Source organism: Dermacentor andersoni, chromosome 4 (assembly GCF_023375885.2).
Source record: "Dermacentor andersoni chromosome 4, qqDerAnde1_hic_scaffold, whole genome shotgun sequence".
NCBI lineage: Eukaryota > Metazoa > Arthropoda > Arachnida > Ixodida > Ixodidae > Dermacentor > Dermacentor andersoni.
In genome coordinates this window covers 215,200,373-215,272,461 of record NC_092817.1, presented here as the reverse complement: position 1 = coordinate 215,272,461, position 72,089 = coordinate 215,200,373, and the positions used below count along the sequence as shown (strand labels likewise).

At 44.5% G+C, this 72,089-nt stretch overlaps 2 protein-coding genes and 2 long non-coding RNA genes across 6 annotated transcripts; 2 read left to right on the top strand and 2 right to left on the bottom strand.

The window, feature by feature from the left end:
- Nucleotides 1–1,397: 1,397 nt before the first annotated feature.
- Nucleotides 1,398–6,622, bottom strand: LOC129386640 (uncharacterized). Its single transcript, XR_011893736.1, has 3 exons — nt 5,430–6,622; nt 5,190–5,360; nt 1,398–1,583 (listed from the first exon to the last, which is right to left on the bottom strand). It is a non-coding gene; the product is annotated as an uncharacterized lncRNA (long non-coding RNA).
- Nucleotides 6,623–32,722: 26,100 nt separating this feature from the next.
- Nucleotides 32,723–37,920, top strand: LOC140217205 (uncharacterized). The gene is made up of 3 exons (XR_011893735.1): nt 32,723–32,937; nt 33,007–33,175; nt 37,764–37,920. It is a non-coding gene; the product is annotated as an uncharacterized lncRNA (long non-coding RNA).
- An 11,161-nt stretch (nt 37,921–49,081) lies between these two features.
- LOC140217430 (uncharacterized) lies at nt 49,082–54,785 on the bottom strand. Of its 3 annotated transcripts, XM_072288028.1 has the most exons (3): nt 54,533–54,785; nt 51,197–52,879; nt 49,082–49,293 (listed from the first exon to the last, which is right to left on the bottom strand). In XM_072288028.1, the coding sequence occupies exons 2-3, from the start codon at nt 52,241–52,243 to the stop codon at nt 49,204–49,206; spliced, it is 1,137 nt and encodes a 378-aa protein (XP_072144129.1). In that variant the 5' UTR covers nt 52,244–52,879; nt 54,533–54,785; the 3' UTR covers nt 49,082–49,203. The 3 variants fall into 3 exon arrangements, with proteins under 3 accessions (XP_072144129.1, XP_072144127.1, XP_072144128.1); XM_072288026.1 differs by lacking the exon at nt 49,082–49,293 and having other exon boundaries at nt 50,607–52,879; XM_072288027.1 differs by lacking the exons at nt 49,082–49,293; nt 54,533–54,785 and adding an exon at nt 54,096–54,300 and having other exon boundaries at nt 50,607–52,879.
- Nucleotides 54,786–55,354: 569 nt separating this feature from the next.
- Nucleotides 55,355–65,251, top strand: LOC140217288 (uncharacterized). Its single transcript, XM_072287705.1, has 5 exons — nt 55,355–55,466; nt 57,696–57,884; nt 58,242–58,409; nt 61,600–61,805; nt 65,204–65,251. Exons 1-5 carry the CDS (start codon nt 55,442–55,444, stop codon nt 65,249–65,251), a joined length of 636 nt encoding a protein of 211 aa, XP_072143806.1. The 5' UTR covers nt 55,355–55,441.
- Nucleotides 65,252–72,089: the final 6,838 nt, after the last annotated feature.

The window sequence follows — 72,089 nt, the reverse complement described above, 5'->3', positions numbered from 1 at the left end:
AGGATGCACCAATTTTGATTGTACTCAATTGAGCGCGATAATGAATATTTCAAAATAAGTGCAATTTTAGAGATTTTGAAATAGAAAGGGTGTGCATTCACATGCGACTGCCTCCAAATATGCCATTTAGAAGGCTGCCGCCAAGGTACTAATAAAAAAGTGACTGAATTTTTCAAAATTAATTTTCTGAAACTCGCATTATTAGCAGCAAAGTGTGTCCACCTCACCTAGAAACTCCTTTGCAACAACGCCGGGCTCTCCGTGCTCAAAACCTTTTGCTAAATGTCTGCATGGTTAAAGAAAACTAGATATGCATAATTGTAATGTATGAAAATCGTACACTATCACTTTTCAAAATTTTCGTCCTTCTATGCAACACCAGAAAAATTGGAAATAGAAGCTTCAGGTGACCTATCTGATGTGCAAATTGCATGGCCATATTATTGTTTTAATTTTTCGCTATTACCTTTTACTGTGATGTCGCCGCTGCAGCAGCTCGATGGCTGTGGCTTTTCATTCCAGGTCACAAAGCTGCACCCAGGCAGAGGCAGAATCCAAAAATGCTTATGTGCTTAAGTATAGCTGCACATTACAGAATCCGAGGCCCTCAAGATTCATCCGTAACCCTCGAGTTCCGTATTTTTTGTTGGGATTGAAGAGTAACGTTTGTGCTGTATCTCTCTATTTCAGACTAAATAATGTGCATGCAAAATTATATCTTTATTACTTTACACCATAGCACCAATATCTGTCGTGCGTTGATTTTTTGATGTCTTTGCATTTGCTATAGCAAGGATTTTTAAACATCAGCCACAAAAGAAAAAATAAATGGTCAAGGAACCAAGAAATGGTGTAGCAGCTCCCTTCTTTATTTAATCGGCGGCAAGTTTTGCACTCGTTGTGTACTTCAAAAGAAGTGTTATCTTTCTGCTTTGGAACTTTGTGGTTTTGTTCTGCCCGCTGCTTGACCAAAACAAGCAAAATGTACTTCGGATATTCCACAAATTTATTCTGCATGCATTTGGTACAATAAAATTTGTTTCAAGAATGGACAAATGCAGTGATGGTTGCATTGAAAACTGCAACATGCCGATTTTAGTTTCATGCTTCATTAATTTTCTCAGAGCCCCAAAGAAAGCATGCGAGGTTTGAAAACGTATCATGCGACGAAGTGCTGGCCTGCCATGACATTAGTGCACTCGGTCTAGAGAACTGATTAATGCTGCACATACATTGAACATGGTGGCCATGACCATCCCTCATGAATTGGCATTCCCTGCCTAAACCACCTCACAAACACAGCCTGTTAATAGCAAGAAAGCTGACGGGGCTTCCAAGAATTTCTATGCACTATTTATTAGTATCGCCCTACTGAAATTGCTCCATTTCTTTGCTGACAATTGTCTTGACAAAAGTGGAAGCCGAAGCGGTTGTGTTCGATAAGCTTTATTTACATGCAACCTATTATAAAGTGGTCCTTTTTTTGCCTCTTCAACTGTTCCACAGCTTGCACGCCACATCGAGGAGCATGGGCAATGTACATTGCAGGTACATGGGAGGATTTTCCAAGGAACTCTGTAAAGCTGTAATCAGATTGTGGGCAAAGTTTAAAAATTCTTAAATACAAAAAGGGTGAAGAGTATTGTAACCTTGTACATGTTGATCACACCACATGTTTCAGCTGCAGCTGTAAGTGCCTTGTCTCATCAACCTAGCTACAGTTCTTGCAATGTTCCACCTTGTGATACTCAGTATGAATTGATAAGACTAGCTGCTATTCCAGTGGTTGTGCAGGCCACAAGAGAACAGTGCCTGGCCTTTGTGCTTGTATGTGTCAATTTCTCTCTTTCGGTCGCGCCCAAGCCACACCAAAATGTTATCCACAAGTGTCGTGCCAAGATGGCCTGGCAACATTTCGTATTAAGCCGTTTGACCCATTTATTGCACTGATGCACACAGTGCAACCAAATGAAGGAAATGACATCGTCTAGGTGATTAGTAAATTACCCTTCTAAAATACCACAAGAGCAACTTTGCTGTGGCAAGAGCCATAGCAAAAACATAAGAGACACAAAAATGAAGGAAAAGCGAGTTGCGTGGTACTTATCTCGATTTTGTGCACTTTCTTTTGTCCTGAAAAAATAACCACAGCAGCTATCTTCATAAAAATAAAGCAGTTAAATGTTTCTCAATGAGCCGTAAGTATTAAAGTTGCTCAGAAGGGTTGTCTACTGAATTGATTGCATTTGAGTACTGCAGGCCTAGTTTCTTTCGGTCTTTCTCTTTTAAAGCCTAGGCACAAGTTAGCTGAAACACCCCGTATATTGGACGGCTTGCCTGGCTGCCCGCACCGCCGAGGTGGAGCATCTAACGTTTTTGTGGCGCACTTGTCGCCGTCTCGTGACACCGGTCGTCCATCCTTATCGCGCACACGCCAGCATCGTCACCACGCCACAGTCGTCTGGTGTTCTGATTGGCCACGGCAAAGCGGACAGCTCTGGCGGGCGGGAAAAAAAAGTGGTCCGCGAGCGATCGGGCTGGCCGCCTCGTTTAACGCCTGCTTTTATGCACCTGGCGAAGAGCTTTGCCCGGTTTAGCCGCTCCGTCTTCGGTGTGAACGTGCCTTTAGAGTCAAAATCAACAGCTTACACTTCCACATTTTTTGCTTGGTAGCTGCATTCAATTTGCTTGCTCCTCGTCTTTTATATGTCTAGGCTCCTCACATTTTAACGTGGCTGAATAGTGCACAAATCAGAAACGCGAGTTTCTGTGGCCTAGCCTTCTCACACTTGCAAGGATACCATCCAAAATTGACCTATTTTTCTTATGGGGTGCCCACTGATTATGAGGATGCTGACATCGAAGGATCTCAAGTGGTTCCCAAGCATTTTGGTGACAAACGGAATACAGTAATGCCGAGCTACAACTGACTTGATATCTGTAAGCACCAATGAACGTAGTAGTTAGTAGTCTCACTAAATTGAGAGTCCAGCCCAACAGCAGATGGACACCAGTGGTTTTAATCCCCGTGTTGGCAAATTTAACTGGCTGAAATCAAGCATTTAAAAGACACTTACTTAGTTCCATCCTTTCAATCTGTGAGCATAATGAAGATCAAAGGTCAGGTTATGTGGCTGCGGCACCTTCCGTTCATGCAGCATACCTTTACTTTTCTTTACCAAGACACTTAGCATGCACATGCCTTGTGTGCAAGCCACATCTATTTACAACAGAAACAGCGCTTTCCACTCGTGAGCAAAAGTTTGGAGGTAAGATATAGTAGTTTTTTATCCAGCCAACGCATGCACCCTGAAATCCAAGTGGTACAGCCAATATGTGCCTTTTCAATCACTGCAATGCCTTGAGACACTTCCGACAACGCACGGCTGTACCAGAAAAGGTTTTAATTTTTTTCGCTAATGCCATGGACTTATGAACTTTTATGAATGTACCTTCAGCTTTCGCAGGCTTTCGAGTAGCTCGAACGTAAAGTGGCCTGTGTGTTATTGCTATTCAGCCGGAGTGCAATAGGAGCCAGTCAAATTAGTAAAACATGAAGTCAATGTGCACACAAAGACTACATGTACCCTTGCATGACTTCGTGCCACAGGTAGCTAACAGCTTCCAATTCACAGTTCTTGTAATATGCTTGTGGCAGCCATCTACAGTGATCTATATGATTTAACGGGGATGTGTATGTTGGCTGAAAACAAGAAAATATGCTAGAAAATATATTAACACCGATGGATGCAATATATCCTTTCCGGTAGAGTTTTGCACAGAAAAGTTAGCAGATTCCATGCATATGTGAAAATCGGTTATAAGTGAAGCCTTTGTAATGTTCAGTAAAATGTAACCACTCGTTCACTTCTATAGCTCTACACACAATGCATGTCCTGGTCTCGTTTAGTTCATTTTTGTCCATACTTGGTTGCTTTTGATGCTGGCTTTCCGACTTCTCTGTGGCTGACTTCTTAAATTTCCTGTTGTATACTTAATTTCTTGCCTCTTGTTCTACTTGTCTACCCAGTGGTACATGTTGAGCCGCACTTAACCGGTGATTCCAAGTTGCTATTTGGACACATGCCAAGCAGCACATATCCAGTGCCATAGAGTGACAAATATTGGCAGGACTGCAGCAGCCACCACCCACTGAGCAAGGAAGAGGCAAAGAGGATTTCGTTCTAAAAACTATCTACATGGTTTTACCTTTGATTAGTGTGTGCATCTTAACCCTTTCAAGATGCAAGCAGAGAACAGACCGCTTTGTGTCCGAGACATTACAAGTGCTTTTTTTTCACATAACGCAAAATCTTAAAGCTGACTACGATTCTGTAATAGCAAAAAGTGGGAATATTACATCCCACTATACAGCCTCAAGGCCCGTTTCTACCTACTCGTGGTCACTTGTAATGTGATTAGAAGCAGTCAGAGTACCCAGTACATTATACATTGTTTGTGCACGTTTTCACTATGCTTACTCAGCATGCTTTGTATGAGCATCCTCAATCAGGGCTTTCCAATATCACACGGGTTCTTAAAAAAAGATGCTTCTTGAAAATTCTTGAGGGCTCATATGTAGCAGTTCTCATATGTAGGTATGCAATTTGTTCGCGATGCTAATAATTTAATCACCTGTTTTGGTAGCTGTGGGCACGAGAAATTTAGACACCTAACCGCACCAAAATTCAGCTATTATGAAAACGCGGAATTTCGATCAAAAGAGTCCATTTGCCGCTGTGGTGGTTTGAAGGAACGTGATAGAATAGACTAAGCATTGTATAAAAGGAAGTAAACAATCTGCGCAATCGCTCTATCGCGTTGTTTGACGAAGAAATGGACGAAAAATTGTACTTAACGTGATTCAGAAACATATATCTACACAGGAATGTTCAATTGTAGAAATTACACTACACCGCTGCAGAGTAGCGAATTGCCCTGAAAAGTGGTACCAATATTTTCCGACCGTCCAACAAAGGGTGAAGTGCGCACAGTATGTACGGCAACACTTGCTTTGTTCACCGCAGTAATGCCACCCTGTAATGGAGACACAACTACGACAAACGGTCTGCATTTCTTCCGCAGCGAGCAGCGAGAAAAAGTAAGACATTTTTTACCAAGTCAAAAATAAGCCAAGCGTGTTCCGGACGGTATGTAACGGCATGCCGCTGGAAAAAGGGGGTCCATACCTCGGGGTTCAAATTCCGCAGACACGGCATGCGCTTCAGCGTAGCCGTCAATTTGTGGTTGAGCAAGCGACGTTTTTGCATTTTCTGTTCCGCATCAGCATCTTCTAGGCAGCGAGGGAGCACCTTGAAAACCAGCACGACGGGGGCCACGTCTCGTTGAACAATCAAGGCCTAAAATTTAAAAGAAAACATAACTATCAGCGGTTAATGTTTCGAATTTTGTGATTTCAGTAGACTTACCTTGATGTTGTCGCATATTTCTTGTGGATCCATGTTGCTTTCAAGGTCGTTTCCGCCAACATAAAACGGCGAAATCGACACGCTTGAAGCGCATCGTGGAGACAGCTCACACCAGCCACACTGCATTGTAGCCAGCAAAACTGAATGTGCAGACTTTCATAGACTCAATTATAGCGTCCTCGATCACCCGCACCGGCGCGCACCGGGGCGCCTTGGTGCGCACTTTCATCCTCGATCAATCGCACCGGTGCGCACTGAGCATCCTCGATCACCGGAAGCGCACCCTGTTGGAGCGGTTTTCCGTTGCCCCGTCTCGCACCGAGAAAATCGGCGGTGCGCGGAGTGCAATCCCAGCAAGCACTGCGGGACGCGCGACGTGCGCGCGTACTGCCGACTGCAGAACCGCGGACGCTCTGGCCCGATAGCTGCGGTACGTTGCAACGGAGTTGACGGAGTTAGCTAGTGGATTTGTCGGCGATGAGAAAGGAAGCGCTGCTAGTTGCCGCAATCGATGAGCATTCTTCAAGTTCGTCTGACAGCGAAGACGACATTCTGCTCGACCTCGTCCAAAAACAGTGTGGTGAAGAGCGGCCGAAAGTGGACAGGTTCATTGAACGGGTCGTCAGGATTAATTATAAAATTCGTTGGTGTTTGCTTGCAACCAGGTATGTCGGAGCACGCAGTTTGACAAGGTTCGAGCGCTTGCCGCAGATGCTCAGCATCTGCAAACAATAAAATATCCGCGTGCGCGTGTTCGCGCACGTTTTGCGCGCCAGGGGCAAAGTAGCGCTGCATGCAAGCACTCTGCGCAGGGTGCAGTTTTTTCCTCGATGTTCACCCTCCGCAGTGCGGCACCACGGCGGGGCAAAGCGCACCATTCTGGTTTCGGGGCAACCCCGGGGCAAGGTGATCGAGGACGCTATTAGGCGCGGGCGCGACCTATTTAAGAATTCGACCTGACTCGCCGACAATGACACCGCGCAAGGACGGCATGACTGAACACGATCCAGCAAGGCGTAACAAGACCACGCGAATGAACCTACGTGAGCCGGCAGAAACCACAGGGATTTAGCAGCAGCACCTAGCAGCGTCTTTCCCTAGGCGTACAAGTACCTATCTGGGGGCAGCGAGTACGCCACTGGCTCACGTCACATCCGGTTTGCCTCCAAACCGGGTACAGCCACCTGAACATCGCCCCCGAGGGTTCTGTGGTTGTTGCGCATGCGTTAGCTGAGAGAAGGTGAGAAAGGAGTACAAGTTGACTTTACAGGATTAGACGTCACATTGTTGTTTGTTGTTGCTTTTAAAAAATAACTACTCTCGAACTCAGACGGCATAGCTCGCTGCATAGAAGCTTCAAGTTGCGGACACTGCGGTGGGCCAGGGCTTGATGACATTTGTTGCCCAGCTGCTGGTGCTACCGCGACGTACTTGGAGAAACGGTAAGTGTCGTGCGATTACCCGTTCTCTTGCTGACACGTAAAACGGTTGCGCATTCGAGCTGTGGTCGATGTGATCTCGCAATTCGAAGGAACACGAAACGGTTGTCGCAGGTCCCGGAGTGATCGCAGGATAATTTAATCGTTCATGCCTTCAGCAATTACTACTGCAGTTACGACGCGTTGCACCGATGTAAAAAAAAAAAAACAGCGACAGTTTCCACGCGCCAGCAATGCATGCACTGAACTAGTGTGGATGTCGTCCAGTGATATTTATCGCGTTCTTAAGTCTATTTTTCTCCATCTCTATAGGATGACTACGCTATGCCCCTTTATTTACCCATGCAGCTCATGGCTTCATTTACTTACCTTTCTCACTGCTCGCACTGACCGCGGTAGGGGCGTCAGAGGCTTTCCTTCGTTGCAGTGAGATAACGAAAGCGCATTTCCTTCACTTAAAGCTTCTTAGTAGCCCCTTTGCGAGCCGTCGAGTTAAATCATACAATGCGTACCTTGTGAGTGAGCTGGTAAATGAACCCACTTTACTGCTGCTGCTACTATCGCTTTTACGGGAACTTTCAAAATTAAACATATATGAGTATGAATCGGCTCACCAAGCTTTATATGCACGTCCGTTGCTTTCGTTCATAGATCATGTGCGTAGCTTTGCAACTGTGACCGATATTTAAAAAATAGCAAGAAGGCAGATGACACAGGTAGTGTGTCTGCTTTGATTGTCTGTGCTGTTTTTAGAATATCAACCAACTCCACGCACTCGTGCTGTTTACAGCTAAAACGTGTTTTTTCTTGTTGCATGAGGAGCATTTGCTTCTAATTGTGGCAGCAACGTTGTGAATTGTCCTCGGCCAAGATCGCTGACTGTGTGCAAATTTGTCTAATTTGTTTCACTTTACTGCTGTCTTTACAGCTTCTGCTTATTTTCTCTGCCTGCACCTTATATTTGTTGTGTTTATTAAGACCTGGCCTGTCTCTGCCTCGTTGAAGAAAAATGGACACAAGTACTGGTCGCTGTTGGTTTGTTTGGTTTGCTCAGTCTGAGCGTGGTATGTATATCCATTTGCTAAAAGGGTATGCTGCTGCATCTAATGCAGCTACTGCTCATCTAAAGGTAGATTTAATTAGTAGTGGTTTGAGTGATGTATGACGCCAGAGAATTATTGTTCTAGAAAGGTGACAAAGCTGGTCCACAAATTTAAGGCATGGAGGTGCTTAACCATTTAAGTGTTCTAAGTTGCCGTGAAGTATTACACACATTTAAAATTTCAGTTGCAAAAGACATAGTAGAAGAATCCAGAAGATTTGCTGCCAGATGTCTTGAGACAATACATTGTAGAGAAAGCATTATAGTGTGAGCTGCCAATGATTGTCTTCAGCTCTAACCCATTTTTCTATATAGTCATTGTTGCTTCATAGTCTGTTGCCATCACATGCATGTTATAAACAAAAAATTGAGCTGCGTGAATTCCCTGATTTTTCTCGCTCATAAGATACAAATTTTTTGATTTCGGCTGCCTTGGTGCCTCATGGTAGAAAAGGAGTGTTTATTAGCCAGTTGCCAGCTTCTAAGATCATGTGCTTTGTAATGTGGGTGTTTTAAAGGATACTCACATCTGCCATCATGACTGTGAGTGCTGCTGCCTAGCACTCTTAGGGCTATGCTTAGTACACATGAGCAGCTATCCAAGAAAATTGACATCGGGACAACTGCCGTTGAAGCTCACTTGGTAGAGCATTGCAAGCACAAGGCAGAAAACGTGGGTTCAGCTTCGTTGTCTCTTGTGCAAAGCATTATCATGATCTGTCTCCTGGCTTCTTCGTACATTCAGTCAGATAGGCTCAATAATAGTTAGTAACGTGCCTGATGGTGGGTCGTTAGTCTGGGTCCTTAGTGCAGCAGCCCAATTCTTTACCCATTAGGCTACAGATGCATGCATAGCGCGCCAGATTAATCTCACTGGTTCTCTCATAGCAGCTGATTCTTTCAGATGGCATGTGACACAGACTTTGGGATTTTCCCGTTTCAGCTCAGATGCAACATAAAGCAGGTGTTGTGTCTATTTCGATGAGAAGTTGTGTGTGCAGTTGTTTTGGTTTCTCTGTGTTGACGTATTGTGCTTTGTATTTCATGTGGTATTAAGCATTACCTCACTTGCAGCTTCAATGCTGTTCCCGTAAAAACAGTTGTAGGTAGGTGCTCAGGAGTAATGGGAAGCTCATTCTTCCTCATTCTCTCTTGCATACAGCACGTAGTGCGTCCAGTTTAGTGCCATGCACCTGTGTGGGACATTTCCTTGTTCTTATTCTGCTGATGTGTTGTACATAGGGGGAAAGTCAGTCCTCTACATCATAGTTGTCAGTGCCGCTGAATACAGTGCAGTCTCAGCCTCGCTGCCTTGAAATGTCATAAGAGGTGACATCTGGGCGTAAAGTAGCATCTTGCTGTCCCTTGTCATCGGGCATAGCCAAGGTTGTGGTTGTGCAACCCAAGGATCCTGGAGGAGGAGGAGGACCAAAAATGGTTTATTGAGCTCTAGAAAAATTTAATGAATTTCGCTGAGTCAGATGGTGTCTTCTATCTTTTTAGCAATGACCGTCTGCCGCGAGTCCAGGGCTCCGCTGGATGCCGCTGCCAGCTGGGCCCGTCGGATCAGCCCTAGTTGGATGTCCTGACGGTCGCTAGAGAGCATTCCTTTCCATTGCTCCGCACTCGGGTTTGGTATTATTGGTGCCGCATTTGTTTTCTGGCAGGCCCACGTTATATGGTAGAGCGTGGGTGTTTCCTGGCACCATGGGCATTTGCCAGTGTACTGTGTGGGTTGTATTTTACTGAGTGTGTTTAAGTTCGGATATGCACCCGTCTGTAGCAGCCTCCAAGCTACAGAGTCCTGTCTAGTGAGAGAGCTATGCGGTGGGGGGTACCGCTTCCTGCTGCCTTTATAGTGGTTTAGGATAGCCGAGTATTCTCTGGGGACTGGCTCAGTTTCCTCGAGGTCATTGGTGGAGGGTGCTCGGTATGCAGTGAATCCTCGAGCTACCCTGTCGAGCTCACGATTGCCTTCCACGTCCGTGTGATCCGGCGCCCACACTATCGTGCGTCTAATTGGTTGTTCTTTTTCTGGGTTTTGTGTGTAGTGATCTTCAGAGCGGAGTATGTGGAGCGCTCAGTGACCTATTCTGCCTAACATGTAGTTTCGGCATGCTGTTTGGGAGTTGGTTAGTATTGTTAAGGACCGCCTAGTCCGATAGCCCTCCGCTGCCGCTAGAGCGACGGCCGCTTCTTCAGCCTCGACTACCGTGCAGTCCCGTAGAGATGCGCTGACGATTACTCGCATGCCCGAGTTTATGCATTCGTACATAGCCACCCACTCTTCAACATCGGCGCCATCGGTACCGCAGAAACTTCCAGGATCCTTATTTATAACCCCAACGCAGTAGCGGCGGTGATAAATAAGGATCCTGGAACTTTCTGCGGTACCGATGGCGCCGATGTTGAAGAGTGGGTGGCTATGTACGAACGCATGAGTGGAATCAACAGATGGGACCCTACGCGTATGCTAGTTAACCTGTTGTTCTACCTAAAAGGCATGGCAAAAGTATGGTACGAAAACCACGAAGAGGAGCTAACCAGCTGGGACCAATGCAAAGAGAAGTTGACAGAGTTGTTTGGCAAACCAGCCGGCCGTAAAATTGATGCAAAACAGGAACTGGCCTCCTGTGCCCAATCCTCCATGAGTCTTATCTCTTGTACATCCAGGACATGCTGGCACTTTGTCGTAAAGCAAACCCGATCACGACATGACAGAAGCTGAGAAGGTCGGGCATGTGCTTAAGGGCATTGCTGACAACGCCTTTAATCTGCTCATGTGCAAAAAGCTGCCCTACAGTTGATGTTATCTTTAAAGAGGGCTGACAATTCCAGCAGGCCAAAAGCCGATGCGTCTTGCAACCATTCGCCAGACTTCCCAATACTGCTGCAATGCGGACGTGTGAGGATCAACCCACACAGCAGCATGCGTCGCCATCGGAGGACGTGGTGTGAATCGTTGACGTGAACTGGATGTGATGGTGCCTGCATTTCTGTTCGCGTATCCCTGATGCTACAACATTTTCAGTCCCCTTTTTACAAGCTATCATTCACCAGAAGCTTGAAAACATTGGTTTACATTCTGTCTGTGCTGTTACCAATACCAGAGCTAACAAACACCCTTCTACTATTTTTGCTCCACCCTGACGCTTCTCTCCGCGTTATCGCAACCCGACTGAGTGGAGAACTGCGGACGACCAGCCGATATGTTTCATCTGCCGCCTCATTGGTCATGTCGCCTGATACTGTCACAACGCGTGGCCCTTAACACTTCGCACGCCGACCAACCTGAGCCGTTTTGATGAAAATGCCCGCAATGTTTCGCCCACCGCTGAATCTAACAGCGCCAACTCTGCTAGGAACATGTGGTACAGTTCCTCACCATCGCCGCACAGACACCAGTCTCGTTCACCGCAAACATGTCGCCCATCTTCCCGTTCGCTGCAGCCATGTCGCCTTTCGTCCCCTGTGGCGTTTGGCCACGCCCGTTCGTAAAACTAAGAAATGCAGCCCTCGGAGGTGGTGCTGCATTGCCTAATGCTGCAGCAACTCCTCTGTCTATGCCCACAAGAAGAAGTGTAATTGGCGTTAAAATAGACAGCATAGCTGTCCAAGCACTCATCGACAGTGGAGCCCACATATCTGTGATGAATGCTAGCCTGCGTAGACGTTTAAAGCAGTTCCTCACCCCAGCAGCTGCCCGAGTGCTTCATATGGCTGACGGTGGCATGCTGGTTGTTCTTGGAATGTGTACTGCAAGTATAGCTGGCCGCCCTAGTTCTGTTCTCTTTGCTGTGATCGTCTTCCCTCACAACTTTATCCTTGGATTTGACTTTTTATTCACTCATTCTGCTCTCATCGACTGCACGACCGGCGTTCTTCAGTTAGAACTGCCTCAACTAGCCGATGCTCCGAGCACCGCCCCCCCGCACTTATGCTCACTTCACGATGTGCATCTGTCACCCGAGGCAGTTACTTACGCCACTTTGACCGCCCAGCCACAAGTTCCTGATGGTGAATATGTTCTTCGCCCCATCATCGATGTGCTTTGAACCAGTCACGGTTACTAATAACGACGTCGTTTTACCGCTTCTGAATTTCAGCCTGTGCCCTCAAGTGATTCCGGCCAGCATTTTCTTGGACAGCGTTTCTAGTGGTTCTGACTTTGATGTTGAGAGTCTGAATTCTGAGAAGGGTTTATTAGTGCCAATTGCAGCTCCCAGCTCTGGTTCCTTAACGGATGACTTTGCAAAAATGACTGCACTTAACCTCACCTCTACACAGGCCAGGGACATACGTCTCCTGCTTGAATCGTACAGTGGCATCTCTGATTTCGGCTACAGGCCTTTAGGCCGAACATCTGTTGTTCACTACCGTATAAACACTGGAGGCACAAATCCTATTTGTCGGCGTTCCTATCGTGCATCGCATGCTGAACGTCGAGTCATCCAACCAGAGGTGGGCAAAACGCTCCGCAAAGGGGTCATCGAGCCATCAGCCAGCCCTTGAGCTTCGTCTGTCGTCCGTGTGAAAAAAGAAAGATGGTGCCTGGCATTTTTGCGTCAATTATTGCCACTAAAATGAGATCACGTGAAAACACGTCTACCCACTACCATGCATCGATGACGCCTTGGACTGCTTGCACAGTGCTAAATACTTATCGTCCATCGATCTTCGATCCAGCTACTGGCAGATTTCAGTTGATGAAATGGTTGGAGAAGACAGCCTTCATCACGCCGGATGGCTTATATCAATTTAAAGTCATGCCCTTTGGCCTATGCAATGCTCCTGCGACATTTGAGCGTGTGATGGACTCTCTTCTGCGAGGCTATATATGGACCACCTGTCTTTGTTACCTTGACGAAGCTGTTGTTTTTTTCTCCAATGTTCGGAAGCCGACTTACCCGACTCGCTGCCATTATTCCGGTTTTCTTAAAAGCAGACTTCCAAGTGAATTCCACGAAGTGTCAATCTGGGCGCCGTCAGATTACAGTGTTGGCACACCTCATTGACGCATCCGGTGTTCAACCAGATTCGGAAAAAGTTCGTGCCATACGCAGTTTCCCTGTGCCACATTCTGCTTCTGACGTGCGCTGCTTCGTCAGCCTGTGTTCTTACTTTCGCCGTTTCGTCAAAAACTTTGCGAACATTGCTCGGCCTTTGGCAAATCTTCTAAAGAAGAACACGCCATTCTCATGGGGCCCGGAGCCGGCTCACGCTTTTGCAGCTCTCATCGGGTTTCTGACCACCCCTCCCATACTTGCCCACTTTGATCCATCTGCACCGACCGAAGTCCACACTGGTGCAAGCGGTCATGGCATCGGCGCTGTTCTCGATCAACAACACAAGGGTACCGAGTGCGTGATAGCTTACGCCAGCTGCCTGCTGTCACCTGCCGAGAGAAATTACCCCATCACCAAGTGGCAGTGCTTCGCTTTAGTTTGGGCTATCGTCAAGTTCCGGCCATATTTCTACGGCCGTACATTTTCTATCGTTACAGACCACCATGCACTCTGTCAGCTGTCTTCCCTCCGGGACCCGACAGGACGGCTTGGTCGATGCGCTTTGTGGCTCCAGGATTTTTCATTTATTGTCAATTACTAGACTGGATGCCTCCAGAAGGACACTGACTGCCTCTCGTCACCCCGTGGATCCACTTGATACTTCTACGCATGATCCGATGACCGGCGTGATGGCGTTCACTGACATGACTGACATGCGCGCCGAACAACAACGCGACGAGTCCTTACATTCCATCATCGCCGGAATGCAATCACTCCAGCAGCACTGACGGCACATGCCGCATGTTCGTGCCGCACAACGGCATCCTCTACCACAGCATTATCAATACTGATGGCCCTGAGTTGCTCCTTGTCCCTCCTTGTCATCTGCAATCTGTTGCTCTTGAACTTCAAGATGCACCGACGGCGGGACACCTTGGAGTTTTGCGTACATACGATCACGTACGACACCGGTTCTTCTGGCTGGGTCTCTACTGCTTTGTGCACTGTTATGTCGCAACTTGCGAATTGTGTCAGCGCCGGAAGAAACCTGCCCGACCACCTGTCGGATGACTCCATCCAGTTGAAGTTCCCTCTGAACCGTTCTCTCGCTTAGGCCTTGACTTGCCTTGCACTTTTCCGACGACTAGAGTTAACAAGTCGATTGCCGTCGCTACTGATTACACGACACGCTACGCGATAACAAAGGTGTTGCCGACTATAGTTGTGCAACAGACGTCGTCGATTTTCTCCTCCACGACGTCATTCTCCACCACGGTGCACCTCGACAGTTATTACAGAACGCAGCTGCTCATTCTTGTCTCGAGTTGTCGACGACCTCGTCCACTCTTGTGCCACTGAGCATATTTGTTTTTATATGGGAGGTTGTGGCCAAGTACTGCACCAGGGTTGCCAATCCTGCTCTGGTGAGGGAGTGCGTTGCCAGTTCTGGTCACCGGGATCAGGCCGCACTCCAGGCCTGTTTGTGCAATTTTATCAACATGCGCATTTTTTTTAATCTGGTGGAAAATTGCGCAGCACCGGGATTCGAACCACGGTCCTCTTGCACACGAGGCGGATGCTCTACCCCTACGCCACCGCTGCACCACCTGAGGTACTTGAGGTTGTTGAGGTACGTAGGAAAAAGCATAGGCTGAAGGTGCTTTATCAAATAATGCAGGATCAACTTAAGATTGAGAACCTAACCACGACTACGTCATAAAGCCGTACCGTACCAACAGTGATTTATATTGGTACTCATTTTCCCCGCATGCTATAGAAATGTGGAACCAATTGCCAAACGCTATTGTTAGCCTAAAAGATGTCACTGACTTTGAAAATGCTGCTGAGGCATATTTATGGGAGTTTTCGATTTAGTATTGAAGTGCCAAGTGCGACTTGATATTCATTGTACGTATTTTGATAAATGTCAGAAGTGTGCTGAACAGCATTCAAGTGAACATCTTATTCACTGTGAATTACAAGTGTTAAGCAACTTTACGTACATTGACATTGTCCATATTTGATTTATGTAATTGTATTGTCCTCTCTGTTATGACCCTCTATGAGGGTTGACAGTATAAATAAATAAATAAATAGACAACGAGGAATGTGGGTAGGAACACTTTATTTTAGCACAATTTTTTTTAATGAACTGCTGTTATACTGCTAAAATCTGCACATTTAATAAAAGTACACTGCTCTGCTTCATCACTCCATGCTAAGTGCAAGTATCCTGTACCAGGAAGTCCAACCAAGACGTGGGATGTTCATTCTGTGAAAATAAAAACGAGTTTGAAACATTAACGTGGAAAAACTAAAGCGCACTCATAAGAATAAACACAGCACAGGAACATATCCAATGAATCAGAATTACCTTTGAGAGCAAACATATAGTTACTATGGCACAGTGAAGACACCTTATTCCTCCGGCTTTTCTTGTGCGCGAGAAGATATGAAAGTGCATGTATTCTCCCCATTTTGTGTATCTGTCACCTTTTCACACAAAACAAAGATGTTGTCTCAATGCGCCCAACTGCCTTTGCATATCCATTTCTCTGCTCTCATACCATGATACCTACAGTTAAAGGCTGTACTAATGCTTAGTTTGAATGAACCAACACCAGCTACATGCAATGTGCTGTTGAACATGGCATTGTAAGTTAGATTCATGCACAGCACATTCATGTGCTATAAACATTTGATTGTGATTGTAGGCGAGATAAATAAAAAGAAGGTATGTAAATAAGAATGTTCCATAATAAGCTATGCAGAAGTGCTCTCCCGTTTGGATAGAAGCCGAGCACAACTTCGGTGAACAAGAAGCCAACTTATACAGCATTTAAAATCTAGGTTCTAAATGTGCTACAGATCTTTCGGAATTCATGGTCGAAAATCTAGGTGTTAAAGGTGACAAACATTTAAACAGGTCTCTGTTCGGACTGGTAATGCTATGTGTCGCCTAGTTTGATAAAATATGCCATATCACTGGTCTCCCAAGCTAAGGCTGCTGTCCAGTAGCAAGTGCAAATCACTCAATTATGTCTAGGGCACGCTTGAGCAAAAGGCAGCCAAGATTACTGTGCCATTGAGGTCTATTTCCTGACATCTGATTTCTTTTCGGAAAGCTACCTCTCTAAAAAAACCTTCACAGCAAAATAACCCAAACCTTTCTTGAGAAAAGCCATCACACTGGTCCTTGAACACTAATTACACAGTGGCGCCTTGTGATGTAATGTTATGCACGTCAGCGCCTTACAAAGCACAGGATAATGGCAGTGTGACAGGTACACAAAAAAGTAAAGGGATAAAACATCACACAGGCTGCCATCAGTGTTCATATCTCCATTTCAATGTGGATGTTTTTAGCAGTGAATACATGTTCTCATCAAACTGAGTCCTATTATCACAAAAGCGAAGGGCAAGGGTCTTTACATTCTAAACTGACAAATGTGCTTTATTATGATCCACCGCAATACAGGATGTGTTTGGCAGTGAACAGCCACGTAAGGTTTTGCCTAACTACGGCGGGCGTGTCCTGCAGCGACGTCTCTTGCGCATTGCGGAAAGCGTATTATTGTAACAAGAGCTAACCAGGCATGTATGGCTTTAGCCAACAAAAGTTCTCAAGATATCATGCTTCCTGCCACGAAAATCCGCTTTGTTGAGAGTAGAACATTAGGTTCGTCGCTGACTGAAACCATACATTCCAGATTCACGTAAATCTTTCCCAATATCGGCATGCTTCACCGCAACACACAAATATGTTGCAGTGATAACGGTGGTCGAGAGGCTGGTGCAAATGTTTCGACAGGGAAGCGTGCCTTCATCAGGGCAACTGCTTTCCTTGGCAGTTTTCATATACGCGAGTCTCCCCCACTCCCAACAGGGTAGATTTAGCTGGACCTTTGTCAAGAGACGTACCGACAAGCGTTTGGTAGTGGCTGGTAGAGATGCAGGAGTCTAAAAAGCGTTGCAAAATTCGGTTCCGTAAGGTTAGCTTCACCGCAATACAAATATGTTAAACGGTTAGACATACAAAATGTTTTGCGGTGAAGCATAGCAAGGGTACCTGGCCTTTGATGCAAAGCAGCTTCCCAAGAGGCACGCTAATCCCATGGCTAGTTATGCAGTTCCTCGCGTGCGAGTGGGTTCCCCGCGTTCGGTGGTTTCCCAGTGACAGACAAAATGACATTGATTGACTGTGTTGTAAATGGGCGACGGCACTATATGCTGATGCAAAAGCGTCGTTTCGCTTTCGAAAACTGCGCTTTCGAAAACACCTTGACTCGCATATGACCAAAGCAGTTGGACAGGAAACTACGAAATTACGTAGCTATTATGGAACAAATCAACAGTTCAGAAAAAAAATGGCTGTGTAAACATTAACTGGCTTACGAGGTCGACAAACCAACGGTTCAAAGCATCACAGCCACGTCCGAAATAGCGCTGAAGGCCGGCCAGTACACTTATTAGGCGCCTCGGCGTGCGTAATGTAACAGGAGACGGCTAATGCACGCGTACATCATTAAGGAACTCATATTATATATGTCGGTGAAAGCGGTCACTCTTCACTTCTGACATGCTTCACCGCGTAATACTAGTCTACTGCGGCGAAGCTGACTTCAGGACGCCGATTTATTCAACTCACGAGGATTACAATGTGGGCTTGTTGGTAATGCACCTTCAAGGGGAGTACGGTAGCGCGATTCAAAGACGGGACAAAAGAAGACACAAAGGGACACACACAGCGCTAACTTCCAACGCTGTTTATTATCGAAAACCAGGTCGTACTTATACACTCAGACAACGTTGGTCACAGCCACGTGAACAGATTAACAATCAGAGCAATACATTGTGATATGTTGAGCCATGCCAAAAATGTCAGTTTTTTCAGAGAGAGCCAATGATGGTTTGCTGATACATGACTCCCCTAGGGAATCAATCTGCTCGGCTTCTATTATAAGTCTAGTGAGTTCGCACTTATTTCTACCGGTAATGATTGTTGATTCGAAGAGAGGGAAGCACTTATGTTGCTTACAATGAAGGGAGAGAAACCCATCTGATGCAAGTTTGTCGACTTTATTTTTGTGTTCGCGCAGTCTATCATTAATGCATCTGCCCGACTTTCCGACGTAATACTTCCCACACGATAAAGGTATACGATATATAATTGAAGTCTTACATTCTCTAAACTTCTTCCTGTGTTTAACTTGGCAGCTAGGAGCACTTTCTTTCTTTTCTGGTCTTGTTTTCCTGCACAGGCTGATTAGTTTGTTGGGTGCTGAAAAAACCACATCAGTGTTACCTCGGCGGGCAATATTTTTTGGGGTTGTGCGACAACAGGTGGATATAAGGTATCACTGTTGGCCATTTTTTCTCTCGGTTACTATTTCCTTCCGCTCGTTCAGCAGTCCCTGATTGCTGCACTTGCCTAAGTATTCCCTCTGCAACTGATGCCAGTACATGATTGGGATAACCTGCTTCATGTAGCCGCATGGCCTGTTGTGTGAATGCTTCGTCAGTGCAATGATGGCACGATTTAGTAAGTGCGTTAGTAAAACACATTTTCGCAATTCCTGTTTTTACCAGTTTAGAATGGGCTGAATGATATGACAACAACGGTTTATTTGTCCTGGGACTGTAACACCAGCAAGTTGGATCATCACCGAAGGTAAATTTAACATCCAGAAATTTGATCTTTTGTTCTACAGGCACTTCGAACGTAACTTCTATTGGACAAAGGCACTCGCGTATAATAATATTAATAGCTGAACACTCTGTGTCAAAGTTGTCTAGCTTAACATTGACACACACTAAAAATAATCAACAAATCGAAATATTTTAACAACTTTTGTATCATTGATGCGTGAGCACAGGTCTTTGTCTAGCTTCGCTAAGTACAGGTTGCTTAAAACAGGCGCTAAGCAGGATCCTATACAGACCCCTTGTTTTTGAAGGTACGCAACGTCATTTCTTTCCACAAATGTTGACTTCATGTACAAGTCTAAAAGTTCTAAAAAGTATTCAGCGGTTGTGCCCGCCTTCGTACTAAATCTTACTGCCCCAAATTCATCTATACATGATTGAACACAACAATTCATTCTGCGGCAAAGAATAATACAGGTCCTTGACATCTGCTGAGAAGGCCTTTAGTCCCGCGTTGCAGTTGGCCTCTGCAAAGGCTAAAACTTCCTCGGAATTTTTCGTGATGAACGGATCTTTAATCTCGAGTAGGTTAAGTTTGTCTAATAAATAAACTGCAATAGATTTCTGCCATGTGCCTTTCTCCGATACTATTACCCTGAACAGGACACCTTCATTGTGAGTTTTCGCGCTAAAAAATACATCTAGACTGTCATTCTTGCTTTTTCCTATTGATTTCAATACTTTATCTAGGTTCATGTCCCGGCACATCGCAACAGCTCTGCTCTTAACTTTCGCCAGTGAAATTTCCTTGTGTTCATTGAACACGGCTGCTATTGCTTCATTAGCTTTTTCGTTGTAGCTTTTGTCCCGTCTTTCAATCGCACTACCGTACTCCCCTTGATTATTCAACTCATCTAGCGAGGCAAGTCCGTTTATCACGCTTGGCAACGTTTGACATTTTTTGCATTAATTTCGTTTGTTCTTTTTAATTTTCTTATCACAGTGACCCCGTATCACGCAGTAGCAGAGCTGGTGCCGCGTCCTAAGCGTCTTAACTGCGTTAGGAAAGGTAAGCGTGTATGCAGCAAGCACGGCGGCATTGGCTCTTGTTTGGAAACTTCAAAGAGACGCTCTTCCGCGCAGCGATGCCATTTGTATTATTAAAAGAATGCAGGTGATGATTAAATGAGCCGGCAAAGCTGTAAAAAAGCAGTAGTAATGCAGTTCTAAGATCCTCTCGCTCGAGCGAGATGGTCTTAGAAAAAAAGCGCGATGTAATACGATCTGACGGAATAGCTCGTCATGCCAGTGTTTTCTTACGTCCTCATTCTTTCGCGCATCCTCCCCTGAAACACACTACTGAATGGTTCTGTGCACGCCATAGAGGTTCTCATTATAACACCTAGAGGGTAATCTGGCGCCACCGTCTATGGGAGTTTCTTAAGGGGGCACCGTGCCGTCATGGGAATGACGGTATATGTCTGCGAGGCTCGTGCTGGCTGGTGTTGTAAGAGGCTTCGTCTAAAACGTGGATATGGCTACGCAAATAACGCGTTCTCAAAGTAAAATCTTGATAAAAGGTTTCCATTCACGCATATTACATCTTTACTCACCCACGATGCATGACCAAGCGAAGAAAAGCAAGAACAGACGACCAACTGTTTCAAAGCGAGAGCGAACCTTGTCGTCGGTCCTCCAACTTTAGCGGCCCGCTGATACTTTTTACGCAACATGTAGTCGTACACACAATAACAAGTTCTCATAGTTAAACAAAACATGTTTTTGCGTAATAATAAAGCTAAAACAGCTTTTCACGTGCTGTTCTAGTAGAACATGAATCATTGTGACAGACAGAACGGTACTTGCCAAGCACGTCTTCAAGGTGTCCTGTCTCTACGAGAACGATGCCGATCCGAAGTCACAACATACCAGCATTCCCATGCATACCACAGCGCAGCAGCGCTAGATTTCCCTCTAGGTAATGTAGTGAGAAACTCTATGGGCATTCCCATGCATACATGGAGGAAGGAAACTGAGGAAAGGCCCTACCCCCTCCGCGCGCTAGGAGAAAAGTGTGGAGGAAATGACGTAGTAGGTGCTCCTTTGGTTTGCTGTTCTTTTATTTCTTTGCTGTAGCGGCCACGCCTTTCGGGCCATAATGGCGGCTTTGTTATTGTTCTGTGTGCTCACACGTGTTGCCCCGTAGGTTTCGTGTCGTGGCAAAGGCACCGTGCGGGCGGGTTTTCGTTGGTCTCCGTGTTTTGTTGCGCTGCGTTATCTGGCCCGTGCTCTACCGCATGTTGCTGTGGCCAGATGGGACAGGAGGAACTAAAGTTCGTGAAATGAACGCGCATGCAACGCTGTACGCTATGTACCGCGCCATGGCGATGGCTACGGACGAAGGAATATTCGCGGGAAATGTTGCCCTCTTTCGTGGAATCATGCTAACGTGCTAACGATTGCTTAGTATTGCTGCGGAGCGCACGGGTCCGAGCAGCACGGTTGCGTGCAGCGCGGCGTGGTTTCGCGAGAAATGTAAACAAGAGAGGAGAGCTGGCCCGATAGGCGGAGCAACGCTATGAGCAACGCCAACTTCCGGCTTCATTTTAGCTTCACAAAGAGTGGCGTCAGGGCTTCTCCTTAGTTTCCTTCCTCCGTGCATGCATACCACAGCGCAGCAGCGCCAGATTTCCCTCTAGGTAATGTAGTAAGAAACTCTATGGTGCACGCACTGACGATCCTGACGGCGGCAATACCACTCACATGAGCAGCTCTATATAAGATGCCACCGCCCATTCCACATGCCGGCTGCGATTTGACGCGGCCAGGAGGCAAAATATCCGCACAAGGTACCGAATGGTAACGCATCAAACAGCTCACAGCCCCAAGCTTTCATTACACGCATATAGCGTGGAAAGATGAATTACTCACGCTCTAAGTGGGCACGGAATACGGATGGCTTCGCAGCGCAACTAGCGCCTGTAGCGCAACCGGCTCCGTAAGACAGACGCCATGGAAATGAACGGATGTGACATCATGGGTTATAGCGGACGTGACGTCATAGGTGAACGCAGACATTTTGGACACCTTTCGTCTGCTGTGCGTCGGTCACACAAGACACGGCCTTTTCTTTCTCTATGATATGGATGGATGGATGGAAGGTAGGAGCGTCCCCTTTGAAACGGGGCGATGGCAGTTGCCACCATGCTCAGATTTTTGTTTTGCCTTTATTTTTATTTTTATCTGCGTTGTGTGTTATTGAATTTCTCGGTTTTCTTTAAATACGTCTTCCTACCCTTTTAACCTTATGTCACCTCTCTGGTTTTGAGCCACCAATCCTCCTATTGCCTTTTGCTAATTTCCACCACATATTTATTTACATGACTATTATTATGTCTGAACCCTAGGGCCTCACTCAGGAAGGGTGACTGTGGCCGCATCGACATCGGGCTTGATACCATCACATTTTAGCAGGAGGTGTTCCATTGTTTCTACATATTTACCACACACAGTACATGTGTCTTCTTCTTCGTTAAATTTCTGTTTATAGCTCCGCGTTCTAAGACATCCTGATCTAGCTTCAAAGGTCTATTTCCCGCCTTAGCTATTTCTATGCACTGGGTAAGCACGAACAGGCTATCATCTAAGCGCCTACAACTTCTGAACCCGTTCTGAAGTTCTCCGAGTATTCTATTACTTTCTACCCATGACTGCATTTTTAAATTCACCGCCTGCATCGCCAGCCTATATGTAACTGATGTTATCATAATTGGTCGGAAGGATATTATGTTCTTTTTATCACCTTTCCCTTTATAAATCAAATTCATTTTACTCTGTTTCCAGCTGTGCGGAATTTGCTTATTTGTTATGACTGCCTCCAATGCTTTTATCAGCGTTTCCTTGCTTCTTGGGCCAAGTTCATTAATTAACTTGATTTGAATTTCGCCTATCCCCGCGGACGTGCATTTTGGAACATTTGCTTCCGCCTTTTTCGAGTTAAGATTGGTCAGTTCTAAGCTTTTTTCTATTATGCTATTCTGTGTTGCTCCCTCACTTGGGGCGATTACCCTATCGTCTTTCCTAAATGACTCTGCTATAACTGAAGAAATGTAGTTCACAGCGTCATCTCCCTCTAAACAATTTCCTTCGGCATCGTGAATCTGTTCCTGTTTTTTGTGATTAGCTTTACCCAGCCAGCTTATATGGTTCCAGAATTTTCTTGACTCCTCTTTAGTTGCATCGCGAACTTCAGCCAGCCAGCGATCAGAGGACTGCTTTATTTTAGCCTGGACGAGGACCTGCACTTGTTGTTTCTTTTGTCGATAATATTCCCATTTTTGGCCTATTTCGTCTTCAGATAACTGCGCGCTCTTTGCTTCTCTGTGTTCCCGGGATTCCCACCGTCGTTGTTCGATGGCCTCTCTAATTTCCTTATTCCACCAACTTCGTGGCTTCCTCTTTCCTCTCCAGCGGTTTACTCCTATTACTTCTTTTATTTTTGTACTAATGAGTAGTTCTAACTGATTATAATCCCACCTTTCCATGGGATGTTTCTCTATTGCTTCATCTATGCCAGCTGCTATTTGCGCTATTTGCGCGTCATTTAATTTTGCGTACTCTTTTTGACTTCCCTGCATTTCTCTTTAGAGTAGGGCTCCCAACTGTAGACTAATACGCTTATGATTACTTCCGAGGCTGTACTTCCCCTCGTCGTCTATTTCCATTATTGCGAGCTTGCTATACAACCCCTGCGACATTAAGCAGTAGTCAATGGTCGTTTTCTGTTACTGGACTTCCACGTGATTTTTCCCTCACACTTATTTTCTCTATTTACTATAACTAGGTTGTGTCGCTCACGGAAGTCTAGCATCAACTTCCCATTACAATCTGTGTATTCGTCCAGATCCTCGAAGTGGCCATTCATGTCACGCAGCAGACAAATATTGACACCTTCTCAAACTGCTTTATATCGTCATCGAGACAATTCACTAGATTTTTGTTCTCTTGCCTGCATTTGTCCCCTGTCCCTAAATAAACTACTCCTAGCCATGCGTTTTTACCGGCAATTGTACCTGATACCCAGACATGTTCTTTGCAAGTTAACTTTATTCTTTGCCAATTTGTTCCTTGGTGTATGAGCATATCTACTCCTCCTCCCTTCCTCTCCGTTGTTGTTCTATTGCTCCCTTCCCAGACGTAGCCTTCAATAAACGGTGGGTCTTCTAGATCCCTGAGATGTGTTTCGCATAGCGCGTATACACCTACTTCTTCGTCCTTTAACTGCTGTTCTATTTCTAACCACCTCGCTCTCTTTCTACCGCCTTGCATGTTTATGTACCTGATCCTGGTGTTAAATTTATTTGTAGTTTTCTTCCTGGACCTCGTAGTGGCCATTTTATTGGCGTCAGCCTCTATTGTTGCACTTTCTACACTGTTTCTACCTACCCCTACGCCCTGAGGCACAGTAGACGCCTTAAAAAAGCTACTGCCCGACCTGCCAGGCGCCAGCCGATCTCGGCTCCTAGCCTTCCATTAAAGTGGATGCCATCTCGTGTAAAGCCTCCGCCAAAGCCTGCTCTATGCACTCCTCTGTTTATGTCTGCCACTTCAAATCCTTTCTCCTGGCTTAGCTTTCTTATCTCACGATTAACAGCCACAACGTCCTTGGCAATTGCTCCGTTCCTTCCTTGCACCTCCGGCACTGTGCATACCACGATCTGGATTTGCTGTGCTAACAGCCTTAAATCGTCAACTCCCTCCGCTAATCTTTGCACTACTTTTGCAGCTTCACCATTCAAGACATCATTTAGCCCCGCCGCTACCACTACCAAATTGCGCTCTGCAACATTCTCAGAAAGCTCGCTTTTTGTTTCTCTCAGTACTGCGTCCATTGTCCTGCCTGGGAACGTCCCGATTGCTACCCGCTTATCGCCCTTTGTACGCTCCATTATAGCTCTTTTGCACCTCCTCATATTTGAATCAGCACCGATAAGTACTAGGGCATTCTTTCCCTCCCTCCTAACTTCCAGGTTATGCTTATCATTGGCTATGAGTTCATTCCTTGGGGTTAGCTCGTTCCCCTCCTCTCCTCGCGCTCGCTGGCGCCCCTGTGGCTGCAGCGTCGCCTCACTCGGGGCGTGTTCCGCTGCTTCATTATAACTATGCCGGCTCACCGCCTCCCGCTTGCTCTGGCTCCCTGCCTCCCACTTCGCCTGTAGGGTCTACCCTACTTTCTGTGCTTTTGCCGCCGGCTTGGTGTCCCGACCCATCATTCTCCGCTGCCCGCGTCTCAAGTGCATCGAGCCGCCTACGCAGTTCTGCTCTCCTTTCCCTCTCTTCTCCAAGCTCGGCCACGGTTCTTACTAATTGCGCGGCCTGGACCGCTTCAACCTGGACCAACTCGGCGACTTTCGCCTGCAAAGCTACCCGCTTCTCCCGCTCCTCCCTCAGGTCTGCTTTCAGCTCTTCGAACTTGGTGGTCCAATTTCCTTCCAGTTTTTGGACTGCTTCCCTGACCACTTCGCACAGCCTGCACGTAAAGCTAGACTCCTCCGCGTCTGCTAAGCTCTGGAAACTGGTCTCGTCGAGGGAGCACCAGCGCAGGCACTCGTCGCACAGCACTTGCTCCGCGTCCCCCGCGGCCTTCCCTATCTTTGGTTTCATCGCTAGGCCTACGTCCTTAGGCTCAACGAGCAAGTCCGCCAAATCCATAGAGTTTCTCACTACATTACCTAGAGGGATATCTGGCGCTGCTGCGCTGTGGTATGCATGCGAATGCCGGTATATTGTGGATTCGGATTGGCATCGTTCTCGTAGAGACAGGACACCTTGAAGACGCGCTTGGCAAGTACCGTTCCGTCTGTCACAATGATTCATTTTCTACTAGAACAGCACGTGAAAAGCTGTTTTAGCTTTATTATTACGCGAAAACATGTTTTGTTTAACTATGAGAACTTGTTATTGTGTGTACGACTACATGTTACGTAAAAGGTATCAGCGGGCCGCTAAAGTTGGAGGACAGAGGACAAGGTTCGCGCTCGCTTTGAAACAGTTGGTCATCTGTTCTTGCTTTTCTTCGCTTGGTCATGCATCGTGGGTGAGCAAAGATGTAATATTCGTGAATGGAAACATTTTATGAAGATTTTACTTTGAGAACGCGTTATTTACGTAGCCATATCCACGTTTTAGACGAAGCCCCTTACAACACCAGCCAACACGAGCCTCGCAGACACATATACCGTCGTTCCCATGACGGCACGGTGCCCCCTTAAGAAACTCCCATAGACGGTGGCGCCAGATTACCCTCTAGGTGTTATAGTGAGAAACTCTATGGCCAAATCACTTTGAAGACCTGGCTGAGATAGGTAAATAAGCCTATCAAATAGGTCCCGCCTAGCACCTAGGCCTAACGAGGGAAACCGCCAGAACTAGACAAAGTGGGTACTTTTACCACGCTTACCACGAATTCAAAATTTGTGCTCCTGCCCCATGCAAAAGAAAACACTTCAAAAACAGCAGCTAATAAAAAGAAAAAAGAGTACGTAGGGTACTCATAAAGAGTACTCATATAATGAAGAACAGAAGCGCCCCTTGGGGAACTGAAATGAATAACGAAAGTTAGTTGGCGCTGTTCCTTCCTAATTCTTTACGTTTGTTCAGGCTGTCATTAAAGGGACCCTGAAACGATGATGACGATTTTCTACAAACGTACTGAGTCGTTAGAGCAAGTCCTTCTGATCATTAATTGACACATCTCAGCATAGAGTTAGTAAAACGACTCTAGAGGAAAAGCTGGGCCGGAAAAGTGGGAACCTCTAGGGCGCCGCCCTGTTGCAACTGGTCAATGTGGCCAGCGCAGTTATTATTGAAAGGGCTGAAAAGAAGTACAGGTCACCTTATGCTTTGTCATTTAAAAACGCATACCTGATGGCTTTATGAAGGGGGTGCGTTAATATTAAGTTTACAGAAAGCGATCGCAAAGTCCGTGAATTTTGTAAATCACGATGTACGCATTCATGCAATAAAGGATGACGTGAATTTCGGTTTCGAATCTGTTTTTTGGATGCGTCGTAGTTTCGTACAGTTTAGGTTTGACATGCGATCGCGCGTCGACATCGGACGCTATGGCACATTCGTGCCTTATGTGCCACCGAAGCCCCGAAGTGCTCTGGCATATATACCTTCACATATAAGTAAACGAATGTATCTTCTTGTTCAGAACATCACGTGAGCAGACAGCTCTTGTGATGCATCGCAATCGTTTGAGAAGCGTCACAGTAGACCATTTTTCTACATGCGGAGCGGTGTTTTTATTGCAGGTTTCCCTTCAGTAGGAAATTGCTGGACAATCGGACCAGCGCACCGGAATTGTACTGGCGAATCTACAAGCAAGTAATAGAATCTGTGTAATTGTTACACTTTGAACAATTATGCTTCTACAAACGTGCCACAGTAGAAAAACAGCCCGATGCCGAGTATTTCTGTTCCACGAAGCAATCAAGAGGCGAGTGCCTAATACGCACGAAATCGAGTGCATGAACCCACATATTAATAGCGTAGGCGTTTTATTAACTGTGTAATATTTTCAACACTTCGTTGCATGCCATTTCATGTGGCATATCTGTTCTGGTCCCAAATTTGTGCAGCGAATCTATTTGCATGATCGACACCGGGCTTGTGGGACCGTTCATTTGCACTTGATGCTGAGTCTTTTACATGTATCGATCCATAAACTGCAGATATGCACATCAGATTCCTAGGAGCATTTTCAAAATTCAATTATTTTAGACAACAGGCACATATGCAATACTGACACAATACCACTAAGCAGCCGGGACACATTTTTGTTGACCATACTCGCAGGTAAAATAAGTAGATCATGTGGCCAGCTCCAGCTCATTTTCCTTAAATCAGTGTGTACAAGGGGTATGCAAAAATAATTTTTTTCTCGCGCAATGATTATTTTGCTTTATAAGCTAGAGAAACCACCACGTTAGTGTAACGTGTCTTGTACATCACACTAATATGTGTTTTAATTTACCAAGTGAGATGAGTTACTTTATGGCTCATTCAGTCAAATCACACTGCAAGCTGCATTGATCAATCTTCAATTGCATTTTGCAAATGTTTAACGGAACATGTTTTCCTGTTATGCAGATATGCAATGGCAAGCCCTTCCGTGTGTCCCAAAGGTAAAATTTAAGCTCTAAAATAAAGAACGCATTTCGAGTCAGAAACAACAAGCAAAAATGGCGAATGCATAGTATCAGAAGCCCAAGGTACAGAAATTATGAGAAGTGTCGAATGATTTTAAGGAAAGAATGCTATTTGAAAATGCAAGACAATTTAGTGGAGGTCAAGTAAGTCAATATAGGTAGAATACTGTGCAAAATTATGTGAGTGAGGGGATGTCAAACAATGGGTCAGCAAATGCGTTGTTTTTCTGCAAAACAAAAGCTGATGATTGGCATTACATAAGTCACTTTAGCATCGTGAGACTGCTGCTTGATAAATTTAGAAATAAACCAAAAAAGAAGACAAGGAAAAATAAAAAAAATTAGTGATGCTTTCTCCACATTGGGATAAATAAAAAGAAGCACATCACATCTAATGTGGACATATCAGAAGCCTTGTGAAACACTAAATGAAAAATTCAGTTTCGAGCTATGGCACTTGCCGCATAGATGTGGGGGGCCTTGCACTAATAGTGATAGTTACCACTGCATTTAGAAATTGAAAGCATTCATACAGGCAAGGATGATTTTTCATATTTTTGGCTACCACTTCAAATGCCTCCACCAAGTGTTACAATGCTGCACGCAGCCATACTAAGGATCTCGCAGCAACACCTGCAGGTAAAAAGCAGAAGCGGTAAAAATGCTGGTGTGTTCTGGACACTATGTTTGAAAACTTTTAGGCAAGAAGCAAACATAACAACTGCATTTATTTCCATAATTCCCCATTTGAATGGCCTTTTCTTTTTGCTTAGACAATGCCTATACCTAGCCACAGCAGCTCCCTCATACAGACTCCGCAAGCCAAGAGGCCATGGAGGCAAATGCAGGTAAGAGGCAAGAAGCAATAGCACTGGTATCGACCTTCATCTAATTTGTTTCTTTTTCTTTCGTTTAGGCAGCCAGCACACCTCGAACAGCCACCTTGACTGCGGGTGTGTCACCCTAGTCGCCAAGGGAACATTTGAGGGAAAGCGACAGGCAAAGTGAAGAGCCACTTCTCCATGTAAATGATACTCTTTCTCTCAGATGACTCCTACGCCTCGCCACGCCAGCTCACTTGTGCACAAAGATGTAGCCGAGGCACGTGCAGGTCAGAGGCAAGAAGCAGTGGCACTGGTGTCGACATTCACCCATTTTCTTTCTTTTTCTTGCACTCAGGCAGCCAGCACACCTCGAACAGCCACCTTCACTGCGGGCGTGTCAGTAGGTTCCTGTTGTACATATGCTCATAATAAACTTCAGTAAACTTGAACTTGATAATTATTAATTTGAAGGCAAACGGGACATAGATGCACTGTTTTTTTGAACATTTATTGTACACATACAATATATGTTATACTTTGCAGTGCTACATAGCGTATTTTGAAGCTTCCCCTATATATTGCACCTTTAATTACGTATGTGTTGTGTGGCCCTCAATGCAGTTCATGTTGTAGCAGCTGCTTTGTCAGTGTATCGCACATTGGCTTAAGCTTGTGATATGCACATACTTCTCTTACATATACAAAATAAGGTTCTATGTAGTCCTCAGTGTTACAATAAAAACTGAAAGTAAACAATCCGACCGTGTAATTGAGTTTATTACAGTGATTACTATGACAGTTACTGACAAGTTGACATATGGAACTGGTCCATCCATCATGGCAAGGAACTGTATGTATACATATAGAAAAAGAAAGGGGTGTGTGTTTGTAGTGGGGGGGCGGAGGGGGTATAGGATTAGGGCGGTACGAAAAACGTACCAACACCGTCCTCTAGACCCATTCCGTTAAGGTACCGTAACAAAGCGTATTATGCAGAAAGTAACTGATATTACTACATACGCCCGACGACGCGAGCTACATATGCCATGACTCGCATTCGCGACTGCACCGGATGCCCCCCATATTATTCTGGTTAATTGTGCTCACTGCACCAAGGTAAAAGAAAGATCATGGGCGCAGGTGCCTTTAAAGTATCTCGACCTTGCGAGGCACCACTGCGCGCGCCAGGGGAGCTGTCCGTGCGAACACTCCCTGGCACACACGTGCCTCGGCGGCCCCAACCTACGTACCGTTCTGCTTCGAGCTTTGATCCCCCCACTGTCCCTTGGGTGCCCTGGAGTTCCTGCTGCGCCTGCTTTATCATACTCTCAGGTGCTCTCCTGAGACTTCCGTTTGTCGGTTACATATGCCCTACAGCTGGATCATTACTTATAGTAATAAAAAAAGGAAACCCGACCTATTGATCGAGAAAGCGGCTTTTGCAACATACCGCGCCCGTGCGAAGAGAATTACGGAACGCCAACGAGGAATTTGACCACAGCTTCGAGCTCGTAACCTTGTCGAGTGACACTACTGCAACAGGCGTGACCGCTGAAAACCGCACACCGCCGGAAACTTCAACAGGATCATCCTTCGGTTGCATAACTGCCACCTGCACGGCCAACATGGACCACACCCACACCATTCCGCAACATAGAATAAAGAACCAACTTATAAAGCCCAAACACACGGCTGCACGCACACCCCTTCACGACACTACAAGGCGTGCGTCTATTTTTCGCCTTCCTCCGTGATTTTTCGTACGAAAATCCCTCACGTGACCTAATCGTAGGTGCCTAGGGACAGCATCGTTCAGGGATTTTTGAGAAGGCGCGATGCTGGCGCCGAGCCACCGAGCGGGGCCGTGGCGTGTTCGTCCTCGGCCTGATCGTTCTCTGGACCGCGCGTTCATAGCGCGTTGTTCAACATTACTCATGTGATTGTACGTGCGTTGCTTGTGTGTTGGTTGTAGGTTCTGTGTTACTTGGCGGAAAGCCGTGAGTAGTGGCGGTGCGGCAGTGCGGATTTGGCCTCGGTGAGCTCTGGCAGTACAGAATCTGCGTTGCGTGACCCGCGCTTTCTTGAGAACCCGGCGGTGGTGACAATTGAAATATCGAAGTGGCCTAGCGCCTCGGCAGCAAAGTTCTGCGAACCGCGATGTGGCGTCGCCGTGTCCGACTTTGCTTAACCGACATCGAGGGATGTGCTGTGCTGCTCGCTGCAAGTCATGTAAATGCAACTGCGTCGACCGCCCACTGTTCAGCGCTGAATGTGTTTGGTGTGCTGTGCTTGAAACGAGTGGTGCAGACGTGCAGCGGGGGTGGCGGAGGAGCAGAGTGCCTTAGGGGCTCCGTTTGCGCGTTCACAGACATGTGCTCCCGTTTTCGTCTCATTAGCGGCTGTCGCGGGATTGTGGTGTGCTAGCTCCTTGCCTAGTATGAAGTTTACGACGCTAACACACAGCATGTTCACGTTTTTCCGCGCTATATGTCGTTTGCATGACGGCCGAGTTGAAAACGAGACGTACCCAGACAACACAAAACATCCTCAGGATGTCCTGAAATGGTCAAAATGTCCTCATTCCGTTGCGGACGAACTGAGGACATCCCTAGCACGACCTGGTATCTTGTTCCAGAAGATGTACCTTATAGAACGTCCTCAGGAAGTCCTGAAAAGAGCCTACATTATTATCCAGTAAATTATAAATGAATTAAATATATATATATATATATATATATATATATATATATATATATATATATATATAGCATATTCATTGTCAATTAGCGATAGTGACAGAAGTGCACATGCCTGCGGCAACGAACGATATGTATGCTAACCATCGTATCTATGCCGGCATAAATCTGTCTTGGAATTAAGAATAAGGCAATTGAATAAATCTTCAATTAATTATATACATACAGTGAGAAAGCGTACATCTGATATAGATGGTGTCTGTAGCTTCTAGACGTGCGCCAGGCAGGTGCAGGTGTAACATCGGTCCGCCCTTGCTGCTTAGCCGCTGTGTGGAAAGTGGCGAACTGCACCTCTCTTTTGGTGCTGTAGGCATTCTTCGGCTAAGCTTCCCCCGAAATCTGCCTATCTGTTCGTCTTTAACACTTATCTACGCGCTCCGTAGGAATACATGGGGTAACGTAACGTGCCATACGTGGGCTGAACCCGGTGTTAGCGCAATACCAGGCCGACCAAGGCAGCGGAGATGAGTGGCCGATTTCGGTGGTAGTGCAATACCTGGAACACTCACAGTTTAGCTGCAGCAGGCTTAAACCTATGCAAATTTTCAAGGCAAGAATGCTGAAACTTATACTAAAATGTAGGTAGCAAGCTTGATTGGACGCCTCAGAAAAAGACTGAACCCAGGCCCTCATAACCGCTAGCCACTGTTCCTCCACGAGGCTGCAAATTGTTCGTACTTCAAACTTTCCCTGTTACCTAAATAAGATGGTAACCAAAAAAACAAAATTATAAGCGCATATTTTTGGACGTTTTCACTCGTCTGCTGTAGTGGAATGGTGAAAACCAAATTTTTTATTGAGCTGAAATAAAACGCATGCTTCGCAGCAACTATTTATTGTCAAGTTTAAGTCGGCAGTGAAATTTCATGAGTAAAACGGGGTCAGCAGTAAAATGAACTGTACCGCAGACTGTTCAGGATTGAAATGCTCAGACTTCATATACTTTGTTCATGTCTGTTGCACACCTTGTCGCTTCCTCTGATGAAAAGCCTCTTCAAGAACAGCAGACGCTCTGGAGGCATCAAGCATGACGCCATTTCGAGAAGGTCCCATTGGCAGGCGGAGTAACACAAGAAGCGTCTCCCCGCAGGCTGGCTGTACCCAGTTTGGAGGCAAACCGGATGTGACGTGGGCCAGTGGCGTACTCCCTGCCCCCAGATAGGTACTTGTACGCCTAGGGAAAGACGCTGCTAGGTGCTGCTGCTAAATCCCTGTAGTTTCTGCCGGCCACATGTGGCCACTGCCGGCTCACGTAGGTTCGTTCGCGTGGTGGTGTCGCTGGATCGTGTTCAGTCATGCCGTCCTTGCGCGGCGTTATTGTCGGCGAGTCAGGTTAAATTCTTAAATAGGTCGCGCCTGCGCCTAACTGAGTCTATGAAAGCCTGCACATTCAGTTTTGCTGGCTTCAATGCAGTGCGGCTGGCGTGAGCCGTTTCCACGATGCGCTTCGAGCGTGTCGATTTCGCCGTTCTTTATGTAGGCGGAAACGACCCCCACAAGAAATATGCCACAACATCAAGGTAAGTCTACTGAAATCACAAAATTTGAAACAATAAGCCCTAATAGTTGTGTTTTCTTTTAAATTTTAGGCCTTGATTGTTCAACGAGACGGCCCGCGTCGTGCTGGTTTTCAAGGTGCTCCCTCGCTGCCTAGAAGATGCTGATGCGGAACAGAAAATGCAAAAACGTCGCTTGCTCAACCGCAAATTGACGGCTACGCTGAAGCGCATGTCGTGTCTGCGGAATTTGAACCCCGAGGTATGGACCCCCTTTTTCCAGCGGCATGCCGTTACATACCGCCAGGAACACGCTTGGCTTATTTCTGACTCGGTAAAAAAAATGTTTCACTTTTTCTGGCTGCTCGCTGCGGAAGAAATGCGGACCGTTTGTCGTAGTTGTCTCCATTACAGGGTGGCATTACTGCGGTGAACAAAGCAAGTGTTGCCGTACATACTGTGCGCACTTCACCCTTTGTTGGGCGGTCGGAAAATATTGGTCCCACTTTTCAGGGCAACTTCGCTACTCTGTAGCGGTGAAGTGTAATTTCTACCATTGAACATTCCTGTGTAGATATGTTTCTGAATCAGCACATTTTTTCGTCCATTTCTTTGTCAAAGAACGCGATAAAGCGATTGCGCAGATTGTTTACTTGCCTTTCTACAATGTTTAGTTTATTCTATCGCCTTCCTTCAAACCACCACAGCGGCAAATGGACTCTTTTTATCGAAATTCCGCGTTTTCATAATAGCTGAATTTTGGTGCGGTTAGGTGTCTAAATTTCTCGTGCCCACTGCTACCAAAACAGGTGACCAATTATTAGCATCGCGAACAAATCGCATTCCTACATACGCGAGCTGCTACATATGAGCCCTCAAGAATTTTCAAGAAGCATCTTTTTTCTAAGAACCCTTGTGATATTGGAAAGCCCTGATTGAGGATTCTCATACAAAGCATGCTCAGTAAGTATAATGAAAACGTGCACAAACAATGTATAATGTACTGGGTACTCTGGCTGCTTCTAATCACATTACAGGTGACCACGAGTAGGTAGAAACTGGCCTTGAGGCTGTATAGTGGGATGTAATAATATTCCCACTTTTCGCTATTACAGAATCGTAGTCAGCTTTGAGATTTTACGTTATGTGAAAAATACTTCATAAAAAAAAAAGCACTTGTAATGTCTCGGACACAAAGCCGCTTGTTCTCTGCTTGCGTCTATGAAAGGGTTAATATGCACACACTATTCAAAGGTCGCATTAAGAACTGAGTTGCAGGCGTTACTATGCACCGCAAGCAGCAGGATACTAAAACGAGAAATGAGCGGCACCGTACTGTCTTCATTTCTTCAAAGCTTGAACAAGAAATGCACGCGAGGGTGTCACTACAGACAGCTGCGGCAACACTGACGCATGCGCGAGAATATAAAATGAGGTGCAGCTGTGCGGTGCACGCTGCCGTGAAGTTCGAATTACAGTTTCCCCCTTGCGAAACTACCGGAAAGGATATATTGCATCCATCGGTGTTAATATATTTTCTAGCATATTTTCTTGTTTTCAACCAACATACACATCCCCGTTAAATCAAATAGATCACTGTAGATGGCTGCCACAAGCATATTACAAGAACTGTGAATTGGAAGCTGTTAGCTACCTGTGGCACGAAGTCATGCAAGGGTACATGTAGTCTTAGTGTGCACGTTGACTTCATGTTTTACTAATTTGACTGACTCCTATTGCACTCCGGCTGAATAGCAATAACACACAGGCCACTTTACGTTCGAGCTACTCGAAAGCCTGCGAAAGCTGAAGGTACATTCATAAAAGTTCGTAAGTCCATGGCATTAGTGAAAAAAATCTAAACCTTTTCTGGTACAGCCGTGCGTTGTCAGAAGTGTCTCAATGCATTGCAGTGATTGAACAGACACATATTGGCTGTACCACTTGGATTTCAGCGTGCATGCGTTGGCTGGACAAAAACTTCTACCATATTTTACCTCCAAACTTTTGCTCACGAGTGGAAAGTGCTGTTTCTGTTGTAAATAGATGTGGCTTGCACACAAGGTATGTGCATGCTAAGTGTCTTGGCAAAGAAAAGTAAAGGTACTGCATGAACAGAAGGTGCTGCAGCTACATAACCTGACCTTTGATCATTACGCTCACAGATTGAAGGGATGGAACTAAGTGCGTGTCTTTTAAATGCTTGATTTCAGCCAGTTAAATTTGCCAACACGGGGATTCAAACCACTGGGCTGGACTCTCAATTTAGTGAGAATACTAACTACTGCGTTCATTGGTGCTGACAGATATCAAGTCAGTTGTAGCTCGGCATTACTGTATTCCGTCACCAAAATGCTAGAGAACCACTTCAGATCCTTCGATGTCAGCATCCTCATAATCAGTGGGCACCCCATAAGAAAAATAGGTCAATTTTGGATGGTATCCTTGCAAGTGTGAGAAGGCTAGGCCACAGAAACTCGCGTTTCTGATTTGTGCACTATTCAGCCACGTTAAAATGTGAGGAGCCTAGACATATAAAAGACGAGGAGCAAGCAAATTGAATGCAGCTACCAAGCAAAAAATGTGGAAGCGTAAGCTGTTGATTTTTGACTCCAAAGGCACGTTCACACCGAAGATAAAGCGGCTAAACCGGGCAAAGCTCTTGGCCAGGCGGATAAAAGCAGGCGTTAAACGAGGCGGCAAGCCCGATTGCTCGCGGACCACTTTTTTTCCCGCCCACCAGAGCTGTCCGCTTTGCCGCAGCCAATCAGAGCACCAGACGACAGTGGCGTGTGCGGGATAAGGATGGACGACCGGTGCCACGAGACGGCGACAAGTGCGCCACAAAAACGTTTGATGCTCCGCCTCGGCGGTGCGGGCAGCCAGGCAAGCCGTCCAGTATACAGGGTGTTTCAGCTAACTTGTGCTGAGGCTTTAAAAGAGAAAGACAGAAAGAAACTAGGCCTGCAGTACTCAAATGCAATCAATTCAGCAAACTACCCTTTTGAGCAACTTTAATACTTGCGGCTCATTCAGAAACATCTACTTTATTTTTATGAAGATAGCTGCTGTGGTTATTTTTTCAGGACAAAAGAAAGTGCACAAAATCGAAAAAAGTACCATGCAACTATGCACTTTTGAGCAGTGACGAACAAATGAACAATGCGGCATGCAGACAGGATGTAAAAAATATGCAGATCCGACACACTGTGAAAATTATGTAAGCAGCTTTCTTTGCTGCTTCTGTTCATTGATGGCAATTGGCAGTGATATGTTAAATGTTACCTTGCATGCACCACTCGTGTGTGTAGTACAGAGCTCACAGGCAGACATGCGCTCCGATGCTCAAGGTGGTGTTGTGCACCATCCATATCCTGTGAGAGTAGTGGCACTGTCATTCCCTCGCACGGCGCATCGCATAGCGGGTGACGTAGAGAAATCCGTTTATTGAATCCTTAGGAGAAATAGTTGCTGCCACGTCCTGTGCCCGACAGAGCAGCGCCTGCTGGCCACCCAGGCTTCTGTCACGCAGCATTGCCTCCCAGTGTTGCAGTGTAGGGGCATTGAAGTTTTGATGCTGGACCACCACTTGCATACTGTCGTTTTGACGCCGTGGTGCTGTATTGCAGCTTTGCATCTGCACATCCCGTGTCAATTGTTGGCATGGACATACTTGCCATGTTTATATTCTCAGAAATAGCATAAGCATGCCATACCACACCTTGAACTACCATTATAATATTTTTAGTTTGCCACCACAACTGTCACCATGTCTAGTTGTAGTGTTTTTCTTTTAAAGAGACTCTATACGAAGGATGCTTTCTGATGGCATCTTTACCTTCTCGTGCGATCATTCAGCGAGCACTTTGTGCTCGCTGAATGCCGCCAGGCTACAAGACGCATTACGCAGCACGGATCTGGCGGAGCAGCTCTGGGCTGTCCAGCGAGCCCACGATGCGTCCAGGGAGTTACAACTCCCGGTCCCAACGTGGGAGTAGCCCGCTCTATGGGACCTAGCGCCCCGTAGCTCGCAGGACCTTTCAATAAAGTTATTCCATCCATCCATCCATCCAAGTGCTGCAGCTTCTGCAATGCTTTGTCTATTCCTTCCAGGCACACTACTCTCAATGTATCATTAGCGCTGAAATAGAATACCACCCGTTGCTCAAAGCAGCTTCAATATAGATTCCAATCGGAAGAATAGGCAGACTTGTGGCAGTATACAACTTTCTATAGCGATAAAAGGCAAGCTAGCATAGTGGGGCATCTCAATGCTTGTAAAAGCATTCAACTGCATGTATCTCCAAATAACTAAGCTCAAGCAGACACTGTCAAAATTCGTGCTTGTCACGGTGAGTTGGTGCGGGAACTTGAAGGTGTCGCTTTTCCTTCATTTTTGTGTCTCTTATGTTTTTGCTAAGGCTCTTGCCACAGCAAAGTTGCTCTTGTGGTATTTTAGAAGGGTAATTTACTAATCACCTAGGCGATGTCATTTCCTTCATTTGGTTGCACTGTGTGCATCAGTGCAATAAATGGGTCAAACGGCTTAATACGAAATGTTGCCGGGCCATTTTGGCACGACACTTGTGGATAACATTTTGGTGTGGCTTGGGCGAGACTGAAAGAGAGAAAGTGACACATACAAGCACAAAGGCCAGGCACTGTTCCTATGTGGCCTGCACAACCACTAGAATAGCAGCTAGTCTTATCAATTCATACTGAGTATCACAAAGTGTAACATTGGAAGAACTGTAGCTGAAACATGTGGTGTGATCAACATGTACAAGGTTACAATACCCTACACCCTTCTTGTATTTAAGTTTTTAACTTTGCCCACAATCTGATTACAGCTTTCCAGAGTTCCTTGGAAAATCCTCCCATGCACCTGCCATGTACATTGCCCCTCCTCCTCGATGTGGCGTGCAAGATGGCAGCAGCAGCTGTGGGAACAGTTGAAGAGGTGATGAAAGGTCCACTTTATAATAGGTTGTATGTAAATAAAACTGATCGAACTCAACCGATTCGGCTTCCACTTTTGTCAAGACAATTGTCAGCAAAGCAATGGAGCAACTTCAGTAGGGCGATACTAATAAAGAGTGCATAGAAATTCTTGGAAGCCCCGTCAGCTTTCTTGCTATTAACAGGCTGTGTTGGTGAGGTGGTTTAGGCAGGAAATGCCAATTCATGAGGGATGGTCATGGCCACCATGTTCAATGTATGTGCAGCATTAATCAGTTCTCTAGACCGAGTGCACTAATGTTGGCAGGCCAGCACTTTGTCACATGATACATTTTCAAACCTCGCATGCTTTCTTTGGGGCTGAGAAAATTAATCAAGCATGAAACTAAAATCGGCATGTTGCAGTTTTCAATTAACCATCACTGCATTTGTCCATTCTTGAAACAAATTTTATTGTACCAAATGCATACAGAATGAATTTGTGGAATATCCAAAGTACATTTTGCTTGTTTTGGTCAAGCAGCTGGCAGAACAAAACCACAAAGTTCCAAAGCAGAAAGGTAACACTTCTTCGAAGTACACAACTGGCAAAACACTGTTGCTAACACATGAGTGCAAAACTTGCCGCCGATTAAAAAAAAGAAGGGAGCTGCTACACACCACTTGCTTCCTTCACCATTTATTTTTTTTTTGTGGCTGATTTTTAAAAATCCTTGCTATAGCAAATGCAAGGACATCAGAAAACAACGCACAACAGATATTGGTGCTATGGTGTAAAGTAATGAAGATATAATTTTGCATGCACATTATTTAGTCTGAAATAGAGGGTTGCAGCACAAACGTTACTCTTCAATCCCAATAAAAAATATGGAACTCGTGGGCTACAAAAGGGCTACAGATAAATCTTGAGGGCCTCGGATTCAGTAATGTGCAGCTATACTTAAGTACACAAGCATTTTTGGATTCTGCCTCTACCTGGGTGCAGCTTTGTGACCTGGAATGAAAAGCCACAGCCATCGAGCTGCTGCAGTGGCGACATCACAGTAAGAGGTAATAGCGAAAAATTAAAACAATAATATGGCCATGCAACTTGCACATCAAATAGGTCACCTGAAGCTTCTATTTCCAATTTTTCTGGTGTTGCATAGAAGGACAAAAATTTTGAAAAGTGATAGTGTACGATTTTCATACATTAACAATTATGCATATCTAGTTATTTTTTAACCATGCAGATATTTAGCAAAAAGTTTTGAGCACGGAGAGCCCGGCGTTCTTGCAAAGGAGTTTCTAGGTGAGGTGGACACACTTTGCTGCTAATGCGAGTTTCAGAAAATTAATTTTGAAAAATTGAGTCACTTTTTTATTAGTAACTTGGCGGCAGTCTTCTAAATGGCATATTTGGAGGCAGTCCCATGTGAACGCACACCCTTTCTTTTTCTAAATCTCGAAAATTGCACTTATTTTTGAAATATTCATTATCGCGCTCAATTGAGTACAATCAAAACTTGGTGCATCCTCCTCCACATCAGGCGGCAGTGCCCTGTCAAGAAGTGTGGGACAAAGCTTAAATGATGGCCTGACACGGCACACAGACGCACATGCTTGCCAGGCAAAGTGTGTCGTATCAGCAGCTACAATGACTGGCCAAGATGTTGTTTCAGACTTTCTCGAGCCTGTTGTGGGGGGTGTTTCCATCTGATGAGATAGAGGGACCTTCTTTTCTGCGCTCCCAGCACACTCGGTTCCAATATTGCCTCGATTTACCAGTGAAATTCAATGATGAATATCTTGAATTAGGTGCAACTTTCAAGATTTGTAAGAAATGAGAGTGCACTAAAATGTGACTGCCTCCAAATTTGTGGAGTTCCAAAATAGAGGAATTCCTCTGCAAGAATGCCACATTTGCCGCGCTCATAACTTTAAAACAAGAAAATCTGTATGGTAATAAAAGACACCCTGTACGTATACAGTGTGCATTGGAGCATTTCATGCAACCAATATTCAAGCACCTCCTGTCTACAAAGAATTCATAAAGCAAATTTATGCATTAAGACTGGAATCAGTTACGAGCACTGGAAATGCAAACACTGTTACGAACCCTGGTCACATGCCAGGCATTGTGTTGCTGCTCTCTGCGTAGGGCCTATGATTAAAAACCACCTTCAACATCGCACAGTAAGCTACCAATTGCTATGTGTAGGAAGACTTGCTATGTGTAGGAAGATGCACTACATATTTTTGTAACGCAGTAAGGAAACATTCATAATCGAGAATGCCACCATAGACATGAGAGTCATATAATATTGCACTGCGTGCAGCAAGGATAGCATAATCTTGCACAAAAGATTAGTCTCTCCCGCAGCCTTTGAGGCCCCCTTTATTATGTCTCGCTTATGATGCCGTGACATGGTACGAAACCATGATGACATAACTTATGATCATGAGTTACTCTTGAATGAGAGCTTGTGCACACATGCATATTTCTGCATTGTAACTCTGGAGTGCACTTACAGTAAGGACACTGTGAAAAGAAGAAAAATAAGGCCAACAGCAAGAACCAGGCAGCGCAGTGCTATTTGCACCTTCTCGGCTGTTGTCGGTTTAAGTCACCTTCACTGCAGCAGAGTCGTGTTATGCGGCGACGCATATTAAGCATCATGCAGTGAAGCATATCTGAAGTTAAAGGGGACACTGTCACGGGGCCCCTGCTGGTGCTTATGGTTATCTGACACTATCAGCTTAAGTACTCGTACTGTGACCTCTTCATGCATTTGGACAACACCAATCGCCATGCGAAAACCTCTGTTCACTGCTAATCTCGCTAAGAGCCTAAATTATTTCCAAACTACAAATTTCACCAAGTGGCAAACTTGGCAATCCTTTTGGAACCTCATTCTAAAGTACTTTAATACTACCAGGATGCTTCAATGTCAAACTGGACTAAAAACTTGGGATGAGATTGCGCAAGCTTCTAGCTTTCTGACTGTTTCCTTCACCTTCTACATCAGTGAGTAGGCAGTGTTCAATAGGCGCTCCCGCTTCACAAAGCAGACGACCGCTGACGAAAGCACGGTGAAGGTGAATAATGAGAGCGCAAGCAAACATTCAGAATGCAAGATCTCGCCCTTGGATTTAGAGAAAGGAAGGATAATTTCAACACCAAGGAACCCAAGCATGCGTTCAACAACAAAAGCTTCTGAACGGGCCACTTCCACATCAGCACTGCGGAAAGACTGATGAGCTTATCAACCAGCAGAAATTTTCACTCGTGGCAGAAATTTTCACTGCCACAATGGCAGGTTCAACGATATTTGCATGATGACTTTTTGGACCAAAAAGAAGATCCATTTGAGCGATGGTGTAAGTGTGGTGCCCCAAACCATGCGGGAAATTATCGAGGCATTCCACATAAAAAGATTAGGAGACACTTGTGTCAGTCATGTGTCGTTGTCTCTGTTAGATTGCGAATTTCAGTACCTTCGCAATACGTGTACTAATCTGAAGTAATTTTTGTTCTTTGACTTCCATACCCCCTGATATCTTTAACTGATGCTTTTTACCTTGTCATGTTCTTATGCTACGGTTTTTGCAATCACCTATATATATGTTCTTCGTTTCAATAAAAATTTAGTTGAGAGTTAGCGCTCGTGCTGTCTACTCCTTTCTGTGTCCGTGTTTCACTTCGCGCTAGAAGCCAAAATCATGGTGCCCACTGTTGGCTCGGCTTGTGAAGAGCGACCTGCTGATACCAGACACTCTAAGCAACTCTTTTAAATGTCTGAATCGATGGTGACATGCACAAGGTGTCACTGCTCTTTGAACATGTTGAGCTGTTGTCCTTGCTTCAAGAAACATTAACTACAGTTATGACATTGTCAAACAAAAGTGTTGTATTAGCGAATTTTGTTAACCACGAAGCATAATGTCCCTGTACATTATTTGCTATGCAGTAAACTATTTTGCACCTCTGGTTGGTGAAAAAAAATGGATTTTTGCAATACCAATAGTATTCATATTCGAAAAATATTCGCTTCGCACTTAGGTTTCATTATTCGAATTAGCTTTGAAATTGAAAAATTCATATTTCCACACCCATAGTTTTGCTCAAATACCTGGAGCATAAGTCATTTGAGGACGTAACTTCAGGATTAGCAACAGTATGCCACCAAAGAGTCAACACAGTTCAAAATTTTTTACATCCTTTTACAATTGTTTCCTTATATACATTCATTAAAACCATCTTAAGCCTCAATAATTGACAACTAAACTTTGATAACAGCTGCATGCTTGGATGGAACAGTGCATGTTCTGGCCACTCTAGGGTAGTAGTTTAGGGGAAAAAATATCCGTTACTTAGGAATTCCACTTGGTGACCTTGTGCAGAGAAACCCCGGCTGGATCTTACCATCTGAAGCTGCTGCACAATGGCTATCACTGGCTTTTGTGGTGTTCTCGATGGCATCCACTTGCTTGAGAAGCTCGACCTCAATGACGTCTTACCACTGGCAGCACTTACTTCTGTTTATCACAGATGAAAATTGCCTACGAGCTCTTATTTCGCCCAAAACACAGACTTTTGCCACATTTAAGAAAGTGGCACTCTCCAAGTCAGTGTGGTCAGCATGTCTGGCGTGCACTTTCATCTCCTGCATCAGAGTGAGTTACTATCCCAGATTAATGTGCTACAGAGATCACAGAGAGACTGGCGAAGAAGTTGTGCCCAGACAGATAGAATGATAATATTTATGTATATTGCAATTCAAAGCCATCTATTGGAGCACCTTGCACCACCAGAGAAATCCTAATGGCTTCCTTTTCTTTCATCTCATAATGTGGGCGGTAACACCCCATTAAATGGTCCCTAAGATAGTTTTTGTCAACCCTGCGGAAATCTCTCACAGAAAACTTGTAGACAGTCTTGATAAGTGTTGTCAGATTACTTTTCAATGTGTTCTTTATCATCACTGTGTTGGTCGTAATTTCAATTCATGTGCAGCACTCACACAGTGCGCACTCCTTGCAGACATCTGTAACTAGTGGCAGTTCACCAGCATACTTGAAGGGAGGAAAAAAGAGCATGGCCACACCAACCACATCACAGCATGTGTATGCATCAGATGACATTGTGGAACCTAATTCTATGTCGGCAGAAAATACATGGCTGCTGTCGCTATTGCGAGTGCAAATATTTGTCCCACGGGTACAGAGAAGTCATTATGGCAACCACATAATCCAGGCAGCTTAGCGATGGGCAACTGCAATATTTATGAAGCAGCACACTGCATTGAAAGCCAGGCACTGTCACACTTGTCTGGGAAAATCGGTGCTTGTATACACAGGGGCTGGACCATTTCAAACCACAGTCACATTGGAACTCTGTCCACTCTCGTAGGGTGCATTTTCTGTGTAGTCGCTGCCACTGCAGGAATAATTTTCTTCCAACTGCACAAAGAGAAAATTGCAGCACTGTGCTCTGCAGTGCTTGGTGCAAAGGCAGGACAGCCATGAGCCTTCTCCCATCCACAATTAAGAAATCTTGCAATACATAGATGGCTTACAGTGGCATCCCTACAGGCAGCACACACCGCCTAAATGCCGCCACTTAGATTGCAACACACTGAGGGTCTCCATGCCTTTATGTAAATGCTCAAATATACTACAGGACAGGATGTTTAGGGAATAAAGGTTGTTTCACGGTCCTCACATCTATGCTACGACAAAGCCAACTCCAACTGCACAGGTAGAAATTGCTGTGGAAAATTAAATTTTACAGTTCCATGTACCATATTTTCCATACAGTACTATAGTCTGCAGGATCTAATTTGGGGTGAAAAAGCCCCTCTCATTAAGCACCATGGCAAATTTTAGTTATAGGTACATTGGAAGTTGTAAGATGCTGTCAAGGGAGCATTTTCTCAAACAAGTATTTCTAATTAGTTCATTATTAAAGGAAATGGAAGAAATTGAAATCTTGCATTTTCACGCTGCCAGGAGGCGAGTGCTAAAAGCAACGGCACTCAACCCCTTTGCCTCCAAGTGATCTTCCTTCTTCATCTTCCCCCATGATGGAGTCAAGGGTTCACGTCACACTCGCATGACGAGCCCTGTCTTTTCTTTCCTTTTTTTTCTTCTCTTCATTTTTTGCTGTGGGGCACACATACAGGGATGGCATTTAACATTGGTTGGCTTACGAAAGTCCTGTGCCATGGTTGGTGATATGGCAGGCAGCACGTTTTACATAGAGACATTTGTGCATGTAACCTTGACTCTGGCTGAAGCAGGGCTTCGTTGAGACCATGATGGCTTTTGTTTAAAATTTCAGCTGTTTTCCCACTGAGCATCATTTTGATAATTTGGAGACAGGATTGTTAGTGTGGGATCTATGCATTGCACTTGTCGGTTTGCAACTTCCAATCTTGGTGAGACGCCTTTTCAAATAACAAAGTGCGACTGAACTTCCTGAAGGCATTTGCCTCCTAAGTTCAAGGGAAGCAGCCCACATCCGCATACCTTATTCACAGCTGTCAATTCTATTTTTGCTGCTGCTCCATATTAAAGATGGGAACCCAAGACTGTGGAAGTAGCGTGGGCTTGGTGGTCTGGAGCTTACCATTGGTTGTCGGATCGAACCGCTGGCACCAATTGTTACAAACTGTGCACCCAGGTGCTCAGGATCGTGCCGCTGACTGCATTTTGCAGCGGCTCATGAGTCCTGAGGGGGCCAGGCAGGAGATACGGCAACAATGCAACGAGTAACAATGAATGTTTACTTCACATTGTTACGGAGTGGTTAACTCTGCAAGTTTCCCGATGGAGAGCGACAGACATGCTAGTTTGCTCAAAAACTGAAGGCTGAAGTCCACTGGCGAAGACGTCCTTTATAGTGTTTGGAATACCCTCGCTCAAGAGAAGGAGAGAGAAAACACTCTCCACGCTGGCGGCCGCCGCTTGATACATGGAAGTGTTAAATGAATTTTCTAACCCCCACTGGCTCAGCAGAAGGAAAGGCACTGACGTGCACATACACACACACACACACACACAACGCTGGCACCTTCCCTGCCGAGGACGAAGAGAAAGAGCGAACGCACACACGAAGCTTAACCGTCCCACTTGCTGAAGGGAGACAGCACTGTGGAGACTACGCAGACATCAGGGTGTTGTGCAAGCCGTGGGTAAAAAGGTGAAAATGCCTGTACAAATAAGGTCTTTTTGCTATTGGGGCCTCCTAGGCGTTTTCCAACGGTTGCAGGCGGCTCGGCGTATTTAAAAGGTCCAGCCTTTCGCTGTTGCTTTGGTGGCGTGACACAAATCGTTGACCACACAGGCCAGTCATAACATCAGTTAGACTATATCTTGTGCACGCTCAAGGACACTGAGCTTGAACGACGCCGTGAATGCTCTGTCTTTTCAGTGCTATTAGAACTGTTCTTGTATTTTCTGTGTATACGAAGTCGATTATAAATCTCTTGTGCATTTTGCAACGTGGCCTTAGATATCCAAGCACTGAAACGCAGCCACATGATCAGAGTGAGCAGCATTCACTTGCATATTGCGAGTTGCCAGAATAAATTGAAAATATTGTGCTGCGACTATCATTACTGCGTCACGAAGCAACCAGAAATGACAGTACCATGCTTCACAATGCGACTTTCATTTCTCCCCTGGTGCGCTTGTACTTCTCTGGTCCCCTTTCCACTGTGTAGGGCTTCCAGAAAAGCTTTTCTCAGGACAGGGGACCATACTGTGCGCTCAACCAGGTGGCACCCATCACCACAACATTGCCCCAATCAGTCTCACCTTGTCATCTCTCGTCCTGTCCAGTGACGTCCTTCACATTTCAAGGATAAAGGTTTAGCACTGTGTTTCCGATGACTCTCTTTAGAGCTCTGGGACAGTGCTTCCGCCTCCAGGGGTAATGCTACAGAACAGCGATTCCACTGACCCCAAGCAGGTACGCCATGTTTGAAGAGACAAAGATAAAACCTTCTGCAGGCTGTCCGACATGCATATACATCTTTTTCTGCGCCCCTTTCTAAGCAACAATACTTTCACTGGTGAACAGGAAGGCAGCCTTTGTTTCCTTTTTTCATTATCGTTTCTCAGTTTTACAAGGCCATAAAGAAAAATAAAGAAAACAGGAAAGATTGCAAACCAGCCCTGCAATTTTCCTGAATTATTGGAAACGAATATGCGCGAACAGAGGATGCCAAACGAAATGAACAGCCAGGTGCAACAACAAGTGACATCATTCAGGTGGTGCAGGCGGTTTGGCAGGCCCATAAGATGCCTTAATAATGGGATTTATTTGAGCGTGAACATGGTGAGAAGGCTGCTTCTGCCTTGCAGTGGTGTAAAGACTGCTGCATGTCTGGAGGTTAAAATGCTCATCATTCTATCATACATGGAAGTATTCCGACTATTTAGTGGAGGCATGGGAAAGCCACTCAAGGCTACATTAGCAAAATGTGTGGTACTGATTACAGCAAACACACTCCCTCCATGTTCATGCAACCGAATGCAAACATACTGAAACTGGAGGTGTACCTGACGAGTGTACCTGCCCATAGGACAGGAAAGGCAAATCCCTGTGCACGCATACATAGTGAATTCGTCACTACTGTGCATGCTCATTTCAGCAAACTGGCATAACAGATGTATTGCGAGTGCAATATGTGACTGTAAAGCACGTGGCGCGTCTTTGTCACCATAGCTTGAGCTTGGTGAGAATCAAGTGGTTTGATAAATGTACAACAGAGTCAGCAATGGTGGGAGAGTTCTTAGAAACTTCACAGCATGCCCGTCTGCCTCTACAATGTAAAAAAAAAAAATTGGCTTTGATCCAAGAGCCAGATCTTTCTGACTGGGCAACCTTCATGCACCAGCTTTGTCAGTTTTTTGGTGCTCCCACTACTTGTGCTGAGGTCGCGAGAAAAGCCCGGAGAGAGTATACAATTCGAGAATCATGTACCTCTTACATTGTGGATGTCCTCGCACTGTGCTAACGCATGAACACCACCACGTCTCAAAATGATCGAATGTGACATATTAAAGGCACAAACACTGTTACCTTATATGTCCTTGGTATGCAGAACCACAGCACCTCCACCACTTCTAAGGAACCGCTTTATTCTTGCCGAGCTAGAGCTATGGCGAGGAAGAAGTGACACACACTACGTACGGATGAGGAAGATGAAGGAAAGTCGCATTGCGCTCACAATATTGCTAACGTGGTAGTTTCCCAAAGGAAGCGGTCACACCACTGCGTATAAAGTGTATGCACAGGGATTCTCATATGTCTTCCCTGTCCAAGGGACTGGTGGCAAGCACCACAGAGCAGCACTGGTCAGGTGCATTCCAATTCAATTCTTAAGGATTGAGAAAAGGCCGATTCAACACAAAGCAACGATCTGACACCCTTGCCAACAAACCTGTTGAACTAGCATTAAGTTTCAGATATTTGCGGCCACACATAGGTAAACCAATGGGCAAGGTTCTGCCTGGTGTTGTAGAAGTCGCGGGGCGCTTTTTTCGTTGCGACGATAGATCGGATTCATTTACAAGTACTGCTCCAGGAGGGCACATGTAACTGGCAAACAGAGGCCTCAGGAGAGCATTAGATTATAATCAAGGAGGCGGCAGGGTACCCAAGGGGCAGCGGAGGGATCAAAACTGGAAGCAGGTTATGTTGCCCCAACTCACGGACCACCCTGACTCCAGCCTTGTCCGCGAAAGCGGACAGCTGATCTTAAAATGCGTCAGAAAATTCGGAAAGTACGACTTACACACAGCCTACAGACATCACAGATATACTACTAGCACGCGCAGGCCTCGACGAGCCCCAACCCATGGACCAGTCCGCGTTCTAGCTCTGGTGTCCCCGTTACCGATTTCGTGTCCTGGAGACGCCGCCAATAATATGAAATAGTGACACGTTGTTACTAGTAAAAAACACGATTTAAGCCGCTAACGCTACGTTCAGCACTGCCGCGCCCAACTTCTACAACGCCTGTGAGAACTTCACCAAGCAATGGTTGTTCTTGGCAATATTAAGAACTTGTGAATTTTGTGTACCGTTCATGCTTAACTTTGTAGTGCACTGTGGCTTAGTGAAGCACTACGACTGCGTGTAGCAAACGTATGTACGTACACATCTTACCTGATAGACGGCGAACGGGGTCTTGTACAAATATCCGCTGAAGAAGAAAAGACTACACCTTCACATGTGTTAAAACAGATGCCAAACTTGAAAAAACAGACGTACAATGAACCTCCGCACGTTAAAAATAGCACTTAATAGGCGAAAACTATTGAAAATTTTGCAAGCGCCATGGCAAGCGCAACGCCGCCATTGCTGCTGATATTGATGTTGATCAGGCTGTCCCCTTGCAATCGAGTCGGCAAGCGCGTGGAAGCGCGTTTCTTTATTCTATGGAAGCGCAATTGGCGCAATGTAGCCAAAATATATAAAGAAAACTGCATCAACTCCAAATACACACACGCAAAAGAAAATCGTCGGGATTTTCTATAACGACGTTTCTAACCCCTTGACCGATATTTCATACAGCTCGTTGCATTAATTAAAATACCTGCCGTGCATTGTTTTCATAACGCGCAAAAAAAATTCTGCGCTTAAGCTTACCCGCACAAACACGCGGCGCAAATTTGTAGAACGCCACCAGTGCAGCCCCCCACCCCCCAAGAAAATATATGACTAGTCAATAATAATAGCATATAATTACAATGAGCGTCCGCGCAATCAATGGAGAATTCAATTTTATTTGTTATAGAAAATCAAATGCAATGCAGTAAACAATGGATAGAATTAGGCATATAGCTTCCTGGAGTCTAAAAAAAATCTGCCTTGAAACTTGACGTGGTGATGCGGCAAATTGTGGGTATACGATTGAAAATAATTGCTATAGTGTGTTCGTGTACGAGTAAGCTTCTCAAAAGGAGTTTCAAGTGTTTTCATTGTATGGCAAGCTTATATCTTGATTCATCAAGTTTTTTTTATTCAAATTGGTCAATTATGTTTAAAAAGTGAATTGGAAATCCCAATTATTTTGTTTTTTACCGGGGGAACACAGAGTTGAGCCCCTGTTTTGAAACAAACTTTTATTTAATGGTAGTTACAAGTAACACCGACACCCTCACTCATGAAAATCCCAATGGTTTTGTTTTTTACCGGGGGGAACACAGAGTTGAGCCACTGCTTTGAAACAAACTTTTATTTAAAGGTAGTTACAAGTAACACCGACACCCTCGCTCATGCCAAAACAACTTTCACTCGCTGTGTCCAGACACTTGGTTCAAGTTGCATGTAATGCTTCATCTCCAAGCTTTGCGTGGTTTCTTAAAGGCATTGTGAAATCTACACGGTGTTCTTATTTTACACCTCCTCATCTCATAGCACAAGATCTGAAATGCGTGAACAAGAAGAATCAGGCCAGCACATATTCACAGAACTTAACTCTTCACAGTGCAGTTGACAAGTGCAAAAATTACAGCAGAAACTGCCAGTCACATGATATGAGCAAAAAATAACTGTTCTTTTTGTGGGAAAGCCTCAGTCCCAAGCCGACATTAACCCATATGGTGGTCATCACTGGCAATGTTTGAACGATTTTCATAAAATAGAGACTGAATGTCTGGAGTATTTATCATAAGGGAAGTAGAAACTCGCACGTCTTCTAAACAGCCCTTTGCAGTGCTTAATGTATGCTGGCTATTGATAGTAATAAATAGTATGACTGTTACAACTGTAAACAAGACAAAAGCTCACAGGAATATGAAGGCTTGAAGTGATAAACAGTGTTTGGAGGGGGAATGTAGCTGGAGTGAACCTTTTGACAAAGATTTGTCTTCGTCAGTGCCGCAATTAAGTTCGGCACAGCAATCTTTATGCACGCTTAGCTCACTTTCCCACACCCTCAATGTAGGATGAAGAGGAGAATAAGATAGTGCGTAGAATAAAGTTGAAGTGTACAAAAGAAATGGAGAGACAGTGAAAGAGAAGGTAGGAGCACTGTTGTAGATTATTCTTCCCAGGTTACTCTTCCAAAAGAAAAAAAGAAAAATATTAAATGTGTAAGGAAGCATTGCCAATTGTTATTATGCCTACTCAAGTAAGAGATGCATCACAAGGGATGCAATATAAAACTGATCTGATATGTAGAGTGGCCTAAAGCTTTCTGCATAGTCTTTACGATCATTATGACACTGTCTGCTGCAGCCGAATATGCAGAAGTTTTAATTGAGTGCTCATGACCAGGGCAACTTATCCAGACTGCACACAATACCACTGCATATGCCCTCTATTTTGGTAATCTGAAAAATAAAAGTTTATTCAAATGGGCAATAAGAACATCACATGGAACACAAAATCTAGATCGAATTATGAGGCATGCCACAGTGCGGGACTCAGTATTATTTTTGACCACCTTGGGTTTTGTGATGTGCACTTAAATTCAACTACACGCTTTTTTTTTTCATTTCACCACCACTGAAATGCAGCCACCTTTGCTGGGATTGAACCCGCAAGCTCGAGCTGAGCAGTGCAACATCATAACTACTGCGCTACTGAGTGTTTACACAAATTTATAAGTAGCAAAACACATTGGAGGCTTTTGCACACTGAAACACTACACACCATCCAATGCACTTCCTTACATCTATGTACAGACATACTTACCAGCGGCTGATATGACAAGCATGGAGGCGTGCTCTAACACACTAGCATCCAGCTGTGACATGGCTGCACACCACAGACAAAAACAGACGGGCTAATCATCAGAGACCACATGTCATGATTTGTTAACATGCGAGCCCTCAACCTGCTTCAATAAGGCATGACAGCACAGCACTACTGCACCACTTCTCTCTTCCTAACTGCACTGGGGGCTTGTTACCAGTAATCGTGCCCTGCTGACGTGGTTATCTCTTCAGTTTCTATGTTGCTGTCCCTAAGCTGTTATTTAAGGACTTCCTTTTGAGCTTCAGTGGGCCTTGAAAGGCTAGATGATGGCTGCGACAATCTAGGGTTTTTTGTAGAGTGAAATCTTAACAGGTGCACAACTTTTTTGTTGGCTGGTTCATTTGAATGGTCTGGCATCTTTCCTTTTGGGTCACTTTCACTTTCAACAAGCATGAAAACTGGCTCAAACAAATTGTTTGCCTTCTCAGCCACACCCTCAGAGACTTCACCATCTGATATTGCCTGTCGGACTGAGTCCATTTTTGCTCTTAAGAGTGCTGAGCTTGACACTACTTTGGCTGCTTCCAGCTTTGTTATACTCTGTACAATGTGCAATGCCCGACTTGCCTCACATGCTTCTTCGGGTGAGCTCTCATGGGCCTTGTTGCTGCTAGTTGGATTAGCGATGACCACACAGTGAATGTGCTTGCACACTGTAAAGTGTATAAGATGGTCATAGCAAGTGCACATGTAAGTATGCACACACACTGCGCATTCCTTGCACCTCAAAGGACAGCAAGCACCATCTCCCACTTTTGACACTTTATATGAGAGCCCTTTCATAGACTGAGATGGCACAGTCCATATGCCATCTTCATTTAATTTGGCACAAGCTGCCATTTCACTGCCAGACCTGTGGTTCTTCTGAATTCTGCTCAGCTTCTTACCCTTTGCCCCTTTCATCATCTCGATAGCCCTTTTCATTAAAAAATGATTTGTCAAGTCCATGAGGGCAGAAATTAGTTTGTCACCATGCTTATTCTGTTTTCTCTCCAGCATAGTATGCTTTAACGTCCTGTGCTTGCTCTCGAGGTGCATGTTAGTGTTGACAGCTGCTCTAGTCCTAAAGCAATAGGCCCACTCTTGCGGCCTAACTGCATAGTGGTCATTGAAGTACTTCAGGAAGTCCCTCAGTTTTTCTTCCTCGCTAGAAAGGAATTGCTTAAAATAATCTTCAAATGCCTTTTCCGCAAAGAACTCTAAGAGTAGCCACACACTATGGTAAACATGTGGCCTTAGCTGTTTCTCTACACATTCGAGTATCTTCTTACGCCAATTGTTATCCACATGCCAGGCACAGAGAAGTTTCTGTTTTGCGGCACCCATGACCATGGACCATGCTTTGTAGAATTGCGACGCATCATCAGATATCAATGTCTTAGCGGCCACTTTTTTGGCCATGGCCGACTCCAGATATTTGAAGAATGCTGTCAAAGTTTGCTCGTTCATTCGGTTGCAGATGAAATAAGCTATAGCTACACCTGATCCTACTTTATCTAGCACCAGAAGAGTGGTCAGCTCAAACTGGTACTCTGTAGTTTCATGTGTGGAGTCAAGACATACAGTCCCTGCAGGGCCCAATTTTTCTAGTAGCTCCTTCTGAGGCTCTGTCATCAGAACAAGAGCAAAGTCCGCTGAAGGAAATGTACCACTTGGGTCCACTGCACCTTGTGCCTTGTACAGGCGGACAAGTGTTTAACCTTTTTCTTTCATCACAAGCACCCATGTGTCTACACTGATAGCGTCATTAGTGTGACAATGTTCAGGAGTAGCAATGTTAAACTGCTGTTTGATGTTATGCAGGGTTGAGCACTCTGCCAAGTGCACTGGCCTCAGCTTGGATGCCACAGATGTTCTTATTCGCTTTAGAATTGTTTTCATGGGCACACCCCTTTCTAGGTTCTCTGCTACGCTGGCCTTTTCCTTGTCACTCATTCTCAAGTGCTGAATTTCTGGTTTATGACCGTAAGTTTCTTTTATACCTGACTTTTATGGTGATGCCTTCAGGTGTCGGACTCTGAGTGTTGTCCATTGTGACGGTAATAAATGAAAGACATATCTTACCAGACCTACAGCTCCCCTGACTTTTCTCCCGACGGTCACTATGACCTTCCTTTTTCCTTGCCTCACCTGATCTATTACAGTAATAGTGGATCCTTGTCTCTCCACTGGCCAGCTTTTTGGGGTCCCTGGGCAAAATGAACCAGCAGTTTTGGCTACCCTCTTCTTCTGCTTTCCATTCATGAAATTCTGTAACAAAAGCACAAAATAGCATTAGATAGGGACAAGTACTATTGGGAGAGAGATGCAAACAAATATAATCACTCTGAAGGCTTTGGACACGGGCTAATGTAGCATTTATTTTACTTCCTCACCTTCAACTCGACTGTGTCATGAAGTCACCCTTGATATTACTCAAATTTATGTTAAAATTGAATTTCAAATGCAATGCGCCATAACTTCAAAAAATTTCTCATATTAGTTTTGTTTTAATAAGAAACAAATATGAAACTTAAGCATGATCTATGCTCACTCCTTCCTCATTATTGAATCAGACTGTACATTCATAGCAATGCTGTTACGATAAGACAAAGACGAACTGAGAGCACATGGTGCAAGCTACGCCCCAGAACAGTGTGAATCCCTTCTCTCAGTTTCTTCTTGAAAAGCTCCTCCTTTTCAAGAAGAGCTTGATTTTTTACTGTAGATAGGGGCTTGGCGAGGGAGTGTTCCATCGTCACGCGGTTATGATCTGGCTTGGGCATGCGCCTGGTTCGAAGAGGCAGCATTATGAGTGATTTCAATAAACCAGTTGCTAGTCTGCGTTTGTCCTGTCTTCTTCTACGTTGGTGTCTTTTCCCAAGCGCAGTTTAAGTTCAGAAAAAGATGTCTTACCAAGTAGCCTCCTAACACACTCTTCTTAAAGAAAAAAGGATTACGCGTGCGTCAAATTTCGCTCTATTTTATGAAATCTACAACCAAAGTCCTTCAATTGAAGGACTGTGGTACTACCAAAGAATTTTCCCAAAGTATGCCGGGAGACCAAGCCGCTGACAGCCGCAATTGCAAGTGTGGTCCTGGACCTACGTCGGCCTGCATTCGGGCCTATTGCGGCCTGAACTGAGGCGAAGACTACACCACGCACGCAAGTAGCGCAGCGCAACGTCAGAACGCAGAGGAAATCCCTCCTCTCGTTTAAGTAAAAAAAAAAGGGGGGGGGGGTGTTGCGCGAGCGTCACATTTCGCTCTATTCTATGAAATGTACTGCTAAAGAGTTTGCCCACAATACGCTGGGAAACCATCCCAGCGACATCCGCAAATTCATGTATGGTCCCGGTTCTGCGTCTCTGCCGCATTGCAACGTGCACTGAGGCGAAGACTAGGCCACGCACGCATGTGGCACAGAGCAACGTCAGAACGCAGAAAAGCTTACTCCTGTCGCTTAAAAAAAATAAGATGTACAAACGTCAAATTTCACTCCACTTGCTGTGCAGGAAAGCAGACAATGCCAAACGTATGTCATGTAGCGCATCGCTGGGAGCGCGCACACATGACTATACTATAGATGGATAAACAAACAAATTATATTTAACGAGGATACAAACTTCAAAATACCCCAAGGAAATAAATTAGGCACCTGCGCAAAAGCTGCTCTTCGCGAAACAGATGGAGAAAGAGTAAACAAAGGCCGGCAAAGCATAAACAACTGCCTTTTTGGAGGCACACTGCGCAACAAGAAATTTAAAAAAGTCCGAGATATAATATTGCGTTTAAACGTCATTTGCTCACGATGACCCCCCCCCCCCCCCCCCCACTGTAATGCCACACTGGCGCTGTGGGTTCTGTAATAAATAAATAAATAAATAAATGACTGAGAATAAACTTAATAAAACTGTTCCTCACCCTTATTGTTCCGGAACACCAGGTAGTCAGCCTCGAAGTTGTGCGCAGCGATCTGGTGCACCGAATACTTCTCCATTGTAGGCAGGGAAGTGCCACATACGTCGCATTTCCTCAATTTCTTGACATCCACGGCCATTTTGTGAACGTTCCTGATGTGTTGCAGCATGTTCTTCCTCTGTATGAATAGTTTGCTGCAAAATTCGCAGCGACGATCGTCATCGCCGATGGCAGCTCGATCACAAACGTGCGCCATTCCGACATTGCACGCACTAGGGTTGTATAATCCGGCAGCAATACAGGGAAGAAACCTCCCCAATCACGTGACACACTAGGTATTCAGTGGCCCCATAGGGACAGTTGGAAACCAACTTAGGGAACCAACATCCGGGAACGCAGGGTCACGTGGATGCTGCTTTCTATTGTTCACCGGCCTCAGCCGGCCTGCGGGGAGACGCATGTGTAACACAACCCCGCGCGAGCCGTACGTGTGTTGGTTGCCAACTGCTGTTTTTTGTTTAAAAGATATATATACTATACAATGATTACTTACTGTCCAACAATTTCTCAGAGGAGTTTCCGTTACGTTTTTTCGCTCCCAAACATTTTTCTCATATTTTTCTAGGCTGTGCTTCAGTGGCTTGCTTGCACGAAGAGCCGGTACACATATATATGGCGCAGACTATATAGTGCAGGCTCTCAACAAAAGGCAATCTCAGAGGGTTCCGGCACTTGTTGTGCATGAAAACAAGGCCTTTGAGATTGGCTAATGCTGGCAACGTTGTGCATGCAACAAAGTCAAGTCACGTCCAAGCAGAAGGCCAGTCAGCCGTCAGCGTTTCGCGCGTTTTCTGTATTTACCGCGGCAGAGTTTGCAGCGACCTCCGTTGCGGTATTTTGTTCCTCGGAGGCATGCCCTCGGAATCGGAAAAAGGAGGTGAGTGCATTTTAATTTGTTAGTGAAATAAAAACCTTAAGTGGAGGAGTTTGTTGCGGTATTCTAGAGACGACTACTTGTTCACGCTTAGCGCCAAGTACTGTACCGTTGTGCACCATGTCGGCGAGCGACCGATGGTTTCGCCACTTGAGAAACCGAAGAGTAGATGAATTCCTTATGATCCTAAATCCATCGCAAACTGGAACTAATAGCGAGCAGAATAATGTGTACCCATCTGGCTCTGGAGAGAGCACTTGGCGCAATCAACTTGACGCTGCTAGTGGGAGCTCATTGTTCAGCGATGTTGCGTGAGCGGCCCAGCATCGAGCACGACGCCGTGTTCTGAAGCAGTAGTTCGGATTCTGAGTGCCTACAGGAGCAAATGAAGCAAACGAATGTACAGCAAGAAGAGCAACCTGAGGTAGACGTTGTCGCGCCGTTAAGCGACCAATTGCAAGCATGGGCCATTCAGTACGGCTGTTCCCACAGCTCAGTTACTGCCCTTTTGAGAATCTTGCGTGGTCATGAATGTTTTTCTTGTTTTCCACGATCAGCAAGAACGCTGCTAGAAACGCCCAGAAAGTAATTAACCATAGTCAACATAGCAGGAGGGCGGTACTGCCACTTTGGTATCGTGCAACCTCTTCGTGAACTGCTAGAAATAGCAAAGGATGTACCATTGGAGCTTGCTCTCAATTTTTACGTTGATGGGCTCCCTCTGGCAAAGAGCTCGAGAAAACAATTTTGGATGATACTTTGTCATGTAAAGAAAATCGAAGCTCTTGACCCTTTTGTTGTGGGTGTCTTCTTTGGCGAGAAAAAAACCAGTTGATGCAAATGAGTTTCTTCGTTAGTTGGTTGATGAAGTTAAGGAAATCATTAGCTCTGGCATCTGTTTTGGTGCACAGGTTATACCTATCAGAATAAATGCCATCATCTGCGATGCACCTGCAAGAGCATTTATCCTGAGTGTAAGAAACCACACTTCGTACTACAGCTGTACAAAATGCACTGTGAAAGGCCTCTACAGTGAAGGGAGAGTGTGCTTTCCGGCAAAAAGTGGGAATCTGCGCACTAACACCACATTTCGAGGCCAATTTCAAGAGCAACACCATATTGGCAATACAGTTCTTGAGGAGTTGCCACTTGACTTGGTCAAACACGTGCCACTGGATTATATGCATCTTGTGTGTCTAGGAGTCATGCGAAAACTGCTTCTGTCGTGGTTTCGAGGTCCCAAGCAGATTAGACAAGGGGCTTCTGCACAAAATCGCATTTCAGCCAAGCAAACAGAGCTTTCTCTTTTTGTACCATCTGACTTCAATCGACGTCCAAGAGGTCTACATGACATAGATCGCTGGAAAGCAACAGAATTCAGGTTTTTTTTGTATTATAGTGGTCCAGTGGTGTTGTTTTCTGTAGTGCCACAAGGGATGTATGAAAACTTTCTGTGTCTTCATGTAGCAATAACCATACTTGCATCACAAAGCGCAGAAGCTGCCGAGCTCGACTATGCTGAGGAGCTTTTGAAGTGATTTGTTAGAGGCTTTGCAGAAATATATGAGCAGCACCATGTATCTCATAATGTACGTGGGCTATGCCACCTTGCAGATGATGCAAGACATTTGGGGCCACTGGACTCATGGAGTGCATTTCCGTTTGAGAGCCACATGGGCACCATCAAGAAGCTTCTGAGAAAGCCGCAGCACCCACTGGAGCAACTGTCAAACAGAATTGCTGAAACAAAGAAGCTTCAGTGCAGAAAAAAAATTACTGTAAGCAGTTCCCCTCTGCTCACTGCACAACATCAAGATGGGCCTCTTGTGCCTCTTTGCCAAGGGCCACAGCTCAACAAAGGGACGTTTCCAGAAGGAATTGTCTTAGGCACTAGTAGGAGGAATAACTGCTGCAAGCTCCTTGATGGAAGTGTAGTTGTGGTGGAGAACTTTGCTCATAATGCACAAGGTATGCCATACATAATTGGAAGGAATTTCCTGAAGAAAGATGACGTATATTTGACACCCTGTCCCTCATCAGCACTGGGAATATTGATTGTTTCCAAGCCTTCTTTGCTACGGTGTTGGCCTCTGACATGGGTCTCAGAAAAATGCATGCGAGTTCCATTCTAAAAGAAGCTGGTTGTATTTCCTCTTGTGCATCTGAAGATGTAAATGATGAAGAAACTCGTGTATGTAGAATTGTACAATACGTATATTGTTTTTCTTTAAGGTGATCAATATGCAGTCGTCAAGTTTCCAGAGGAAGGCAACCCTGTGGCTCTTGTACATACCAAGTGGCTGCATGGCGATGTCTGCTTGTGGCCACAGGATTCCAAGAATGTTTCGTATTTAGCAAAATGTGGAGCCTCTCCATCCTCCAACTGGCAAGTCGTGCCATGTGTGCCCATAGACACATTCAGTAAGTTTTATATTTCTCTTCTAATTCTTTTGTAGCATGTCTCATAACATAGTAATCATGTTCATTTTGGCAATGTACTTGAAATTGCAACGTGCGCACACATCTCTGAACTAAAAAGTAACTGTAGAAAGATTTTCTTTGGTGGCACAACTGTAGTTTTTACATGTTTAGTAGGTGACAATCACTTTCATTCAGAAATGAAAGCTCATGTACGCACTGGCGCAACAATTTGTTTCAGGTTACATGGTAACTCTAGATCTCTTAACGTTGTGAGAAAACTTATCTAAAATTACATTCAGTTGAATAATTGGGGCAATGCTTGAATTTATGCTCATTATTATTTTTCACTTTCCGTAGGAACATATGATGCAGAGCGACAAAAGCTCAAGCAAGCTGAAGATAGGTCAGACTTGGGGAGTGAAGTGGACCTGGGACGGGGCAAAATAAAAAAGCAACGAAGAGCCCTTAGCTCAAGTCCGGGAAGTGTGCAGCGACTACCACTTCCACCGCCCTCTATGGTGAAAAGTATGTTTACGATTTGTTTTTCACACTAGCAAGCTTTCTTCACTATATTCTTCGTATTCATTTTTCTATGCCACATCATTTTTTCCATTAATATGCAAAGTAGGCCTGCACCTTCAAAGAAAACACATGTGGGTTTCCTTGGCAGGTGGGCAGTGACCTGCCATTTTGCAAATTCACCTCTACATTGTAAATTTTTATACAGCTGTGTAAAATGAATCTCTCTCCTTTCACTAGAAACTCGCGACATCTGAGCTTTGAAATCACATTGCATGTGGTTGGTACACTAAGGAATGGTAGCCTGTTTCTCGAATCCTTTCAATGTCGTTTTTTCAGTTTTAGAAGCACACAAGATGGATGGGAGACGTATTCACAAGCAGTCATCACATGCATCAACATCTAGGGCTAATGATCCCAATGTTTGCAGTAAGTCTGTGCCTTTTGATAATATAAGCAATGCATGTTTAGAATGCTGTCACTGCAAAAAATTGAATATTGAGAAGGAACTGCTCCAAGATGATGTCTGGCAATGGCACAATATTCTTTAAAAATCTACTGGTAGCACAGCATGTTATAGAAAAACAGTCAGCATAGGATGGAGCATATAAATAATTGACAGCGTATGTTTTCACTAGGGCTTGTACCTGAAGTTGTTGTTGCAAAAGTGGAACATAAAGCAGTTTCTAATGACATTTTAACGGCTGTGCATTTTGATGTACAAAGTAAAATTGAGACAAGCTTGACTGAGGATTGTCAACCAGTATCTTATTTCTGGACACTGACTTTATTTGGTTTACAAGAGCCCTTTGCTTTGGCACTTCCAGTTTCTTTGGAACACTAAAACCTATCAGTCAGTGTTAGACACAACCCGTCATGGTAGCTCTGTGGCTGTAGCATTGTGCTGCTCAGCACGAGGTCACAGGTTTCACCCTGCCTTCGGTGGCTTTCTGGTGCACCATAAGAGGACCATGTTGTCAACATTAACTTGGAATCTCTCGCTACGGTGTGCTCCAAAACTACGTCATAGATGTGGCATGCAAAACCCCAGTTACATTTTTTTAGTCTTAGGCACGAGCTCTTGTACTTTGTGTATTTTCTTGATGATGGTCGAATAAGTTATCATTACTGATTTTCCTTATGATTTCCTTGCTACATTATTTGATACTTGTCAGTCATTCACATGAGTCGGTGCGTTTCCTCTCCGTTTTTTAGGTGATCAAGGCGCAGTGCAATGTGCCCAAATGTGTGCTAGCGAGACTTCCGAGTCTGAGGGTGAGGTTGAGTCTGGAGGGGAACAAGATGCGAAGCAAGAATCATCAGGCATTAAAAGATAGTTCACAGCTCACTCTTTGATGAAAAGTATGTAACCTAGCATTGTCTGTTTCCTTTCTTACAGAACCTCTCGAAGTTGTAGCCAAAATGTGCAAAGCTTAACTTCTAAACTTTGTCTTGTAACATAACTGGCTTCCTTTCACAAGCACTACTCAGCAGTAACACACCTTAAGGGCCTGCTCGTGAACATGATTATGTATTTTTCTTTTTTTGTCGTGCGAAGAAGCAAGCCAAATGGGAAATACACAGTGCAACAATGAGAAGTGGCATTCAAGTCAGTCTGTTGCACCTATTTCAGATGATGGTAAGCATTTAAGAATTCATATTAAGCCAGAGGTTTCATGTGTTAGAGGATTGAGTAATCTTCCAAGTTGTCTAGAGTCATGCATTCAGAATGAACGGAGCAATCGTAAGCAAGACAGTGATGCAAACCATGGACTAGATCCTCTAGGAAGGCCCTGCACTACCTTTAAGGAAACTTGAGCTACATCAAAAGATTATTTTTTTAGATGTTCATCATTGCTTTCCATTTGTAAATATATGAATTTGTTGCTTAGAAATTTTGTCCACTTTAGGTGGACTATTAGGTTCAATAAACAGAACTGTGATATCATTTTTTATTGCTGAGTTACAAAAAACATCATAGTTTCATTTCTGAGAATTTGTGATTTTTGCCAATTTTTATTTAACAAATTGACGACAAATAAAAATTCGCAAGTCACTAGATCCTTTTTCTTTTCGATGTAACAAACCTCATAAAATTTGGTGCGGTGGTTCCCGAGAAAATCGATTTCTCCTCTCCCAGGTATTTAGATAGAAGCCTTCAAACTAAGCTTCCTCTTAAGGGAGCCAGTTGCTCTTTGGGGCTCGGATTAATGTTACTATGGCCTAGAGCACCATTTGTGTACTCCGTTAACTTGTTGACTGCTGCTTATTGACTAGTGTATGAACGTCAACATATTTTCGTTTGATGCGATAAAGTCGCAGTGTAGACCAGATGCCCAAGCAGGAAGTTTGCTCCCTTTTGGTTTACTTTGGGCAGAGGAGCTGTGCAATAACCAGAAATGTTTTGGACTGCATTGTGTGCAGTAATGGTAGTGTTGCACAGCTCACTTTCCATCATTACCGAATTTCTTGGTTGTCATTGGCTCCTTCCTGCAATATTGTGGGAGGGAGTCAATTGTGGATCGGGCTCAAGTCATAATAAAAAGTGGCCGTGTGACACCGATGTAACATTAGAGCCTTTCCTCATTTTTCATGATGTTAACACGAAACATGATTGGCACTGCCACTTTAACAATACAGTACCACCTCCTTTTACACATGTTGCCATTATAATTGGTAGCATGGCAATTCCTGATTCAAATATTTGCTGCATTTCAGTAAGGAAAATGGTTTGGCAAATTTAATCGGATTTCCTTATGAAAAAAGCTTGCCTGTGCTACCTCTTCACACTGTTCTTCGCATAGCTTATAGATGTTGTGCCACCACTGTGCGGGTTTTGACTAAAACTGGACAGAATGCTTGGCAGAGCAATGTTTTTGGGTTCCCAGAGCCCAACCAATGAACTCAATATAGCAAAGGGGCACTAAAGAAGCTTATTAAAATCTATTTTTTTATTGATGCTCTTGTAATAGCAAAACAACCACTCTTGTGGGCTTGGCAAGAATGAAGAATGGGTGACCATACTGTGCTGAAGTTCCACACCAGTCAACTGATTTTGACAGTTGGCTACGAGCTAGTTATTTGTTTATCAATGAAGGACTGCATCACACTAAACAAACCAAACGAAACCTGGCAACTGCATGAATATGAACTGATCAGCCAGAGTGTCCTCACACATTTTCTTCGTGAATTTCAGGCATTAAGCAGGTCATCAGGCTTCTACAAACGGTAATCTTGAGAGTCGAGAACCTGGGAAGCCAACTAGACATAATAAAAGCAAAGCTTTGTGACCAACAACTGCAGCTTGAAGCAGATTTGTTAGAAAAACCATTTTGTGACATCACGGAGTTCGAACTGTTTGATCAAGGCCTCTCAGAAAGTGCTGCAATGAAGTCAAAGTTGGTAAGCGTTTTTAGTGGAGTATTGTTATACACAAATTTGATAAGTGTGAGGTTGACTGACATATCTCACGGTAAACTTTTCCAGGTTTCTGTGTATGAAATAAGCAAGTATCCTTGCTTGTATATGTAGAAGGTTTTATGTACGCTGCAGTTCTTAATTCCAGGTAGAAAAACGTTTTTTTTCTTCATGTACCCTAAAGGCCCTTTTACGGGCATTACATAGGGGGTTACATATTACATAACATCACAGGGAATAAATAATGAAAACATACAAGCGTGAAATGTACCTAGCTTATTGCACTTAAAAAACGAAATTTAATTATAATAGCTATATCTTAAAGGACTAATTTTGTGAACAGTGTACTTGTATATTCTTCAGATCCAACATAACGCAGTACCTTTCAAAGTCAGTATTTATGTCAACTGCTCTCTTGGAAACCTGAAAATGGCTACTTCCTTGAACAGATGGTGTGAGCAATTACTCATATCAGCAACTCGTGTGCGTGGACAATGAGCCCATTTCTACAGTTTTCTAGCGGCATTACCACTAGAAAGCTTCTACATGCCACTATGTATTTGCATGACTACATATCTAGTGGCATTTAAAATGTACTGCACATTCATAATTTTGTCATTGATGGTACAGCAGTAAATAATGTACAAAGTTTCAATCTTCTGAAAAGCTGGTTGCGACAAAAGGATTACACGCTTGACATATGCTGCCACTTGCACTCGGTTTTCCATTACACCAAATATATTAGCCTATCACTTCCGGTTTATTTATGAGAAGGATGAAAGTTGTCCATGGGTGTGGACAGTGGGACTGAAGAGGGTATAGTAATGATGTTAAAGATTTTTGCACTGCCATTGTTGTGCTTAAGTGCATAAATGAAATAAAACAAGTCTACTACTTTGCCTGTCATTTGGAATTGCATTGAACTTTTTTGTGAGATACTAAGCGCTGACCTCTGAGGTATAAAACACCGATGAAAACATAGTGCCATGCTAGAAACTTGTAGCATGTTTGGTATAAGATATAAATCTTGTTTAGGATTCTTTATGCTTTAAAATCTGCAATCATGTTTATTGAGCGTTGCACTGCAGCCTGAAACTCGCTTTCACTCAGTGGGTGGCTTGAAAATTCACCTGCTATAAGAAATTGCTTAGTGTTCTTTGAACTGTTGGTACTCCTGTAATGGTATAAAACATTGTAAATTCCAGGTACGGGAACTCGCTGCCTTAGGAGGAAGAAATGTCAGTTTGTCTACGCGTCGCATTCTTGAAGCTCTGATGACCCAGAAAGTGGCTGTTCAATATAGTTGGCTCGGACAAAAAGGAAAGAAGTTCTTGTTGACAACCTGTGACTTGATATATAGTAAGTACACTTCAGTATCCTGTTTCTGCTTTTGGCAAGTTTCTTCCCCTTCACCCTGCAGGGAAATGGACTTCTAGCGTTAAACTACACACATAATGTAGCTTTCAGCAGGTTGCTGTGGTGCACCAGGATAGTTTTCTAAGGCCCTTCAATGCCTTACACCTTTAAGGAGTACTTCTGCTATTGACTTATAATCATTTTTCAATTTTGTCTCAACAAGAACTGCGTGTGCACATTGCCTGAATACCAAATAAGCTCACATTAAAGAGAACATCTGTACGATTGAGCCACTTTTTGTGAAGAACCACATAGGTGCATCATGCGTAATATAAACTGAACAAGTGCTACCTGTTGGCTGATAAAATATCCAGGAGGGCTACACTGGGTGCACACAACACCTTCAAAGGCCATGTGTGGATTCTAGCCTCATGTCTGAAGCATGCAAGTTGTGAAGTTTGAATCTTTCTCCACTATTAAGCCGACACTATTTGCTCTTGCTATATACAATAGTTCATCACTGGCCTGCTCATAAACATTTGCCTCCCATCATGGCCAGATAAGTAACATAACTGAATTAAATGTATATTCTGGAATATTTTTATTGACAGCTAATATACAGCATTAAATTGTGTAAACTAAACTGCAACCCACTCATCTTTTGTTACCCTTTCTGTTACGACCCTGCTCTCTTTTATGCCATGACTGACTGTCAAGATAACTACAGAGCATCTCCTTATTGTTGCAGAAAGTGTTAGGTGCACATTTGAAACTGTAAAACGAAGTGAAGTTGAGGACTTTGTAAAAACGTGGCTCAGACACGCTAGAGAGAAGCTTAGAAAGAATAACAAACAGTCTGAAAAAGTCACGGGTGAGTATTTCTTCTGATAGGTTCTCGTAATTATTACATTTAGTTTTCCACCTAATAACATTTAACTATTAAATATAATTCAAAGGTTTTCCTGCAGCTGATCTGATAAGTGCTTAAAAATACAATCTGAAACATGATTATGTTGGGCAGTTTAACATTATTTAGTGGAATAAGCATACAGGCTACAGGTTTTTTTATGCTGATACTCTTCTGTTTGCGTGAAGTGTCCACTTGCCGTATTTATTCGAGGAGAAGGCGGGGTATTTTTTCTGAAATCCTCAGCCTAGAAGTTACCCCGTACCTTATATGCGACGCTGATAGATTAAGTGACTTATTCGATATGGCGGTAGCGGTGCCACATCTCTGGTGATGCTAATTTTAGACATCAGCGAGAGGTGTAGCAACTAATAAGCTTTGGCAGGTGAGCCAGTATGGTATTCTGTGTGTACATTCCATACTTAGTATTTGAAAATAAAATTTAATAATAAAGATGATGTGTGGGTTTACGTGAATTTCTCCTTGAAATGTGGCTTCTGTGGCAGCACGCGCGACACTGCTAGGATATCACACCATAAGGCAACATCCGCATATAATCCCAACTGGTCATTCAGTTTATTCTGCTAACTTTCACCGCCGACACCTCAGGAGTAAGATGAGGCGTTGTGCTTTTTGGTATTTCTAGCGAATGCCGACGGGTCTCAATAATTCATCGGCTACTCTATATCACCTTATATTATTGTTCATTCTAGTTTTTCTTTCTTGGGTGCCCCAACTGCACCCTCACCTTATAATCGAATAAGTATAGTATATGCTTAGAAGTACAGAAAGTTGAACTAGTTTGGTAGGGGTTCGTTGTGACAGAAGGTAAGGCATAGACACGAACACACAAGAAGAGAACCAGAAAACTCAAACGGCATTTGTGTTGTCTGGTTTTCTTGTGTTTTGTATCTCCACGCCTTACCTTCTCTCACGAAGGTATATGCCTTTACTTCCTCCTCATTCAGAGGTTATTTCTGAAATCTCCCTTTTAATTGAAGAGTACACCTTGAATTGCGAAGTTAAGTTACTGGCATGTCTTTTCACTTGCTTCCCTTGTTTTTCTTGTAAAAGTAAGTCAGAGACGCTGAATCTGTGATTCATTGTGTGTCTTTTCTAGAGCTGCTGGAGTGACAACGCAGGCCTCACTGAAGTGCAGCATGATTGAACCACAGCAAGGAGGACTTTTTTCCCCATTTTGCTGTTTTAATGATAATTTCCTCATTATAGTACTCATTTTTACTTTTCCGTTCTTTATTATTTAAGGATTGTATTTTAATTCCTCATTGTCTAGTCATTTTTAGTCAGTTACAGTTTATTACTCATTTTTGCATTGCTGTAGCAGGCAGACAATTTTTTTGCGCATTAAGGGTGGTGCCTTATGTATTCATGTTTTTTATAATAAATTTTATACTTAAGCTATTGCGAGCCTTTCTTTTTGCAAGAAGTATGTTACGCATTGCGTTGTGATGTGTACATGAGATATTTAAAGAGTAGGTCAGCAGTGATATTTACACGAATGATTCCATGCTACAACACCACCATATAATGACATTCATGGATTCTTTAGAAGTGGACGTGAGCACGTCTTGGAAACATGCCTTAGTGGTCCAGACATGGACCTGGCAGAATGTCAAACGAATGTTCACAGTATGTGATTTGGAGAAAGAAATGGATTTCGGTCGGCAGTGGCATTTACACATGTAATTCCATTGTACAGCACCAGTATGTAATCACATTCACGGCTTATTTAAATGTGCATAGGCACATCCTGGAAAGGTACTGAAACGGTCCAGAGATGATCCTGGCATTATGTCCAAAGAATGTTCACAGTGTGTTCTTTGGACGGACAAATGGATCCGAGTAGGATCGGTTGAGGACATTTTAGGATGGCCTGAGGATGTTCAAATATCCGCAATTCCACATCCTGCGGACAACCTCAGGATGTCTTTGCGTTGTCTGGGTGTGTCTGTGTTCTTTGCGTTTTGTGTGTTGTAAGTTACTTCTATTGTGGAAGTTCTGGGAATCTTATTACGCAAGGAGTGCGAACGTAAGCATAAACACATATGTGTGTCTGAAATTTTGAATTAACCACAATACCCTTTACTACTGATAAGCGGGCTACACGGCCTGTGTGAATCAGCTACCGTATGTTGCGACGCTCTTCCTTGTGGCAGACTGATGCATGGTGCGCGTTTATTTCTGTACTGTTGTAAAAACCATTTGTTTATTCACTCAATAGAAATGTACGTCTTCTTCGCCGCAGTACATTTTAGTTAGGCAGTGAAGCATACTAAAAGTTGGAGGGGGCCGCCATCAGCCAGCATAGTATGTCCACTTAGGCGACCTGAGAGGCGGCGGGTGCGCGAGTGTATAAATAAAGAACTCTTATTATGTTCAGTGACAGTGGCCCCTTTTAACTTTTAGTACGCTTCACCGCAGTACATTGCATAGGCTTCACCGCGAAATATTAGTGTTTTGCGAGAAAGATAATCGTAAAAAGCCCGATTATGCAGCGTTTCTTTTGTAGCTTGTTACACCGCAATACAGGGGTGTAATGAAGCATCGTGCAGTAAAGCATACTAAGAGTGGAAAGGGCACATAGGTTTACACTGTGCTGATTATTTTCAATTGAGACATAATTTGCAAGTGCATCTGTGCTCGTGGTAAGCTTCATTGACAATTCTTTGTACATTACAAATTCATATTGCAGGGAAGCTTACTAAAGCTCATTCGCCATTATGGTACGTGTTATTCACCTCCAATGCAGGAGCACAATGCGGATTCTTGCCCCTGCTTTTGGCTGGACTGCACATGCTCTTTGAGAATTGATTCATTTCATTGATTCATTCTTTGACTAAGCGCCAGACCTAGCAATGGGTAGCCCAAATATAGATTTGAGAAAACCAAAACGAATTTAGCAGTAAGAAGCTAAAGGGTTGTTTTGGTGTAGACCAGTGGCCAAGTCCGGATATGAAAGAGGAGGAAGAAAAGCCGAGTCTTTCTACTTCAACACTGGGAGGCACAACTCCTAGAAATAATTACGACTCTTACTTATTTGACTTTTTTAAGGAGATTACCGACTTGCATTGGCAAGTGTTTACTTCAACAAACACTGCATGAAGTAAGCTTCCTGCACATATTTCACCAGCTACTGCATCATTGTTTCACATTATGAGGGAAACAGCAATTTTCCTAATGCCACAACTTGCCCAATTTTGTGGTTTGCAGTAGGATGTTAGCACTGCTATTAAGGCACCGAAATATTATTGAATAGTAGTAGAGAGAAAAAAATAAAAGTAAGAAAGCAGTGGCTTTTTGTGCGTAGACTATGCATACACCTGGTGCTCTTATGGTCATTTTTGCCCTATCCACTAAACCATTCTAAACAAGAAAAGTTTATACACAATTAGTTTATACAGAGACCACAACTAAACCACAGGTATCGTTGGTAAGCAAAGTGTATTTATTCGGTGAAATTTTCTGCAGGTCTGCTATTGAGCTTTCCTTCCTTCCTTTTCAGCTGTGCAGGTTCATTAGGAAGTAATGATACAGTTTGACAATTTTAATCATTGAAAGACTTAGCGAAACCTTTTTCGGGTTGTTTTTTCTTGGTTTCAGACTCTGCACATTGCATTTTAAGGCGTGTTTTCTGTGTTTGTTGCTTTTTCTTTATGGGTAGGGCATGTCAACATTTTTTACACCATTTCAAGTATGTGGTGCCATAGATTGTTCTCAGATGGAGTCTTGCTCTTTCATTGTGTAAAATATGATGTCGGTTTTTTGTGTCCAAGGCCGTTTTACAGCGTGATTGTAGCATTTTGCTGTTTTGCCTCTGTCACCCAAGCTTGAAAGATTGCTACCACTGCTGGTGGCATGACACATGTGACATTTGCAATATACTGCCAGCATAAATATAATAAATAGAAGTTAATTCAAGAATAGTGCCTTTGCATGGTGGTGCAGCCATAAATTGTGGCTATAAGGTGCCAGCGGTGCAGGTTGCACTGCTTGTGCAAAATATAGTGCAACTCTACTACTTTCAAAAATAATTGTTATCTGCATTTGTATAGCTCCAGTTCTTGTGAACAACACACACCTGGTGGAAGGGTAGCTTGCACCTGCAGTTGGGGCCAATGAATAGCCAAATTTCTGCCTGTTTTCATGGTATTAGCATGTTAGTAAAGGCAGTCGTTTTTATAGTGACCTGTTTGCCCAGTGTAGAAGCTGCTGCAGGGTGTCAGGATCTTGTACACATCTTCAGCTTTGCAAGGGACACAGCATCTGGCACATAGTTTGTCACAGGCCATGTCTTTGGGGCAAGTTGAGTTGACCCACTTGCAGAGGGAAAACCAAGCTTGTTGGATATGATGTTAACCGCCGGTACACTCAGTGCCCTTCTTTCATTTTGTGTGACATATGTGGTTATATCAACCCTTGTTTTATGCACTTCTTGTCCAGCAGCAGTCTTTTGCAATTGAAACACTCGGCATAGCTTTCAGCAAATTGGACAGGAATAACACTGAAAAACCAGCAGATGTTAATCATTGCACTTATCATGCGAAGCTTCGTACAGTATGATGAGGGCGTAAATAAATGAGGGTGTTCCTCAAGGCCTTGTAGCATATGTCACGAGTTTGGAGCAACATGATGTATAGCACTTTTTTGATCGCATGCTATGGGTTTAGCAGGTGTGGCCATGGTTGAAGTGCAGTGCAGGGTCAAGAAAACAGATATCTATGAGCAGCACCCTGGTAAAGGAGACTCTGGGAGAACTAGTGGGAAGCCTGTTGAACATATGGTTGACCAACTTGCTGGCTCAATCAGGCAAAGTATGATAAAGTCAATGAAGTCATCAACACATCAGAAAGTTTTTACATATAAACACTGTGCTAAAGTCATAACATGCCAATAAGTCTTAGTGCGCAGGCTGTGCACGACCAACTACATATGCCTTCTGTTCGGACATTGCTTATTGCATTGCTTATTGTAACTAACCAGGATGGAGTGGACAAAAAAAGAACAGCAGCTCCATTAATTTGGTTTCACTGGTATCAACAGTGTTTTGTAAGTGTACATTGCCAAACTCCCCAATGCCTTCTTGGGTGACATCAGCAAGGACCAGCTTGAGGCAAGGGGTAATAGACGTCTTTACAAGCTAAATATGCATGCATGCATGGAGAGCACATTCTGTCCAAAAATTAGGCACTTCACAGGGGCACTGGAGAAGGAACAGATTATTAACAGTGGGCAAAGACAAGCTACTAAACACCCAACACTGTTGCCAGGTAATGACCTCTGAAACAATCCCTCTTAAAGAGGAAATCTTCTTTGTGTATCGATAAAGAGGGCAGATGGGCAAAGCCCCTTCAGTAATGCTGCCAGCTTCAAAAGCCCTTTTTGCACGTCCTGAATAATTCCTTCTTACGACTTTGCTAGGTGCAAGCGTTCTACTGTCCAAAAGCTGTCTTGAGAGCACTGTTGGTTTGGTGGCAATACAGTTCAGAAGCAATTGCAACAAACCTCCCTTCCTAGTCAGCCTGGATGCTCACGGTGCTTATGAAGCAGCACCACGAGGCAAGCGAGGTGAACGGATGCCTCCAAGCCCTTGTTCGTTTATCGCCCTGTTCTGTTAGTAACAACCATGAGGCTTGAAACCAACTAGTTCAAGTTCGGCACTCGCGTGGTTACTGCGGAGGATCCATAAAAAGCACAAAAACAGAAAACTCAAGGGAAAGGATAAAGCACCATTTAACACTTAGTATTGCTGCAGCCCACCCTCTTCTTTTATTTTGTCTGGTCGTGCTACATCATATTACTATAGATAGGCATGAACTTAGGTGATGTCCCTAATCAGTGTCCAATTTTTATATATACACTATGTGCTGGTTCAAAGAGGCTCGAAACACTGCAATGGAAGCTTCAAGTAGAAAAGGTGCCTGGAAGAAAAAAAAAATATGTGCTGCAACCATCTCGGCAACATCTTGTCCCCTTAAAAAAATTGTGCTTCCATATCAACTTGAGCCCTCCAGTTTACAGTAAAGTACCAGTGCACTTATGAACAACTAATGAATTCTCAAAGAGCATGTGCAGACGAGCCAAATCATGGGCATGAATCCACATTGTGCTCCTGCATTGAAGGTGAATAATGTTACAAAATGGAGAATGTGCTTTAGTAAGCTTCCCTGCAATATGAATTTGTAATGTACAAAGAATTGTCAATGAAGCTTACCACGAGCACAGATGCACTTGCAAATTATGTCTCAATTGAAAATAATCAGCACAGTGTAAACCTATGTGCCCTTTCCACTCTTAGTATGCTTTACTGCACGATGCTTCATTACACCCCTGTATTGCGGTGTAACAAGCTACAAAAGAAACGTTGCATAATCGGGCTTTTTACGATTATCTTTCTCGCAAGACACTAATATTTCGCGGTGAAGCCTAAGCAATGTACTGCGGTGAAGCGTACTAAAAGTGAAAAGGGGCCACTGTCACTGAACATAATAAGAGTTCTTTATTTATACACTCGCGCACCCGCCGCCTCTCAGGTCGCCTAAGTGGACATACTATGCTGGCTGATGGCGGCCCCCTCCAACTTTTAGTATGCTTCACTGCCTAACTAAACTGTACTGCGGCGAAGAAGACGTACATTTCTATTGAGTGAATAAACAAATGATTTTTACAACAGTACAGAAATAAACGCGCACCATGCATCAGTCTACCACAAGGAAGAGCGTCGCAACATACGGTAGCTGATTCACACAGGCCATGTAGCCCGCTTATCAGTAGTAAAGAGTATTGTGGTTAATTCAAAATTTCAGACACACATATGTGTTTATGCTTACGTTCGCACTCCTTGCGTAATAAGATTCCCAGAGCTTCCACAATAGAAGCAACTTACAACACACAAAACGCAAAGAACACAGACACGTCTCGTTTTCAACTCGGCCATCATGCAAACGACATATAGCGCGGAAAAACGTGAACATGCTGTGTGTTAGCGTCGTAAACTTCATACTAGGCAAGGAGCTAGAACACCACAATCCCGCGACAGCCGCTAATGAGACGAAGACGGGAGCACATGTCTGTGAACGCGCAAACGGAGCCCCTAAGCCACTCTGCTCCTCCGCCACCCCCGCTGCACGTCTGCACCACTCGTTTCAAGCACAGCACACCAAACACACATTCAGCGCTGAACAGTGGGCTGTCGACGCAGCTGCATTTACATGACTTGCAGCGAGCAGCACAGCACATCCCTCGATGTCCTATAAGCAAAGTCGGACACGGCGACGCCACATCGCGGTTCGCAAAACTTTGCTGCCGAGGCGCTAGGCCACTTCGATATTTCAATTGTCACCACCGCCGGGTTCTCAAGAAAGCGCGGGTCACACAACGCAGATTCTGTACTGCCAGAGCTCACCGAGGCCAAAGACGCACTGCTGCACCACCACTACTCACGGCTTTCCGCCAAGTAACACAGAACCTACAACCAACACACAAGCAACGCACGTACAATCACATGAGCAATGTTGAACAACGCGCCATGAACGCGCGGTCCAGAGAACGATCACGCCGAGGACGAACACGCCACGGCGCCGCTCGGCGGCTCAGCGCCAGCATCGCGCCTTCTCAACAATCTCTGGCGGTAACTGGTGACACGCGCGTGGTAGAAGCGAAATGCCATACTAAAACGCTGCTGCCACGCACGGAAGTGACGTCACAGTTATGATGACGTTGTTTAAACAAGTATGGCGTGTTCCGGTTTATAGTTTTGCGCGCGCTGCTGGAGCTCCTTCAGCTGTTCAGCCTAGCTAAAACACAATTTTACGGTTTCTTACTGTGTTGTGTGATAGAATGTTGTTCTAGTTAGTTGCGCTGGAAGAACCGGATGGTGTTCGAGATTGCGATCTCGAGCCACACTTGGGCGCAACGCTGGAGCAGCTCGTTTCCTTATGCCTTGGAGCGCGTTTATGGTTGGTAGCTTGTGCAGCTCCTGTTATGTT

What these genes read in the sequence shown, in the direction of transcription:
- LOC140217430 (XM_072288026.1), bottom strand. Translation starts at nt 52,243, where the DNA reads ATGACAGAGCCTCAGAAGGAGCTACTAGAAAAATTGGGCCCTGCAGGG.
- LOC140217288 (XM_072287705.1), top strand. Translation starts at nt 55,442, where the DNA reads ATGCCCTCGGAATCGGAAAAAGGAG. An exon ending in TGTGCCCATAGACACATTCA is followed by an intron (nt 57,885 to 58,241) that starts GTAAGTTTTATA and finishes CACTTTCCGTAG; the next exon opens with GAACATATGATGCAGAGCGA. An exon ending in ACCGCCCTCTATGGTGAAAA is followed by an intron (nt 58,410 to 61,599) that starts GTATGTTTACGA and finishes CGTGAATTTCAG; the next exon opens with GCATTAAGCAGGTCATCAGG.